The 72,089-nt window shown below is 35.6% G+C and overlaps 2 protein-coding genes across 2 annotated transcripts; both read left to right on the top strand.

Moving 5' to 3' along the window:
• The first annotated feature begins 43,754 nt into the window (after positions 1-43,754).
• LOC120624038 (lipopolysaccharide-induced tumor necrosis factor-alpha factor homolog) lies at positions 43,755-45,332 on the top strand. Its single transcript, XM_039890349.1, has 2 exons — positions 43,755-44,074; positions 45,137-45,332. The coding sequence occupies exons 1-2, from the start codon at positions 43,755-43,757 to the stop codon at positions 45,237-45,239; spliced, it is 423 nt and encodes a 140-aa protein (XP_039746283.1). The 3' UTR covers positions 45,240-45,332.
• A 5,407-nt stretch (positions 45,333-50,739) lies between these two features.
• LOC120623749 (lipopolysaccharide-induced tumor necrosis factor-alpha factor homolog) lies at positions 50,740-61,298 on the top strand. Its single transcript, XM_039889957.1, has 3 exons — positions 50,740-50,889; positions 56,220-56,358; positions 59,511-61,298. The coding sequence occupies exons 2-3, from the start codon at positions 56,225-56,227 to the stop codon at positions 59,611-59,613; spliced, it is 237 nt and encodes a 78-aa protein (XP_039745891.1). The 5' UTR covers positions 50,740-50,889; positions 56,220-56,224; the 3' UTR covers positions 59,614-61,298.
• The last annotated feature ends 10,791 nt before the right edge of the window (positions 61,299-72,089 follow it).

The following is a 72,089-nucleotide window of genomic DNA, read 5'->3' as shown; positions in this document are numbered from 1 at the left end:
AAGTCCATTTGTAAGTTGGAACCATTTGTTTTCCAATGTAAAAATAATTTGTTAAACTACATATGTTACTTGCCGTCCTTTAAACTAACTCTATGCCAAAAATCAAGCTGATCGGTTGCTTAGTTAGGATTTAAAGAAAAAACAAACAAACAAACACACTTTCATACATATATATAGTATTAATAAGACCTGTTAGAGGGTTATTATACATTTGTACATATGAATAAAATTGAAGAGGCTATTTCAAGAGATTTTCGAACTAGTCTATCATATTTTTAACGATGTCATAACCCAACTGTATCTAAACGTTTTTAAAATTCCTGTTTGTTTCTGTGTTCGTTGGAGTTCTTTGTAACAGCGAAATATATGATGACAAACGTTAGTAATATATTAAATAAAATAAAAAAACTTCAAACACTTGTTTTTTGCTTTTGAATGTTTTTAAAACCTGTTACGTAAGGAAATTTCGATGAAAACCACGAACCTCGTCATCTGCAATAGTCTAGATCAACGAGAGAGTTTGTATTATAACATTAGGTTAAATAGTATCTATTATTAAAGCTTGAGTAACAAAGCTCATCTGGTAAAGAACTACCGCCATGTTTATTTTTGCGCCAAGCAGCGATGCTTTATTCTGGTTTGAAGGGTGAGGACTGTGTAATACAGGCACATACACCTCAGGTTAAGATAGGGCGGCACTTTGGCGTGTTCCTTGCATGCCCTGTGAAGTGTTGGTGTTTTTATAGCCGTTGGTTTTCCAGGTACTATCAAAAGCTTTGCACGTTATTTATTACAAAAAAAATCTATAACACTCTCATCAATTCAATTGATTGACGTCCACTGCTGGACATAGGCCTTTTGTTGGGAGCTCCACAATCCACGGTCCTGGGCCGGTTGACTCCAGCGGCTCTAGTTCTTATACGGATCTCTTCATTTCTGATTTGATCAAGTAGAGATACTCCATCGCTCGCTGAGTAACTCTGAGTCATCTTATGAGGTCCATTGTAAGCATATTATAACTCTCTACATTACCCATAATATGCATATAGTGGCAAACTGAATTTGCGATAGGCAGCATAAAGCCCCCTACGTTATAAACAAAAACAATTTTCAACGATAAGTGTATTTTTCAGTCAGGATCTACCTACTTTAGAACTCGTTATCGTTCGAAGCCGGCTCCGTGAGTATTCGCTGCGACTTCTTTACTAACAATAAATGCTTTGTCAAAGTTCCTCCGCCCGACTTTAGAGATAACCGACTTGTGTTTGTTTCAAGATCTTGCCAGGTTTCTCGCTTTACTTCTTTTTTAATTCCAGTGACTTACAAGGCTACATTATTTGTATGTCTTACGTTATATCTATACAGAGCTAAACGCTATAGCTATATGTGATATGTGATTATTAAAATATTGCATAGAAGCGGGCCTTACATTGGGGAATTTCATGATAGATGGACAATGAGTAGGAAATAAGAAAAGCCATGATTTTGCAAATGGCTTTCAAACCCAGTGCCTGGAAAAGTACCTTCACCGTCAGTTCTGATTCATATTAGATTCTAGTGATTGAAATCTACCGATCCGCATTAGTGCAGCATGGTGGGTATACATTCTAGAAACTCACTCTCCCATGACAGTCCGTGTCTAGCACTGTAAATAATACCTTTAAATTATTAAACAATCATTATTATTTATTATTTGTTTGTTACCTTTAGTGACTTTTAATTGTTGGAAAACTTACGATAAGGAATCCGCTCAAAGTATCATAGGCACGTATACCTCTTAAACCGCCTACCTCGTCTATATTATGTTTGTCGCTTGTGTCGTTATATAACGCATTCTTTCCGTTTTTATATGATTCATTGTTGACTTCAGCTTCTGTAAATCACACTTACGTAAAGATAAATTATCTGCAAAACCAATACCTTTTACTGAACCACGATTGGTGGTCTGGATTTTTTTATACGTATTTCTTTAAAAAGTACCAAGAATGTAAAAAAAGAAGTAGGCATTAAATAATTACTGTTGTGACAACTAATAAAAAATAAATAAATAATTAATGGGTTGATAAACCAAAAATGGGTTAAAAACAGGTTCTCTCTGTTTGAGAACCTGTACTTATTTCGATTATGGTTTATTAATACGGATCTTAGTCTACCTGTGCAGTGAGATGAGTAGTTAAATCCGGTTCGATCCGAGTTCGTCTCTAATATTAATGAGCAGCAGTAAGCAGGCTTACTTGCTAACAGCAAACTGAGTTGCAATATCGAGTTTCCGATAGATTGTATTACTCAGATGTAATGAGCGGAGTTAGGCTGTGATTATATGCTGTGATTGTAAACAAAAAAAATCGTTTCAATTCCGTATTGAACCTTGCCATTATCCCAAACTGAAATAACAATCTAAATTTGAAAGAAAATACCTAAATTGGAATATACAAAAGAATTTAAACTAAGATTTTCGTGTTTAATCAACATTTCTTAAATATAGTTCAACGGTTATATACCACGATAATATTTATCGGATTCTATGGACAAATCCAAAAATATTGTCGTGGTATGTACCCGTTGAAATATATTTAAGAAATATACAAAAGAAGTTCCAATTTTGGACACAATTTGAACAAGTCATTTTAAAATTTTGACTAATGGGGTCTTTTGCAAAAACCAGAGCTGGCAGAAGATTTTTTTTCTGGATAATGTTTGTGTGATGGACATGAATGTTTTTCAGTGTCTGGGTGTTCACCTTTATATGATAAGTATTTATGTATATTATTCATAAAAACATTTATCAGTCATGCTAGTACCCACGCTTACTTTGGAGCTAGATTGCGATGTGTGTATTGTTTTAGTATATTTATTTATTAATCACCTACATTTGTTACCTTAAAACTAGCTACGAGGGTTCCAAAACCCACCTTGTTTTAAGATGAAGCCTTTATGAAACTTAGGCGTGGTCGTGGTTTTCTTTAGTGGTAGTTAAAATACAATACAAAGTACTAGTTATTTCTATCATTCATGAAATTCTAAGGTAAAGGCTTTAACCCTGGTACGGCAGATGTAGGAGTTCTGTAACGAAGTTTTAACAAGACAAACTTTCTACTTAAAGTATTAAACAAGTCGGTAGAATATTGTATAAAATGAAAAGCTATGAATACGTCTTTGGGGGATATAGATCATACATTCTTTATGTTGAGTATCTCTTAATAAAACTGTCTTTATGAAATTAGTTACTCGTAAATGCATTACATACCGAACAGTTTTAAACGGTCGTAATTTTCGTATGGATATAATAGGCCACATTGGAATTCCTTTTTGTTTTTTTTTTACCATTCGGTTAAAATACTCTACCACTATCTCTTAGAGGATAAGTTTCGAAGTAATGTGAAGAATGTTCTTTTTTAATTTATAGTCTAGCCACAGAATTAGGAACATACAGAAATCTACACGACTAATAATGAAACAACAAAAACCACTCCACTTTAGTAGTGTTTCTCGAACAGGCGTATAGTCACTTCATACCATTTAGCAGTTGATAGTAATTATTTTACCTCTAATTTTCTAGACGTTTACTATGAATTGAGATCATGGGAAAAGTTTGTGAGCTAGCAACATTCCGCGTAAGTTTTCACTGTATTTGAGCACAATGCACTGCATGCAATAATGACTGAATGAGGGTTCTGTATGTTCTTAATTCTGGAAGTCTAGCTTTTAACTGCAAACACACCGGATGGAAAGAATAAGCAGCCTATGATGGCGCGCTTGCCTAGAAGATGCCCCGTTACCCCTAATTGGAAAGAACTCACCCTAAATGTGTTCTTAATTCTGGAAGTCTAGCTTTTAACTGCAAACACACCGGATGGAAAGAATAAGCAGCCTATGATGGCGCGCTTGCCTAGAAGATGCCCCGTTACCCCTAATTGGAAAGAACTCACCCTAAATGTGTATTTTAAAGTTATTTTCCTATTCATCATCATCATCATCATATCAACTGATAGACGTCCACTGATTGACATAGGTCTTTTGTAGGGAGCTCCACATTCCACGGTTCTGTGCCGCTTGGATCAAGCGGCTACCTGCAACGCGCTTAATGTCTTCTGTCCACCTCGTTGGGGGTCGACCAACGCTGCGCTTACCAGTGCAGGGGCTGCCATTCCAGCACCTTGGGATCCCAACGTCCGTCCTTTCTCCGAACTATGTGCCCGGCCCATTGCCACTTCAGCTTTGCGACGCGTTGAGCTTTTTCGGTAACTCTGGTCCTTCTACGAATCTCTTCATTTCTGATTTGATCGCGTAGAGATACTCCGAGCATAGCTCTTTCCATCGCCCGCTGTATGAATCTGAGCCTTCTTATGAGGCCCAGAGTTAACGATCACGTTTCTGGACCATAGTTCATCACTGGCAACACGCACTTCGAACAGTGCGTGTTGCCAGTGATGGTCTATTCATCATAAATCAATAATTTAAAATAGCCTAATATAGATCACTGCACTGCTGGATTAAAGTCCTCTCCCTACACCATATTCGGCCCACAGAAGACTCTGCTGCCCATTCCCCATTATGTACCTTCAGCATAAATAATGGTCCAAAACTGTCTCCGACTAAGACTTTTTTAACATACGTCACATGCATTCGTGTAAGCTGGTCACAAAAAATGCGAATCACATTTCCTTGAGCATTACAAACAAGTATAATAAGCAAAATACGAAACGAGTGTCCTATTAGGAAGCAGAAGAACTTTTGCATATTCATAGCATCGCAGATAAAATCCCCCAAAGCACAGTTGAAAGGCTTTTTAGCCAGTCTGAAATGTCATAAGTCCTGCGAGTGAGTTTTAACAAGACAAACTTGGTCGCTAACAAGTCGACGGTGGCTCTTTGTTAGGGCGTCTGTAGTATATTGTAATCGGCTTAGTTACCCATACGATGCAACCCTTGGGCGGGATTAAATACTGTGCGGGATGCGAGATAATTAATGATGAAATTTCGTTTGATATGATTACTGTTATGGAAAGCTTTTTTGGGAATTTGTTTTATTCTTGCTATTTTACGTGATACTTACCAATATGTCTTATTAAAGTCCTTTCGGTAAAAGGCACATGGTATTAAGTAGGTGTATTGGTAGTATAAGTGTAATTGGTAGGCACATTGGTTTTGGTCTGGTGGCCTTGGGCCGTGTCTAGTTACCACCCTACCGACAAATACGTGTTGCTAAGCGATTTAGTGTTTCGGTTCGATGTCACGTAGAAACCGTTTATTAGGGGTATAACTACCATACTACCTAACAGGTTAGCCCGCTACCATCTTAGTACTGCATTATCACTAACCACCGGGTGAGATTGCAGATGAGAGATAACTTGTAGAGGAAGTAAAAAAAAGGTTGTAGCTACCTTTTTTTTTAATAGTTGGAAACATTTTAATAGTTGTTTGCCCGAATGTTTAATTCATGTAGACCTTATTACAGACACTTATAATGCGTTCATACATATAACTTGTTACCACTAACTAATGTTAGGTGATGGTGAAAACTACATTCGTTAACTTAAAACTAAATCTAGGAGGGTCCCAAACGTGCCCTGGTCTAAGAAGAGCCCAAAACAAACATAGCCAGGTTCTTTTTATTATCACCATCTCACATTCGAATTAATATTTAGCTATGAAGTTAGAGCTATTCATTTGCAAGCTTTTTTATCATACATGTAATTCTTAATATTATAAAAGGTTTATTTTATAACTTTACGTTTTATATAAACTTTGCACTTATTTATTAATTTTATGCAGTCTGTAATGAAAATCAGTAAAATCGTTCGTTTAGTGACATTATCTTTAAATGATAAAATTAAAATAGCGATTCATTAATGAACCATCATTATTTTATTTAATATTCTCAATATCGAACACATGCAGACAGAAAGAGCAGTTACAAGACGTAACCCCTTCTTATTGTGGGAGGAGACTCGTGCCCTATAGTAAGTCGGTAATTGATAAATATGATGATGATGATTCTCAATTTTTCCTGGTTTTAGCATCAACTCTAAATTTAGTTTATATATTTGCGGTGTAACTGTGATACTATACATAATTTAAATTACGCGACGCGCTTTACGCGACTTAGTTAATTCACCTACAATATTCTATAATTGTTGGTGTTAATGCTTTTTATACATACTTCATTCTACTCTACATACCCCTTCTCTATTTTTCCTGGTTTTAGCATCAACTCTCAATTTGGTTTTTATATTTGCGGTGTAACTGTGATACGATACATATTTTAATACACTAGCTTAACGCGTCTTAGTTAATTTACCTATAATATTCTATAATTGTTGGTGTTAATGCTTTTTATACAAACTTCATTCTACTCTACCATACCCCTTCTCTATTTTTCCTGATTTTAGCATCAACTCTCAATTTAGTTTATATATTTACGGTGTAACTGTGATACGATACATATTTTAATACACTAGCTTAACGCGACTTAGGTTTTTTCCTACAATATTCTGTAATTGTTGTTGTGTTCATGCTTTTTATACAAGCTTCATTCTACTCAACATACCCACCGCGTCTCTAAAAATTTAAGCGTGATGTTCAAAAACCTGCCGTAAGAATTAGGCTATCAAATGCAAAAAAGATTTTACAAATTCGACAGGTGGTGAATTTAGCACGTTAAAACAAACAAATAAAAGTAAACGTTGTTACTAGTAATATTTTAAAATCTTTGATTTGTAGAGATTTATATAAAATTCTGATGCGTTGTTTTGAAACACCCGTATTTAACGATCGCTACTTATGTGCAAGGCGTGGTAAAGCATCTAGGTTTTGCAGCTAACGTTTTCACCCGCAACTTCACTGTTATGTCATGTCTTATCCTAAGAGTGCACTGAAGCAAGTAAACAGTGTGGCTGGAATAACTCCATGAATCCATTATCATCGATCGGTGGCCTCGACACTCGAGGTTCTATAAAAGTTAAGTGCAGTTTCCCCTCCCCCTAATCTCTAATGTTACGTGAGGTATTAAGAATTTAAGGAACATCCCGGGCCCTCATCGATTGGCTTAGAGGTTCGTGAACCTACCTACCTAATGCTACCTTTCCATTGTTTTGATTTTCTCATGTTAAGTGTCAAAGTTTTTCTTATATTAAATGTTACAATGTTTACTGTACACAGCTTGTTATAATTGTTCATGAATTAACAAAACTTACCGTACTTTTATAGTACAAAAGGACTACGTAATGGATAAAAAAGGTTGCTCTTCTAATAATTTTAAATGACAACTAGCGGACCCCAGCGCCATCTGTCGGGCAAATTTGTGAATCTAAACCATCGAGGGTGCCACCCAAACGTATACAAAAAAATTCATTCAAATCGGTCCAGCCGTCTAGGAGGAGTTCAGTGACATACACACGCGCACAAGAAATATATATATAAAGATGTGAGATGGTGATAACAAAATAAAATAGTTTAAAGTTTACGAATATGGTTAACGCCATCATCTCACGACCGTGTAATTATCATGTAATGTACGCATCAAAATTGCCTACTTGTATAAAGATATTTTTGACTTTGGCTTTGACTTACTTGTTGTTGTAGTTACCTTCTTTATTCGTCTGGTAGTTAGTACTTTCCAATGTGGATCATAACGTCTGGGATTCGATTCCCGGTCGGTCCAAAAATGTATTAGGTACTTATTTGGTTTTTCTTTCAAGCTTGTTGAAATAAATGTCATATAAAATAAAATGTCTATCCCAATGATATGGGAGCACATTAATCCTTCAGTCCCCGTTGATATAGCTAGCATAAAAATCGTTTAAGCCCGCTTAACCGAATTGGAGTAGCGTGATGGGTCAAAGCTCCAAATCTCTTTTTGTTTTGAGAAAGAATTTTGTATTCAGCAGATAAACATTACGTTTAGAATAATAATGGTACACATATCTCTAATTAAAAATCTAAAAAAAGTGTTGTCGTTTGCCACAAAATATAACACAATGACCCGTTCATTATCAATATTATTTTAGTCATATTTTTAGTTTTTCTGTTTACAGATAACCCATTTATCACTCATCATATCCTGTGCAGTTGTGTTGAGAGAGATCGTTTTTTAGCGACACGGCCGCCAACTGTACAACTATTATTTAAATGTGTTTTATATTACTATTGAATGTGTTTCTTGGTGTACACTTGTTTAGTATCTTAGTATAGAGATTTGCGCACGAATATGTAGGTTTTAAAGAACTTAACGCTCCTTTTTACTAACTTCTACTTCTAACGACTTTTGTTTCATATGTAACTGCATACGAACAGATCGTGCACTATCACAGTAACACATTTACACAATTTACCTCTTAAACGGAACATGCTGTCTGCGTAGTTTTTCCACTCTAATGTGTCTGCATCCCTCTACAAATTGCATCCTTTGTTTGGAGATCAATGAATGTGTATATCAGTTGAAGCATCGCATCAAGAATTTTGCTCTTTTTTCACGGCCTCACGGCCTATCTGACTCAGCAACGTTAGAACTCAGATTTGACTCAAAACACATTTTGAATTTTGCATAGAGATACTTAAGATTGGATATTATTAGACGGGATGTTGATTAAATCCCATTACCAAATTTTTTCGTATCTTTATTGTTACAACAACGAAAAAAAAGACACCAGTCTCCCTATTTTATGTTCTAGGTACAATATAAAGAAATCTCTTAAAAAATTAAACGTAAGCTTATAGAAAATTCTTATTATAAATAAAGGATCAGTTAAACGATAAAAAGCTTGGGTGTGAATTATTGCTCTTACCAGGTTGCTTGATTTAGTTTAAATGACGATGTCAGTTAGTGATAGTAAAAAGAGTACCCGCTTAGTTTGTTGTGGGCTTCTTCTTAAACCGGTTGTGCTAGGATGCACGCCACAAGAAAGTTATATCTAAAAATTATCTCGTCAATCTCTAAAGAACATATACGAGTAACGGGTAGAGATAAATATCTCGTTGCGCGCGTCTTAGCCGTGCAGGGCGCGTTTAAAACCTTCGCAGCTTTAGTCTTAAATGTACGAATGTAATTATCTCCACTATACTCACTACAATGTCCATATTTTTATGTAATGTATGAATCAACAGTGCAATCTATGTGCATATATGAAAAAGGAAAAAAATAAAGAGTAAGCAAAAAAACTTATTAAACTGGGTAGGACACCTTTTAGACGTCCGTAAAAAGAGTGGTTACATTATATTATTTGACCTACATTTTTGTGGGACTTAATTCAGGGGTTTAAATATGACGTTTTTCACCCTAATCTCGTTAAGCAAATCCAATGGAGGCTGGCGTCCCGCGATGGTTAACACGTAGCATTGAATATAATGTAATCAAAAAGGGCATATTTTATGAGAGCAATTGTACGTAGTCGTAGACCTACAACAGTATTTTTTATTTTACTTTGAATCAGTGTAGAAACCCATTATTATTAGCACAATTTTATGCGTAAGGACTTTTATAGTATAGTACACAATAGTAACTTCGGTTATAATTAAAGTTAAGTATAAGTTTGGTATTAAAAACTTTAAAACGTAAATATGGTTGGTATACAGATATTGCGAATTAAAAATGCGCCATCGCTATATCTGTTATATCCAAATAGTTATGTTACTGTTATATCCAAAAGTTACTAGTGCGGGTGTATAAAAATATATAGCAGTAGCCCAAGAAAAAATAAAGAAGGCGCTGTTTTAAATAACAACCTCTCAAAAAAAAATTACTCTCTCACAAAATTTGTAATTTATTGTGTGTTAAAAAAAAAGTTAAATAGTGTAATTAGATGCACATTATGTATATTAATCCTTGTAACTAATTCTCTTAATTAAACTAAATGTGTAGGTCTTACAATAGTGCTCTTCTTTTTTTACAAATAACATTAAGGTCTCAGTGAATCTGAGGTAAATCTGTCAACCTAGTTTTCGGAGATTTGTGTAAAACAGAATCAACAACAATGTCAAATGTTTCTTAATATTCGGTTACGACAATTAAACTCTAAATAAACAGTGAAACTTTCCAAAAATGTATATTCAAAAAGAGACTTACTTAATAGTGTACCTGTCAAGCAAGTCTTTTATAAATAGCAACCATAAAAACAAAATAAGGTCATGGTCTTCGGACACGAAAAATTTTATTAACATAGTGTCACAAAAATTGGTCCTTACGTCTGGTGTCCCAAGAGCTGGCGCTTATTTAGCCCAACGGCTAAGTCTAGCTATACAAAGGGGCAATAGCGCCAGCATTTTGGGTCACCAGACGTAAGGACCAATTTTTGTGACACTATGTTAATAAAAATTTTCGTGTCCGAAGACCATGCCCTTATAGGCAATTAAATATACGCCGTCTAACTGTTCACTTATGTGAACAGTTAGACGGCTTATATTTATTATAAGTATTAATTTTAGTTTGTTATTATTATTTCCATAGTTTCATTATAAAAATTATTATGTGGATTAAAAAATAAAATAAAAAAATAAGGACACAAGTGTAATATTATAAGAAAAACTACAATCAAGAGTTCCTCTCAAGCCACTATGAAGGGTGGCTCATTGTAGCGGTGATCTGAAGGCTTTATAGGCTATTGAGGCTTGTAGGGTGCAGTAATCCAAGTAGCGTAATAAAGGAGCACTTTTTCGTGGATCTTCAGATAAGGGAAGGTGAGCGTCGATATATCAAGAGATTAGTCGTTTGCCGCCGTGCGCGAGGCGTTGAATGTAAAGTGGCTGTCTAGTGTAGAGCTTTTATGCCAATATCGATAAATTTACACTCGACGTTTTTTATTTAGAGCTGAAAAAAAAGTTGCGTGTAAGTTAAGTTAAGTTAAGTTTGATAACGTGAAACAACAACCAGAAATAAAAACATCAAAATCATATGCAATATCTTGAACATAGCCTTTTTTGCTCTAACCGGAATATAAGCTAGAAAGAACTATTGTTTCAGTAATTTTGTAAAGTGGAAAAATAATTAAAGCTGTTAAATATAACCTGATAAGTGCTAGATAATTTACTAAATGGAGTAGCATCTTAACGAATGAGCTAATAATTCTTATTTAATTATTGATATAAATATATGATAATAAATAGTTTCAAGGAATATTTAAACTTGTATATGATTCCATGTTCATGACATTGTGAAAGTCCATGTTCATGATATTGTGCTGGTGAATATCTTTATGAACATAACCTTTTTTGCTCTTCCCGGAATATAAGCTAGAACTATTGTTTCAGTAATTTTGTAAAGTGGGAAAATAATTAAATCTGTTAACTATAACTTGCACTTATCAAGCTTCAATCTAGCTTATAATTCGTATTTAATTATTGATACAAATATATGATAATATATAGTTTCAAGAATTATTTAAACTTGTTAATTATTCACAGTCCCTGTTCATGACATTGTGCTAGTAGATAAATAATAAGTCTCATACAAAACTGCAGTATGAAACTCAGACGATAAAAAGTTATCTTTGTATTATACTTCAATTAGTCAGTCATCTTCAGCCTTGTATGAGACTTATGCTTCAGTCTCATACTTCTCCCGTTGTCTTGATCACTACTAAATTCAATCTTGAGGTTTTAGATTCGATTGATTGCAAGTGTGAAAATTAGTATCGGGCGTATGCAAGATTTCATCACTATCAATCCCCGCTACAGGGCATTTGGTCTCCTCTCAAAAAGCTTCTTTGTTATAGAGGTGACAAGGTTCAAGACTACGGATTCATAGGTACGAGGTTCGAATTCTGATTTCAAGAATGTTAGGTTTTGATAATATCTAGCTGACAAATTAGCGATATGTTTATCATGTACGTATGTAGCACATCACTAGCACTGCTTGGAACTCCATAAGTTAACAGCTATCCGCGAAGCCTATCATATATCAGGCGGAGTTGACATATTCGCCCGTCATGTACGTTTTACATATAGTATAGGATTAGCCCAACTCATGTATTCGTATATCAAACTAGCTAAATTGTGAGATAGTTCGCATGATTTATGAAGGTAACTATTACGTATATTGTACAACAATTTTTGTTAGCAAGTTAAGCCCATTTTCGCGACTGTAGACGCGCTTTTAAAAAATGTAGAGTTTAGGTAATCACTATATGTTAAAAATAGTAGTAAGAAAAACGATATTAACGCCTGATTATTCTTCGCCTCACATTTTCTAATTTCATAGTGAGGCTTTTTCTCCATCGAAAACTTTTTCCCGAACCAAGTGTTTGTTTAATATACTCGTAGAACTCCATACCTTGCCTATTATTCCTACTTAAATGCAGAATTATGATTCGCCTAATTATATGCTTAATTAGGCAGAGTTCGAATCCGTTGTGCGTTTTAAACAATTAAAATAACGCTTGCTTCAAGGGCGAAGGTAAACATCGTGAGGTAACCTACTCGCCTGAGAGCTCTCCTTAATGTTTCCACCAATCCACACTGGGCCAGCGTGGTGGACTACGGCCTGAACTCTTCTTCTTGACCACCTTTAGGCATTTTGTACTTACATATATTTTTATTTCTTGTTTTCTCTCTAATTTGTGCAAAAAAGACTTTATCAATCTATCTCTTCTCGTAGACCCATGCCGTGTGGTAGACCGGTAATGGGTTGAAATGATGATAATGATGAACTCATCGCGCATCTCGTTTGCATCATAATCATTGTCATTATCAACCCAGTAACAGTCCACTGCAGGGCATGGGTCTTCTCTCAGAATGAGCAGGGCTTAGGCAGGGTCCACCACGTTGGCCAAGCTTACATAGTTCCTCTAAACTTTCAAACGTTACATAGGCACCTTCTGACATTTCACTAGCTGTAGATACTCACTCTAAACCGTAACACAGGTTTTTTTTCCCGTAAACAACGATCACATAATTATTTAAAAAAATAAATTGCGCAGAACAATTTGCGTACTTCAAAAAGTTTTGAGTCAATTAAATAACTGTTTCACATGCGTAAAAATTGTTCGATGGTTTTAATTGAAACCGGTCCCTAGGGTACCTCCAGATCAAAACGGTCTCTGTAAATAATCCGAAAATAACGAGGTAGCAATTAAATACAGCTTTGAGACTAGCATGGACAAACATTGGTCGTGTGTACATCAAAGGGATACGTTTCATTAGAGATATATGCATCGATTTGTAATGCAAAGCGTAATGGGAAATTTAAATCATGTTTTGTGATGGAGATTTGCTTAGCGAAATGTATGAGCTCGCTTTGAAAATGGTATCTCGAATTTATCTAGACATCGTATTACTATATTTAGTTCCTTTGAGTTAAATAGATTCCGTGGCTTATTTTAGAGTTAGAAGTTTTTTAATTATTATACTATTTTTAGCAATCAAGAGATAATCAAGAAATTATTTAAATAAAAGATGATTCGACTAAACTTCAAACGAATATGTTTAATGTTACTCGAAAAACAAAGAAGAATTTTTTTTAAAGTAACATACCCAAATAGCGATTTCAGTAAGTTACTTTAAAAAATACTCAAATCGCTATAGGTAAAACCTTTATATTTGAAGAGTTACCTTAATTTTATCAAGATACCTTCAACAGATCCTGATCTGGTGAAAATGGGTCACAAACGTGGGTCATTATACCGCCACAAATAAAAAAAAAATCAAATTGGTTTTCTATATAACCGAGATCTGAGTTAAAAAACATAAAAAAATACAATCGAATTAAGACCCTTCTCCTTTTTTGTCAATAAATCGGTTAAAAATCATCCCCAAAAGAGTATTAGCTGCCTCTTATAGGCCAATGCACCCACTTTGTTGCTAGGTTGGAACCGATTCCTGAGACTATTTTAATATTATGTTTAAAGAGTTTTATGTAATATTATAATATCAATCGTATGTATATATTCTTACTTCATTATTAAGTTCTAACAAAAAGGTTTGCTAAGAACGAATGAGGGTCCTGGCAAACGTTAGCTCGAAATACAAAATTAAAAATCATCGAGCGAACAACAGCCTGTGGTTCACGTTTGAGTAAATGTTATCTGATTTCGTATTTTTTTTTATTCCTTTCTTTTGGAACATACCGATGTTTTGAAACGTTAAGTATCAGATATATCGTCATCGTCAAATTTCAAACCACTATCGGTTCACTACGGAGTATCAGACTTTAGCATCACAGAATGAGATCTTAGGGCGAAATGTATTGGCGAAGTGCAGTTAGACTTCGACACCTGTTAGAGCATTATGGAGAACTGTCAGGCATGCAGGTTTCTTCACGACGCCTTCCTTTTACGTATCGAAGGCGTCGTGAAGAAACCTGCGTAAGTGATAGTTAAATGCATCACACCTTACCCTTACCTACTTAGCTTTGACCACTTGTATCCTGTTACCATGAGATCCTTACATATGGCCGAAACAGCTGAGGCGTGAAGCGATTGACCAGCCTCGGTTGTTTATTAGCTAGCTTTTCCATCATGATTTGCAGTTGCTGACAATAATTAGATTAGGAAGCGGTGATAGCGCAGTGGGTAGGAGCTCCATTTCACTTTAGGGGGCAGAGTTCGAATCCTTCTAACCTCTAACTTTTCTAATTTATGTGCCTTATAAGAAATTAAAAATATCACTTGCTTGGACGGTGAAGGAAAACATCGTGAGGAAACCCGCATGCCTGAGAGTTCGACATAATGTTCTTAAAGTTATGGTTATGGCCTACCAATCCGCACTGAGTCAGCGTGGTGGCCTTAACCCCTTCTCATTGTGGGAGAAGACCCGTGCCTTGTAGCGGGCCGGTAATGGGTCGATATGATTAGACTTCCGCCGTAATCGTCTGGCCAGATTTAAGAAAGCTGTAGTGAACGACGCCGTCACTAGTCCATAACATATATATCATGTCTATTCTATTGATACCTATCTAACATTTTCTTGCATACCTATCGTTATAATCTGTATGCATACTCTCGCTCGTATATTTGGCGCTTGTGGTGTTAAAGGGCTTATCGGCCTCGCTTTGAAACGGGAGCGTTAATATTTGTTCGTTCATTTCGTTAATAGAACCGACTGTACCCCTTTAGTACTTATTTCGTTGGCGGCGAGCAATATTCAAAGGTTGTGTAATGTAAATGTTTAATTAAATGTATCCTGTATAATGTATTTCGTTTGAAATTTCTGTGTTTATTGCGTTGCATTGTATATATTTTGCACTATGATTATTATTATTATTTTATACTATAAGGTTGTTATCATCATCAGCATCACCATCGTTATAAAACCATTACCAGCTTACTACAGGGCATGGGTCTACTCCAAAATCGAGAAGAGTTAAAGCCGTAGTCCATCACGCTGCGAAGTGCTGATTCATAGACTTTACACGACTTTGAAAACGTTGAGGAGAGTGAGAGAGAGATCGCTTTAACCTCGACTTTCTCTTTAGGGTGACCTGCATTCTAATCTATTACGTATCGCACGGTTTAACGTTGAAACAAGAAACAAAATCCAACATGCCTGAACGCTTTGTTTTGATGCCTGAAAGATCAGATTTTTTTCACCGTTAACGTGAGTGAGTTATATTCAATTGCTACGCTTCTCTTTTTTATATTAATAGCGGGTCACCGAATGTTAAGTGATCACCGCCGCCCATGAACATCTGCAGCACCAGAAGCCACTGATGCGTTGCCGGCCAAACTGCAAGTTAATTTGAGATTGACAACAAGTCGAACAGCCCGCTGTTGTATTCAATCAAATGGAATGAGGAATGATAATGAGATGCCCCAGCCCAAAGATGTGAGCAGTACTTCATCTTAGTCTTACTTGCGCTTTATAGAGATGAAGTCCATGCGCAAAGGAACGTTTTGCTCTGTTGAGCACACCAAGCGGTTTGGAAGCTAGTTTAGCTTTACCTCCCAACTGAGCGTGGAATTGGACTTCGTTCGAGATTTTGACACCGATGATCCCAATATTATTGAGATCATCGGTGAGGACAGTATTCTCTTGGACCACGTGTCCGAATGAGGTGCCCAAAACATCGCTAACAAACCACGTTTACTGCAGAAGTGAGAGGTGGTCAGCTCAAGAAGCACCTCAGTTTAAACTGCACCTCAGTTCTGCAGTAAACGTGGTTTTTATAGCGATGTTTTGGGCACCTCATTTGGGCACTTTGTTCCCTCAATTTCGGAACCAAGCTTACTTCTGTACCAGCGTATCCAGCTGAGAAAGAGAGAGCTGTGAATGCCTTTTATTGAGAGCATCACCCGTGCATCAGCTCTAATGTATCGTAGATCGAACTCGGTCTCCCTAAAGAGTAAGACGAGGTAAAAGCAACTGGGCTATCAACGTCTATTTATGTAGGTATTTATTAACTATGCTGTACGTCTATAAGTAACTGTGCTAGGAATACTAGGTTATCGAGAAACATACTATCCACTAGGTAACTGGCAGGACAATTACTTGCTTAGACACTTTTAAATTCAGGCCGCATCCGCAAAATGGAAACGTCAGGTTTGTTGTACTGCAAGCAGCCACTGTGCTCTCTGATTTACTGTAGCATGTAGTATGCCCATAAAATGCTTGCAATCTGCCAGAGATTCGTTTGTTATTCAATTTTTTTTTCCTCTACACCTTTTTATTCGCAGGCATTATTTTTACCATTGATAAAGGTTACGTTGGGTGGTAAAAATAAACCCTAATAATCGAGCTTTTACCGCCGGATTTGCGTCACCGACCTATCAAAAATTTTCAAAACGAAGGTTTGTAAAATATTTAAATAAAACTTGTAAAGTTTTTGATTTGTCGGTTAGGTACACTAAATCGGCGAGAAAAGCTCGATATGTTTTGAATTATGTTATATTTAACTGGAGTGCTTTCGTAAGTCTAATTTTATCACAAAAGACAAACACTGGAATTATTTTTATTTTTGTTTCTAAGGGGGTAAAAAGTGGAGTTGATATTTTAAAGTGGGAGTACTCCGCCAAGTGGTACTTAAATCATACTAAAGAATGGCATTCGTATATTCCATTAAAGGATTTTTGGAAACGCGTGGAGAGTCTTATGATCTGAACCCTCTCGCTTTCTCCAATTAGAGAGAATAGTGAAGACTATTAGAGGGACCCTTTCGAATCAAATGCCTTAAGATTTGATTTTAGGACATACTATTAATATAATGATTGTTTGTTCGTTCGATTTTCTCTCCTTCATATTGTTACTAGGCAACCAATCATCTTCATTTAGTATAGAGTTAGTTGAGAATACAGAGTAAGATTGGCTCCTTTTTTATTTTATGGAAAAAGTGCTGGCCACACAAGATTGGAAAAAAACCGCAATAGGCGATGAAAAACGCTGGTAACTGGCGAGCCTAGTGTTTTATAAATACGTATTTTGAAATACTGTTTCATAGAGCTCTTTTAGAAAGTCCTCTATGCATATTTTAAACTGCAGGTAGCAATTTTGTACAACACGTACGATATCGGGGAGACCTCTTAAGTACGCCGGGAGCATACTTAATGTCCCTGATTAGCGCTTGGACAGAGACGGGTGGATAACAAGCCATATATAAAGCTTCATATATCACGGGTACTAACTGACTCTTGAAAAGGGTAACCTAGATCGATTCGGTTTGTTTTGACCGTGTTGACTGCAATATGCACCTTAGGTTGGGTTTTGTTGTTTTATGTGACGGCCGATCGCCGCAGTGCCAGTGACCCTGCTGAAGTCCAAAGTCGTGGGTTCGAGTCCTGCAACTAGACAATGTTTGTGTGATGAGCATGAGTATTTTTCAGTGTCTGGGATTTATCTGTATGTTATAAGTTTTTATGTATATTATTCATACAAAAATAATCATCCATAACACAAGCTACGCTTATTATGGGGTTAGATGGCGATGAGTGTATCGTCATAGTATAGCTTTTTATTTATTTTGTGTTCCTTCTATTTTTCATTCTACATGAGGATTAAATACGGTTCTAGGACGATACTCAGATAAGCCATAGCCTACATATTAAGTATAATTTTTTTTTAGACATCGTACTGTTTACTATAATATCATAATAATTGTTTTTTGTCTAGTCTACAACTACTGGTCGTATGGTCGTTAAGTTAGGTTTAAAAAAAAACTGTTCACTTATAAGAGAACCTTAAACTAATCTGTTAAAAAGGTTATTATTTTAAATGGAGAATATTTTAACTTTTATATTAACAAACAAAATTTTTTGCGATGAAATCTCAACTTTTTTTTAAAACATAATAATTAATATTCTTTAATATTTTTTGGCAGTCCATTGAATAGTTTTAATCCCTCGAAATTAATAGGTTTTAAACCTCGTTTGGTTCTGGTCTTAGTTAATTGAAGCTGTTTGTATGTTTGCTGCAAAAATGTATAAGATACAATTCTTCATGCTGTAATCACAATGTTTTAAGTGAATTTCAAAACTTATATTCGGAAGCATAAACTTTTGTCAACTTCATGCGGCGACGGTTGGCAATCCTGTAACATGCCATGAATGTATATAATATATAATTCGACGGCCGATTGGCGTAGTTTGCAACGACCCTGCTTTCTGAGTCCAAGGCCGTGGGTTCGATTCCCACGACTGGAAAATGTTTGTGTGATGAGCATGAATGTTTTTCAGTGTCTGGGTGTTTATAGGTGTATTCTAAGTATTTTATTCATAAAAATATTCAACAGTCATCTCAGTACCCACAGTAACACAAGGTACGCTTACTTTGGGGCTAGATGGCGATGTGTGTATTGTCGTAGTATATTTATTTATTTATTTATTTATAATATATCTTGGTAGGTAATGGAAGGTATACATGCGTCACGGTAGAAGCATAGCTACGTAAACATTTTAATTCTTGGCCTGAATAGCCCAAAGGGTAGTAAGATTTCAGTTCAAACTGAAAATGCGGGAACATTATTGCCAATGCACAGCACAAAGGCGATTAGTCATATTGTTTAATAGTGATATTATACTATACTGGTCACTAGCCATGGCAGAAACCTCCAACCAGACTAGACCAGAAAAAAATCATAAATTAATTAAATTCCTAATTGCCCCCGTCAGAGAACCAACCCAGGACCAATTACGCCAAGGAAATCGCCATTAATTAATTTTATTTTATTTAATTAATTGAATTAAATCTTGTTACAATATTTGTAAAATTTTCTTGATTTAAATAACTATACCGTAAATCATTATAGCAAAAAACAAATAAACTCTCATATTCATTATATTAAGTAAGTCAGTTAGAAGAATAATATAGCAAAGTGACTGGGTAGATTATTAACAAGTATAATAGAGACTTTATTCTCAGCGGGGAAACAATAGTGTAATGCAGCTGATAATGGACCGGTAACTTCATATCGAGTCTTTAGAAAAATTCCCTTTTCATAATGCTAGTTTTATAAATGACATCAACTTTTAGCTTAGATCAATATACTACTAGATATGCAGTCAACGCGTCTATGATAGGATCTCAACCATAATTTAAAAGAAGTTTTCGTTATATTGCTATTGATAAAAGAAGATTAGACCCTTTATACTGCTCTCCGCGCTCTATCTACTATCACGTGTTAGTGATAATAATGACTGACGGCTTAAAGTTCTCTTCAAATCTTGGGGGGTAGACATTATGAATTCCTAATTCCGGGTTGTTACTAAGAATATTTTGAAATCTGTGAAATCTGTGTGAAATATACTGTGACATCTAGTACATTATTGATCGAAGCCTTTCATTGTAAATTACATTTGCTCAGCTATTTGAAGTACCTGTTGTTAAGGTCTCTAGACTGGAAAATGTTATAATATCTTGTATGTTTTATACGTGATCACCGAAAGATGACGATTTTTTTATTATTCTTTGATTTAAAAGTCTACTACTTTCAATAAAAGCAGTAGCTCTGACTATTAAAAAAATTGTTTTTATAGTACAAAGTTTAAGAACTGACGTTATATAAGCAATCACAGTAGTCACTTTATATTTATATAGTGTTTATTTGTTTTTGCACGCATAACGTCTATATATTTAACTGAATCTAACTGTAATGAGATTCTAATATACTTACTAATAGTACCCTGCGGTATCAGCCTTATAAAATCTTGGCACTGGTAGATAGTTTACAATCTTCCTTAATAATTCAAAAATACAACCAAATTATTCAGTTTAATAATACTAACTAAAGAATTATTCTTCTGAAAATATCTTCAATGTATAGAATTAGACTTTACCACTTAGGGATTCAATCACCGAAAAAAAATATAAAACATTTTGTCAAAAAGTATTTCCAGAAATTGGAAGAATATTGAAATGGTGTTCTGGCAACCTGTGCCTATGCGCCGCTTGTCAGCTGACGGTGGGATTGCATTATATGATTCTCGACCTGCTGGCGGCGTATTTGTTCACCTACCCGCTTAAATTTCAAGATTTTGTTTAACAATAGAGGATTGTGCAATGTCCATACAAACTCAATGGAGTTTCAGGACATCAAGTCACCTATGTATACCTACTTATGATTGTAAGAAAGAAATAAATATACCTCTTAAAGTTTCGTTATAAATAAAGGCTAATATAGAAAATAAATAATAAGGTTTGATTTGATTATTCAACTCATTTTATTACGAAACAAATGTTAGTCATAGTTTTTTATAAAAACAATATATTTTAAATAATGAATCCTTACATGCTAGCATTAGTCATAATTAGCTCATGTGGTTAATGGGATACTGATAAAAACATTCTAATATCTATCTATACATTTTCGTTAAATAATTATTCATAGTATTGTGTATTCATTTAATTCCTGTAGATTGAATTCAGTGCCTGAATTGAGTTAAACCTCCTTTGTAAGCTAAGCATAAGGACATAAATAGGGATATTTCAAAGGAGTTAGTTTGATATGTTGCGTAGGGTGCTTATTATATTATTGAACCGTGAGAGATTTGCTGATGAGATACATGATATGTATAAGGTCGCTATGAATTTGAAAACGTATCCATACTCAAATCATGTCTGAAAGTGTATCTCATGTCTAACAAACAGACACACTTTAAAGGTGTATCATAGTTTTAAGATTCATGTATATATTATGTATGTATGTTGAATGCCTATGTTTGAATGAATGAATGAATAAACTTTTATTGTACACCACAAAAAGTACATAGGAAAAAAAAATAAGTATAACAAAACAAAGTATACAATTTGGCAGCCATTTCGCGATTTCTTTCAGGCAACCAATGGCGAAGATAAAAAACAGGTACAGAAAATAGTTAGGTGGTGCATATATACATATACCCATATAATAAATATTTCATTTCTTAAATATATACATATAATATATAAAAAACAATATTTGTAACTAAAGACAAATAAATAAATAAGTAACTATATCATATGATATTTACTTAAAAATAATAAAATAGATTAAATATGAATCAAAATAAATAAAATAAATAATTATCCTCAAATAAAAATAATAAAAAATGAATAAAAGAGTTATGCACAAGAGTTTTTTTCCGTTTACTTTTCTATCTATGTTCCTATACTATCATATCATAATTGTAAATCAAGTATTAGGGTACTACAGACGTTGTTCCTAGTACCCCCTTTTTAAATACAAAGTGTACGCGCCAACCTGTACAGAAGTAGCATGGTGATTATAGATATAAATTTGTATGTCTATTACTAAATAGTCTTCTAAACAAATTACAAAACATAAATTCAACCAGATTATCTGAAACATGGGACAACAATCGCTTCACAAAAATAAATAACAAAATAGAACCTATGTCTTACAAAATAAAGGCCATTTTACTGTTTATAGTCATTTATGACGTCACAACAACAATAACGCCAATAAGATGAACGTCACGCGAGTGCCTCTGATTTATGACTTCATTTTCCACAGGGAGAAGAGGGAAATTATCTTTTGTTAGAATTTATATAGGATACAGGCAGTATGCCTTTTAGCGCCCTTTGAATGTAATAAAACGCTTTAATACATCGTTTGTCATCAATTATTTCGTGCTTAACAAATTGCCTTAAAGTATTTTCATATTTATCTCGTATTTATTAATTGAACAATAATTTATTGGGAATTGCGCTACATTAATTATTTCGATAATTTAATACGATTGTACCTGTCATTTAATTAGTGTGAATATGTACAACTTATAGAGATTACACCAGTCGAATGTGTAGTTTTAAAAATTGATAGATATCAAATCGCATAAGGTTGATCAGGAAAATCAACCTATAATGCTGATTTACACCAAATTAGTGGCCAGATGGGCCATCTGCTTGATCCGTCTTTAATTTAGATAAAAAATAGTTTTTAGATAGATTTAGGCTCTGATAAGAAGATAGCCTTCTTGCCTGGGATGGCCATCGAAGGGTTTTAGTGAGTAGAACCGCACCCTTACATCTCCTCTGAGGTCGGTAATTTCCTAAACTATTTCCTCACCATTAATAGGAAAGATAAAAATATATGATGATGAAAACAACACCATAAATAATAAATCATAAATGACCAAAGAATTACGACTATCTATTTAATATCTATTATCAGCATATTATCTCTGGATTTGATGGAGTGACTAAAAGTATATTTTGAAGGTATTTTTATTTATTTATTTAACTCTTTATTTGTACACCACTATGAAGTTAGGAAAAAAAAACAATAGAAATACAAAGACAGAAGTAGAATACAAAAGGTGGCCTTATCGCTTAGTAGCGATCTCTGCCAGGCAACCTTTGGATTAGGACAAGATGAGCGAGAGCGGACAGGTGGTTCAAAATTATTATAAACCTACATTCAAATAGCTAAATACAAATACATAAACAAAATTGCACAAATAAGAAAAATATAATAAATAAATATAAAATAATAAATTAATATATACTCAATCATACATAAATACTTATGAACATATAGATAATAAAAATAAACATAATTAAGGTACTAAAAGTCGTCATTATTGTGCAAGATAATATGCTTTCACCTCGTTTTTAAATGTTTCAAGCGATTTTGCCTCACGTATATTTAGTGGGCATTCCACAATTCAATAGCTTGCACTGTAAACGAGAGTTTATAGAACTTCGTCTTGTGAAAAGGCATGTGAAGTGTCAGCATACGACATGATCTTAAATCAGCAGGCCTGAGACATGATCTTAAAGGTAGCCATCAAAATAAGTTTTTATTACTAATCTTACCTTTGGACTTGTAACATGAAGGTAATTATACCTCGAAGAGAGGTACTGGAGCTCCTAGACGAGTAGAACTAGGTTTATTCAGTTTACTCTCGTTTCATTAGAAAGTACTTAGTTATAATGAGATATTATCTCTAGATATGGTGTAGTTACTTAAATATAGACTTGGTTCCAGAGGTCCCAGACGGACAGAGCTCGATGTATCGAGCTTGTGCTGTTTTCATTAGGTAAAATAAAATCTTTCCTCGGAACATGAAAATAAACTTAGAGAGCTTCACCTGGAACATATAAACAGGCACCCTTACCATGAGATATCTAAATTTGCAGCAATAGAGTCGTTTTCAGAGTAAAATAGTACTTTTACATTTATTTTAAAAAGCAGCGCTCATACCGCCTTTCCCAAGGAGAACGAAAGTCTGAACATAGCAAAAACAAATGCATGTTACCTGTATTTATAAATCATGCGTTTATAAATCTGTGTACAGTAAAACATGTCAAAAACTATGGCTAGAAAACCAGCAGAAACAATGGAGGATTTTAAAAATGGAACGGCAACAGAACAGAATTTTGCGAGGTGGCACACTGCACAGGAGGAAGTGACGTTGCAGGCAGATAATAACCGCATTGTACAGCTTCCGGAGGGCACGGACAGCGATAATCTTCGACGAGTGTAATTCCCAAAATGGAAATGGAAGGAAGTGGAGTAGTCCTGTAACGTTTTATTATAAAACAAATTTCGACGACCTCTCTGGCCCAGTGGGGAGCGCTTTGGTGCAAATAACTAGTATTTTTGACGTTCACAAATTACGATCAAACCTATCTATATTAACTCATAAAATTTTTTTCGGTTTCGTCTCGTGTTCTTTGTTTTTTAATAGGCATGACGACAGTAACAAAGAATCGCTAAAATATTGTATTAATCTATTGAGATATTATTCATGTATTACGAAAAACATATTTTTTTTTTATTTTAAGTGAGAGGATTATTTATTTTCAATAAATAAAACCGGAAAATCTAGCGATCCGCCATGGCAGGTGAAACGCCGATTTTCGTCATAAATTTGTACCGATTGTTTTAAACTTCGAAAATCTCTGCGTATATTTTGTGATTACAAACTAACAGTTGCTCAGGGTTTGTGTTTTCAATTTGCCTATGAGGTCACGAGTCCGGCGAGCGTTTTCACGGGACATAATTTTTTTTTTAACTATAATATGCATTTTATATCAACAAAACCTTTAATTTCTGCATAATTGCAATATTTGTCGGATAAACGAGTAGTAGATATATCCCAAAACAATAGGTAGTTTTCCAAATTAGTCATCATGCTTATTATTAGTTTATGTATTTATAAAAACGATTGCATAATATTCTCCATGTATTTCACTGTCCTTGCACCCTTCATATTCGAGTATAGTGACCCCCAGTTCGCTCCCTGTAGGTAAACATTCTAGCTGAACACCTGGAATCAACTTGAATTAACTTTATAAGATAAGCGCTATGGCCTTTGAACAATTCTTGGTAATTAAACGTAAATATTTGTAAGCGTCGGAGAGTAAGAAAATACTGAATTGGTTGGGTGGGATGATATTATTGTTACTCTATATAAACTTATCTAACAAGGATGCAAATTATCTTAAACTACACAAGAACTTTTGTAGACCTAGAAAGAAAATTCCTAAAACCTACAGGCAAACACTTTTATTTACATTAATGTATAGCGCCTGAAAATGAGCGCTGTAGATCACTAAACTACTGCTACAGCATAAAACTGAAGTGATACCTACTCTTTTTAAGGGTAAATACACCACAGATATGTTAACGTCAGATAGTATTATGTCACTGACTATAAAGCATTTGGCACACCTAAAAGCCAAAAATAAATTGGTTGTTTGTAAAGTCGGCTTACTGACGATAGTTAAACGTGACAACGTCGTAAGAAAATACTGATGGAATAGTTGCATTTTTCAAAAGAAAATTTTAATTTTATTTGTTTGATAGATATTATCGTTGCTATAAACAATTGACACCACATTCACTTTTCACTGCACTTCATCCTTGCCGAAAACATGTAAATGTATTATTGTATAGAAGTTGTCCACGCGGACGCGTCGCTCACTCAAGTAGGAGAGAGACAGATGTCGAACGCGGAGGCCAACTGTGCCTCTTTGTAGCTCGTTACGCGCTCTCGCTTGCACTTCAAGCCTTGAATGGAACACCTCAGAGCGAGGTAACGCCACATACGTCATGTTTCTTCGTGCGTGCAGCCGGCTCCATCGAATTATAAGACGTTGTCACATCAAAAACAAAAAAAGAAGAAGAAGACTATAAAGCATTATATTTATTGCTTTTAGTTTATTTAATTTCAGTTAGTTACGTAATTCTTACTCCTTACGTAAATCTTTTTTTATGTTCTCTTTTATATGTTTCAGTGTTGCGTGTACTTTATATTGTGTTTTTCGTTATAACAAATAATAATAATAATAATAAATAGTTATGTTGTTTTTTCCCAAATAAAAGATATATTATTATTATATTATTTTTGCCGACCTCCCTGGCGCAGCGGTGAGAACTGTGAATTTAAGTAGGAGGTTCCGGGTTCGATTCCCGGCAGGTGCAATTTGGGCATTTACAATTTCAGATTTTTCTGTGGTCTGGTCTGGCCGTGGCTAGCTACTACCCTACCGACAATGATGTGCCGCTAAGCGATTTAGTATTCAGGTGTGATGTCGCGTAAAAACCGATAAGGGGTATGCCATTCTCTCTAACAGGTCAGCCCGCTAGCATCTTAAACTGCATCATTACTTACTAGCAGGTGAGATTGCAGTCAAGGGCTAGCTATAAAAACAAAATTAGCAGGTGGAGTCCACGTAGCGTATTAGGTATATTAAGTTTATATGCTTTTTTATCTTTTTTATTTTCACTACAAGTCAATTTAAGCCTCGTCAGTGCATCTGCTAACTGATCTTTATGATTCCTTAATGCAAATCCCCCTCGAATGCTTAATATTTAGACAGGGAAGATACGAAATAGAACTAAAGATAGAAAGAATAAAAAATAGAATAAAAAATTTAAGTGTATATAAGATATAAAGTTACTGTGTATTAAAGTTTAGAATACAAGCATTGATATAGGTAACATAAATACACAACTACTGTATAATAAAACAAGCCACATAAGTTAAAATGTAAAAAGGGCTCCAATTACCATGTCAGGGAAGAACCGATTAAATAACAATACCTAATAAAGAAGAGTTGAACGCAATCACCGTGGACCGTGGTTTTATGTATATACAATAAGATATAGTCTGATAATCTCAGTCTGATGTACACTTAATTCGGTATATTATATATTCGGTATATTAATTAGTCTTAATAGATTAACTAATTCTGAACCCAAAAGAGGTTAGGGAGAAAAATTAAAATACAAAAAAAACGTCATATTTGCTATATTTTTTCGAGATTTTTAATGCATTTTGCACAAAATATCATTGTTCATGTTAAGCACATTAAAACCTAACAAGAAAGCTAGGTGCCTATGAATTTTCGACTTTTAGAATTAGTCTAAAAAATATGCTACATAAAAAAAGTACGCAACCCTATCCATGCGTTTCCCATTCATACTTGACCGATATTTTCCATTTTACCAGTGCTATTGCCGCGTATTTAATCCTGACGCAGTAAAAGCCTGAATATTTTATTCCATCGGGCCAACACCGCGAGGTTATACGTTTAGAAAAAACTCTCCAGAGACATATTTTAAACGAGATGCCGCTGCAAAATACATACGTTGCATATATCTGTATATCAAAACTATGTGTGTGAAAACAAGGTAACTCTATATTTTACTTTCTAGAGGACCGATCTTGATCAAAGTTTATTAGCAGTATTTAAGTTTTTTAAATGTAAGTGTCATTAATAACCATGTTTGGTATTTGCGGAATTAAGTAAATATGATAACAATTTAATAGTTTTTTCTGGGATAGAAAGTGCTATGTGCATGCTTTATATTATGTGCTATTTTATAAGGTTGGCGCAATGATTGAATACAGTACTTGTACCTGTTTGTATTATAAAATGAGGTTTACAAACAGGTACAAGTCGCGTTCCTGCAGTCTCCCACGATGTAACTTTGTCACTTTCATAGGTGCGATTTCAGAAATTATTGCAAACCGTGCCCTCTTTTAGAAGCCCAGTTAAAAGCCCCATAGATAACTCCATAAAGTTTTTACAAAACGCGCACAAAATTTCAAACTGTCCGGAACAAATCCGGGCATCGTTTGAAATATTTATGACATTTTGTGTAACCGCCATATCTCTGGCTTTCCACGCACTTCCACAACATTGAGCGGGTACCGATAGAAAAAACTAATGGCGACACGGAATGTGCTACTCACACATACGTACACCCCGGCGCCAGTTAAAAATAGCTTGGTTAGGTGGCAAAAGTATGGGTAACCGTATGGGTGGATAATTCTTTTACTCAAATAATATAATACTCGAATACTCAAATGTGAACTTGTGTCTTTTTATAAAATTATTGAAGCGGTGATAGCCTAGTGGTTAGGAGCTCGACTTCACTCTCAGGGGACCGAGTTCGAATCGCAGCAAGCACCTCCAACTGTTCTAAGTTATGTGCAATTTAAGAAATTAAAATATCACTTGCTTCAACGCTGAAGAAAAACATCGTGAGGAAACCTGCATGCGTGAGAGTTCTACATAAAGTTCTCAAAGATGTGTAGAGTCAATCCGCACTGGGCCAGCGTGGTGGACTACGGCCTTAACCCCTTTTAATTGTGGAATGCGTCTCGTGCCCTGTAGTGGGCCGGTAACGGGTTGATATGAAGATGATGATGATATAGTTATTATTGATGCACCAAGCATATGATAAGTGTAAAACCATCGCCTATAAACCGACAAAACTTTAAGCATGAAAGACTTCCAAAGTGCCGCCCTGTGTTCATCAATCTAAGGCATAAGTGTTAAGTCTCACCTTTCTTCAGAATTATTTTTTTTTATTCTACTATAAGTTAGCCCTTGACTGCACTCTCACCTGGTGGTAAGTGATGATGCAGTCTTAGATGGTAGCGGGCAAAACTGTTAGGGAGTATGGTAGTCATACCCCTAATCAGTTTCTACGCGACATCGCACTAAATCGCTTAGAGGCACGTCTTTGTTGGTACGGTGGTAAGTAGCCACGGACAAAGCCAGACCCTAAAGCCTCCCACCAGACTGGGACACAGCATGTTGTTTGGTAGCAGAAATAAGAATAGCGGATGTCCCGGACGAGCTCTATCACAAACTACTCTGTTGGTTTGTATATTAAGTATATTTATTTGTAACCTGTATTCAACTCATTTTATAATACAACAAAGATGATTTTACCAAAAAAAGCATTTATTAGAATTTTAATTTAGAATTTTCTGACAAATAGGTGCTGCTAAGCGATTTTCCGGTACTATGTCGTGTAGAAACCGATTAGGGGTTTTGTATGTCTGCCATAATAGATTAGCCCGTTACCATTTTAGACTGCATCATCACTTACGAGTAGGTGAGATTACAGTAAATATAACAATTCGTAAACAATAATTATAATACAGAAAAGTTTGTTATGATTCAATAGTGTCGTTTGAGAATTTTAGTAAACCTAGGCAAATTCAATCTAACAACATACGCACATGTATTCCATTAGCAAATACGGTTTTATTGCCGCCTGATTCACCATTTTTGTGGACCTACTCCCCCTTGCGGCGTTTGATATAATTGGATGATTTAAGGGTGGTTGATATGTAATCAGAGGTCTGATAATACTGGACGCTCTCAAGACGCAACCAACGCCTCGGGTACTATCATCCAGGTAACGAGCTGCAACGCAGGGTTGTCAAGCAATTCAATTTGAAAGTTATAAATAACTCAACAATTTATTTCTTCCGTACAATATCTTCTTAAAACAGTCGATAGTTTTATCAACGAGTAGTGTTATTGTATACCTGCATTACTTTATATATTTAAATACTTACCAACTAAGATATAAGCCTGTTTAGAAAGTGTGTGCACATAATAGTGATGCAATAAATATTATGTGAATCATGATCATAGATAAAGGCGTTATTTCATAGGAGGGAGAGTTTATAGACCTTCACACTACTCCCATATGGGTTGACGGGCAATCAACAAATGATGTTATTTGTTGATGCACGAACATAGCTAACCTAATTATTGGTGGCCTAGGCTTTTTGATCCGTAGTCAAAAATCTCTACCACTAGACTAATGAGGCAGAGATTTTGTACTAACATATCTTTATCTACCCACTGCGGGACACGTGTATCCTCTCAGAAGGAAGCGTTTAGGCCGTAGTCCACAACGCTGGCCGAATGCGAATTAGTAAACTTCTTACATATTTGAGAACTTTATAGCGATTTCTCAGGCATGTTTTATGTAGCCGTTGCCGTTAAAGCAATTGTATTTTATTTAATTAAATTAAAAATGCACATAACTCCGAAAAGTTTTTTTCCTAATTCAAAGGTTGGTTGGCAGAGATCACTATAAATCGATAAGGCTTTTGTATTCTAATTCTTTCCATATGTTTCTGTTTTTATTTTATTTTGTATATATATATGTTAATGTTGTGGTATACAAATGAGAGTTTAATAATAAAAAGTTAGAAGTGCCGAGGATTTGACTCTGCGACCAAGAAAGACAAACCAAAGGCTATCCCTAATATCCTATCCCTAAACCCTACCCATTAGGCTATCACCGCTTTGCTCATATTATAAATACTAATAAGTCATAAAAACATCGAAAACATTAAGAAAATTAATGTTTTTATTTAAAACCGCATAAATTAGTGACAGCCCTATCAATGAAGAGATGTCAGCTAGCGTGTAATCTTGTTCGGATCGCGGGCACGAATTTCATAAGTGCTCGGTCTAGTTAATGGATGAAAACATTAACTCCTTAGGGTCCTACGAATTTCAGACAGAATCACCCTCTGTAAAGCATTTGCATATGCGGCTGGGTCTCAGTTGATTTCATAGCACCTCATTTAGTAGGCTCTGGATATGAGGTGCTCTCGGAAATATTACCAGTTTTTTTTTTTATTGAAGACGTGTATATTTTTAACATGATTATCACGTGTCTACCCATAACCGGCCTACTGCAAGGCACGGGTCCCCTCCCGCAATGAGAAGGGGTTAAGCCTGTAGTTCCCTACGCTGGCCCAGTGGGGATTGGTGGACTTCACACACCTTTGAGAACACTGTGGTGAATTCTCAGGCATGCAGGTTTTTCCTTCACCGTTGAAGCAAGTGATATTTTGATTGCTAAGAACGCACATAACTTAGAAGAGTGTGTGGTGCGTGCCGGAATACCAGCTCGCCCCAGCGAAAGGAAAGTCGAAGGCCTACCGACTGGGCTGATTACCGCTTTGGATTTTTAACATATTCTTAATTAATAGCTTTACTTAATTTAGTTTTTTGTGTAGGTAATGGACAATTTCAATTTAATTATTGCATAAAAACAAAAAGAGCGTTTTTCTTCATATATTCATCTATATTTCGTGAGTGAGTGAGTGAGTATTTTTACATTCGATAGAGTAAGACCTCTTTGATAAATTAAGGACTATATATTTCAATTGACTTTCTTGCAGGAATGTTTTGATTAAAATTCTTAATACATTTTACTATAAAATATGAACTTCATTTGGGTTTAAAAAGTTATTTGCACTGCTATTTTACATAGGTGTTATATGTGTTGTTATGTGTGTTATGTGCGTGTGTATTTTGAGTTGCGGGACAAATATAACAAAATATTAACTATCAAAATTTTCCTGAGAACATGGTACTCATAGATTATTATATTTAAGAGAAGGTTTTGCTGCTCTCTGCTGTTTAATTACATAGCACTTGTAGTCCATTAAAATAGTAGTATAACTATTAAAAATACTAAGCAGACAACTTATGTGTTTTTTTATATTTTAATTCAAATGCCTATAACAGTGAGTTCTATTAAATACTTAGTTACTTAGTTCAAATCTTATACGACCATGAAAATTTAAAATCAATAAGTATAAAATAAGTAATAGACTTTAGTGTGAAAAAGAATAATAACAGTAATTTCAAATAGCGGAGTTAACGGTCATTTCTGGCGTGGCGGGAAACTTTCTGAAGTTTGTTGCAGTTTATTTTCAATTAAGTTGTTCCAGCTAACTGCAGTAAACGCACAACTGAACTTTGTTTATGCATAATAAAACAGTGAAATGCTCATCACAGTGGGGTTGGGGCAAAAAATTACGTTACGAACGCACGTTTTTTTTTTCTAATTTCCAGGTTTGTACATACTTTACACTGAAACACAGTCTGCCAAACTGTAAAACAGTTGGACAAACAAACTGACAAACTGTAAACACATGGACTTAACTTAACTTTATATCCATATTAATATTATTATATTTATATTAATCAAATTAAAATTAATTTATTGAATTTTACAGGTCAGATTGGATAGAATTACACGTATGAAGTCTCAATATATATATATCTTTGGGCGTGCAACAAACTACTGATGCGTACAAACTATTATATTTTAAAGAATTAAGTTAAATGTAGACAAATGATAAAATTCATTAATATTATAAAATGTATTGTTACCTAAAAATCTATATATTAATTAGGGTTGCAATACTAGATATATTATTGGGACTACGATAGTCAAGAAATTTCATTATTAAAGAAATGTATTTGGATCCAAAACAATTTAATTCAAGAATAATAACTAGTTTTTTTCACCCACTTCTTTAATAGCCATTTTCGCTGGAGGTCGTCGGTTGTGTTTGCCAGTTGTAACTATAGCTCTGAAACACTTAGCTACGTCAGTTTGGTCGTTCTATGGATCTTTTTGATGTGATTGTCTCTCCATCACTGAGTTACTCTGAGCTTGCTTATAATTATTTAAGGTATTTTTAAGGTAGAAATAGACTTACTTAGATCCTATGTTGTTTGTTATACTAAAGTATATACGAGTACCTAATCAAAAACGGGATAAGTCAGGTTATTAAGATTTTTTTAGCTCTACCAGCAGAAACAGAAATTACCGACTGATCAGCCTCGTTTTATTAGCAGCTAGCTTTTCCATCATGGTTTGCAGTTACTTAGACATCCGTCTTAGTCATCTCGTAAGTTTAAGAAAGCTGTAGTGAACGACACCGGCACTAGTCCACCAAACGCTCACAGGTTATTTTTTTTTTAATCAATTTTCGCTTGCGGCAGGATTTGGCCGGTTCGCCAGGGTTCAGCCATTGCGATGAGCGTTTCCGATTTTCGTCCAGGATCCACTTTACGTCACAGGTAATTCATTCGAATAAAAATCTCTTCATAATTGTGCCCGTTGAGTAATATATCATAGCAGTCGACGCGCGTTTGTCGGTTGGCTGCACTCAATTCATGAGGTACCCAGGTTTCAAGCCTATTCACCTTTCTAATTTGACTTCGCTTTAGTGATAAGACCGCTTTTGCACGCTCTATTTTATATTCTAAGTTTCTTCTGTATTGGTGGTCACTTTTTATAAAATGTGTGTGTGCAATAAAGATTTCAAAAACAAACAAACAAATTTGCTTCAAGTGGATTAAAACAGTTTTTTTACTAACACCGCAGCCTGCAGTTGACTTGGACGTGGTTTGCGATTGAGCCGCCTTCCTCATTAGCCTTTAAGTCTTTATTATCAATTTTGGTCTCCGGCCGTCCACGGGGCTTGTTCTGCAGGTCCATTTCCAGAACGAAAATTTGGAACCAAAAACGCACTGCGTTTTCTTTTGCTTCTGCAGCACTGGTACCACGATGGAACTAGTACTCCTAAATAACACGATATTACACGCAAAGAAATAAACCAAAAGAGTAAAAAAACAAATGAGTTTGGGTTTTCAAAACACTGAAGCTTGAGTAAATAGCTGTATTAATTTTAAATTGGAATTCCTATCAAAAGAGGTGATGAGATATGTAAGGACCTAATATGATAAGGGTTTTAATTTATTTTGGGTTAACGTGATAATCTCAGAATCTGCGGATTCGAATTGGAAAAGTTTTTTTGTGTTGGATAGTCTATTTGTCGGCTTAGGGCTATATAACATCACACTACGACCAATAGCGAATCATTAATGAGAAATGCAAAAACTGGAAAAATTATACTTTTTGAAACATTCCAATGGGTGTGATGCGTAAACAAACAATGATACGAGTAGTAAGTATGGCGGAATTGTTCCTCTTTCATAGTTCTAAAAAACAGTCTGCGACAGCATATGATTTTCTTTTAAGGTTGTCAATACGCGGACGAAGTCGCGGGGGACCGTTAGTAATAACATAAAGCGGTGATAGCCCAGTGGGTAAGCCTTCGGCATTTCTTTTGTGGAGACCGATTTCGAGCCCCGGCATGCACCACTGACTTTTCGGAGTTATTCACACAAACGCATGTTCGTGTGAAGTCCACCAATTATTCTAAAGCATAAATAAAAATACGATTATTGGGGCTACGTTATGGCAGATCGGTAAATTTATGCGTAAAGTATAAGTGGATCGTACCCACCTACGTAAGTTCCTAAATTAGTTTTGGCAATTTGCCAAATACCTACTCAGTAGGAACATCATAGATTATATTCTCATTGCGATAGTTAGGTACTGGTTGGAAAAGATGGAAACTAGGGTTTCATTATCTTTAGCTTTATTATTATCAACCGGCCTACATGGGTCTTCGCTCAGACTGAGATGGGTAAAAAGGGTATAGGCCGTAGTCCACCATGCTCGCCTAGTACGGATTTGTGGACTTCAAACACCTTTGAAAGTTATGGAGAACTCTCAGGCAACCAGCTTTCCTCACGATGTGTTCCTTTACCGTTAAAGCAAGTGATATATTAATTATTTTAATAAAAAGAAACTACTCTAAATAAATGAATGTAGAATTTTTTTGAATTTTGTTGTATTAACTAGCAGTCTCTCGCGAATTTGTCCGCGTATAAGTCAATCAGAACAGGTAGGCATATGCTGGCGCAGATTTTTTTTTTGTCTTTTAAAGAAGAACAATTTTGTCATACATGATTTTATAGAAACTTTTACTGTTTATGCAGCGCACGCGTCAGAAGCTCTTAAACATGAAAAACATTCTTCATTTGTGCTTTGCTCCTATTGGTCTTAGCGTAGAGCTCCTTCCTCTATAAATGGACTATCCAAAACTGTAGTAATTGCTGAGATCATCGCGTTAAGGTAAACAAACAAACAAAATCTCCCTATATTAGTATATGAGATAAAAACTTCTGCGAAATTTGAACTTTTTATTTTTGTAATATTCATTGCAGAATAAATCCTTCTTACCTAATGCAGACGTCTATCACTTGCAATTTTTATATGCGATGAACCTTACAAATATTATAAATTCGAAAGGATATTTCATGGTTTGTTGTTTCTTCTTTACGGCATAACTTGATTTTGACGTAGAGTTAGTTATTTGAAAAAAAAACGGTATTAACGCGGGTGACAGCATGTTAGTTGCATTAGTATATACTTAGTCGAGACTGGAGGCATGACGGCAAAGCGCCGTAGTAGCATGCCATTTTCTGTGACGGCATCATAATAAACTATTGTATTTCAGGTATAAAACAATGTTTATAATTATTGTGAAAGCAAATAACACGCATTTATAATATTATTGGTTGGGACGTATCTCCGGAAGCGGGCGGACGGTGGCGCGTCGCTTCAATTAAGTGATTGCTTGCTCCGAGCTGTAGGACAAATACCCCTTTGTGTAAGCCCTCGAATGCGTATTCAGTCTGATTCAGACCAATCCTCTGATGAGATGATACATGGATGCTGTATAAATTTGGTTGGAATTGCTACCTTTGCGACCTCTCGATGATTGTTCACATTTTTTGGTCTCGAATTGTTAATTTATTTAGTATCAAAATATACTTTTGTGTCTCTTTAATAGTAAAAAGTAAAACTTTTGATAATATTGCACGGTGAAAGAAAAGGCGTTTGACTGAGCCAAAACCAAAAACAACGTATTGTAAGTAATAATGTCGTGTGAGGTCCCAAAACGTCCACTCAGCATTTACTAAAGCTGCGGAGGAACCTATGGTTCAGTGTTGGTCTGGCGTGGAGCCATAAGGAGTCACGTACTGATGTCTTCATCATCATCATCAACCCATCACCAGCCCACTGCAAGGCATGGGTCTCTTCTCAGAATGATAAGGGTTTGGCCGTAGTCCACCACGCTGGCCAAGTGCGGTTTGTTAGATTTCACATGCCGTTGAGAACATAATGGAGAACTCTCAGGCATGCCTCCAAATGATGTTTGCCTTCACCGTTTAAAGCAAGTGATATTTAAATTGCTTGAATTAAATCGCTTGAATATCGTAATATAATCGTAACTTCGAAAAGTCAGTGGTTCAAACTCGGTCTCCAAGATAGGAAAGCCGATGCCTTACACACTAGATATTTATATATATATATGTATGTATATATCATAAGCACTCAGACCCTGAAAAACAAAAACAAAAACATTGATTTTCATCACACAATCATTTTCTAGTTGTGGGAATCGAACCAACAGCCTCACTCATAAAGCAGTCGCTGCCCACTGCACTATTCGGCTGTCAGCGCCACTATTCTTACTCCGTGATAAAACTGTGTATGAAACGAGTAAAATGTATGTATATATATATATATATAGGACTTCGATATGCTAGATACGCAGTCCCGTACAGCATCTAACAAAAAAGGTCTGTTTTTGGGTTATCTAGTTATCTGCTACTTGCGATACTTCATATTTGCTTCTGCTTGCGACTCCGGTTTTCATGTTTTAGGATAAATGTGGATAAGTATCTACGTGGTATCATACCGAAACCTAGATGTCGATATATCTAGCCACAGCCGAAGCATCTCACAACACCAAAATAAAGAAAATTATAAATTAGAATCCCAATTGCCTACCGGGAACTTTCCTTCGAAGATTACAGCGCTGATGACCGAACTGAGGTGGTCGACAAAAGAAGTATAGCTTTTATATTAATTCAGGGCATATGGAGATAGCTTATATACATTTAAAATTACAGCTAGTTAAATTTGTTTAGTATTGTACTTTGACTTCTGAATCACTGCATTACAATATTAAATATGGCCGCCAAGCGTAAACTTGTGAAGTTAACACTCTTGAAAATACTTTAATTTAGATGACGTAAATGGCACGTGACGTATTCGTCATATTTGCACCACTCAAAGCCACAGTATACTCAGCTCAACAAGAAAGATAAGATTATTATCTTTCTTAGATCAACAGTGTATTAGATATTATGTCGTCCCATACGAAATCTAGCAGAAAAAATGGCCAAGTGTTGATTCTTACCAGGTGGTTATCTGTTGAGGGTTCCAAATTATAAATATGTCTATTATTATAATATAATAAGCGGTGAAAGTCCTTTCTGTAGGCTTCGGTTTCCCTTTCGGGGGGATCGAGCGAGATCTTCGGCAGTCCGGAGTTATGTGCGTTTTATTAATTTTGCAAATAAAATATCACTACATTTAAAGATGAAACAAAATATGGAGAAACCTGCATACCTGAGAGTTCTAAATTTTGAATTCTACAGATTCGAACTTGGCCAGCGTGGTGGGCTTCAACCCTACTTATCCTGAGAGGAGCCCCATCTCTGTAGTGGGCTTGTAGTGTGGTGATACTTATGACACTTATTACGTTATTCCCTTAGTTAAATGTTATATTCGGTCACTTATTGTTTGTCACACGAACTTATTTTACACATAGACTTTTTGACGATCGAATGCAAATCTAGTTTATTTTTTATCAAAGTTATCAATAAAAACAATAAAGCTATGCGAGTCATATCTCTTAGAGTTCAAGTGCTAAGGGCCAGTGCAAACCATGTTTTTAAAACGCGCCTTCGTCGCCTGTTTGTAGCGATACAGTCGCGATACGCACGCAAATCAGACACAGCCTATATATCTATGCACACCTGTATAAATTCAAACTCGCGCTTGCATCGATACAAACGCATGTGTGTAGGTATACAAACGCGCTGGAATACTGCTTTTTATATAAGAACCTCATCAAGAGTAACAAGATGGTGTCGATCGGTCGCTGTTGACACGCGTTTGAATCAATTCAGCGCTATGCTAACGTGCGTGTGAATCATTACAGACGACAGCAAACAACTCTTTAGGATAAACGCGCCGTTCGACCGCGGCGATCGTTTCTAAAAAAAACGTGGTTGGCAGTGGCCTTTAATGATGTTTTTAAATAAGGACGATTTAACAAAATTTTCATACCTAGAATTAGGAAATCCTAAGCATGCTGACTTATACACGAGCTGTTAGCATAGACTACAAGTTACTGCCTATTTGAGCTGCACTAACGCTATAACACTCTTGTGCGCCTTCTAGTATGTTTATAGATATTACACAGCTCATCACTAATCAGTTTATCAATTTGTCAGTTTCAATAAACAAGTGGCAATTGAAATGTTTTGAAGCTTATCATGATCATGATCATGAGTGCCTCATGTCTTATCATTTAAACAATCCTTGTAATGTATACATTTAATAAAAACAAGCGTTAATTTTCTCAGTTAAAATAATTCAAAGAATATAACGATACAATACCTAAGAAACATAATTAATCCTCGCATTAAATGTAATATACTTACCTATACTTCCTATGTATTTTTTATTTGTAATAGCCTAGCATTCCATTATTGATCTGACCGCCCGTGTTCAGAAACTATTTGAACGTAGGTACCTACCTACCAAGTTAAAACTTACAATGAGTAAATAAGCCAATAGATTACATTACAAATCAATACATCTACATTAAAAAGTAGATTGTTTCTTTTATTCCATTACAAGTTAGCCCATGTCTGTAATGACCTGGTGGTAAGTGATGCAGTTTAAGATCGTAACGAGCTAACCTGCCAGGGGATATGTCAAATTTATTAAACTCATACAACGAATCGGTTTTAACGCGTCATCGTACAAGAACGCTCAATTGTTTGGCGGTAGGATGGTATTTAGCCACGTCCAAAGCCTTCCACCAGACGAGACCGGAGAAAATTCAGAAATTATATATTCCTAAATTGCCCCTGCCAGAAATCGAACCCGGCACCGCCCTCACACAAAACCACAGTGCTCACCGATGCGCCAGGGAGATATAATGATATAGAGATCGAGGATAGTTGGAGGATGTGAATAAATGTTGTAATAAGTAAGGATAAAGTTTTGCATTTGCTAAGTGATAGATTGGATTGCGTGGTGTGGTTTCACTGCATTAGCCAAATAGGCTTTCAATCAAGATTAACCTATCTGTCAGCTGATACCGCCCGCTGGACTGCCCTTTGATTGAACAATAATGGCGGATTTACATAAGGTCAGTTAGAATTAAAGTTCAACACGAAATTAAACTTGTTTGAGTGCACACAAAAAACGGTTTTTAAAGATCTTTAAAAATAGCAAGCGTTATGTGAAAAAATGAAAAAATGAAATACTCCCTTCTGCTCGCTACCTTAGAATTAAGAACATGCAGAACCCTCATTCAGCCATTATTGTATGCAGTATGCATACCACGGGATCTTCAGATTGCACCGAACGGTTCAACTGCCATATTTGCGGCCGTAAATGTCGCTCGCGCATCGGCTTATTTAACCATACAAAGAAGTGTCGCTTAGATAGTGTTTGTACCGTCTCTCAAGGCGTACAGGCCATTGATTGATTGTATTGTGTACAAGAACAGTAAAAACGCCCCGCGCGCGTCTCATTTTACACCCGCGGAATGTTGCCAGCTCACAAACTTTTTCCCATTTTCCTACTTTATGTTGAACGGTTAGAATATTAGAGGTAAAATAATTACTGTCAACTGCTAAATGGTATGAAGTGACTAACTGTTTTTTCGAGAAAACAACTTTCTAAGGTGGAGTGGTTTTTGATGCTTCAGTATTAGTCGTGTTCACGGTTTCGGTATGTTCTTAATTCTGTGTTCATTACTCATAAATGTTGTGAAGCGGTTGAATAGTAAAACAATGCTTTTTCTTTTTCTTCTGAATGTGAAATAACTAATGACACAACGATAAATCGCTTTAGAACTCATCAACCGCTATTAAACATTTATAAATAGATTTTAAAATGTTATTTTTGAATTAACACTTGTAATAATACAGTTTAAAAGGTGTGGCACTATGGATTAGGAAGATTACCTACTATTATATAAACGATAGAACGAACGAATATAGTTTTTTGTTACGTCCATCTATGTGAAAATTATGTGATTTTGCTGGTTTTTATTTGTTCTCGAAAGTATTCCAACCTTTTATTTTAGGTGGGAGATGATCTTTGCAAGTAAAGGTTAGAACACGTTAACGTTCAACAGCTATTTTATCATTGTTGTAACTAATCTCCTTCCCTCTCTATGTCTCCCACTTTCTAGGGTCACTGGGAGACATCTTTAATAGTGATAATGTATTCATGCCCATATCTTTTATTGTTTAAGATTATGTCACTGCTTATGGTACTAAATAAAAAAATTAAGTACTCTTAGTTAACGTCCTGCAAAGGCTACTTAGTAGTAATCTTTGTTATTATTATTATTGTTATATTTAGAATTATGTTTGTTATATTTAGAATTATGAATCATTCAGATTCAATATTCCAAAGTCTGTGTGACTTTGAGCCATCCATTGACTAACTCAAAGCCCACGTTGCTTACCCAGCGATATCGACTAATATGTGGTTTCTGCTACAATGCCACTCATTATTTAGTGTTGTTTGTGATAAATTATTAAAAGTGTAATAGGTAAGGTGAAACTAGAGTAGGTTCCCGGGACGGTCATTTGCGATCATTAAAGGTATATGTGTTGTATTCGTGCACGTCATTTAGATCTACCAGTACGATTGAAAAAATCTTTATATTAGGCAACTGATTTGTTAAGGAGGGACTATGTATCAGTTACGGATCACTTACGGATCTGAGACGTGGTCCCTAACTATGGGCGTCATAAGAAGGCTCAGAGTCACTCAGCGGGCGATGGAAAGAGCTATGTAAGGAGTATCTCTACGTGATCAATTCAGAAATTAGGAGATCCGTTATAGAAACAGAGTTACCGACATAGCTCGACGAGTCGCGAAGCTGAAGTGGCAATGGGCGGGGCACATACTCGTAGCTCGGAGAACCGATGGACGTTGGGCTCCAAGGTGGTAGAGTGGCAACCCCGCACCGGTAAGTGCAGCGTTGGTCGACCCCCAACCAGGTGGACAGACTACATCATACGGCCCAGAATCGTGGAGTTTGGAACGCCCCACAAAAGACCTATGTCCAGCAGTGGACGTCAATCGGTTGATTTGATGAATTTGATGACGATGTATCAGTTGGCTGCGTTCTGTATACGGGAGTAAAACCGCAGGGCACAGTTTGTTAACTAATGAAGCGTATAACATAAACAATTTTTTGCTCATATTATACGTCCAAACGAACGTACTTTGTTATCAATATTTCGATAGTGCCTAATCTGATAGTGGCTGAATCAGTGAAGATAGAAAAAAAACTGCCACAGAACATCATTCTTTTGTTCGGAAAGGTAATCGATTGTGATTTAAACCATCGCTCAAACACAATAGTGTCTATAGGCTAATAAAAAATGGATACAAAAAGTAAGTAACTTCCTTTATTACTGTTTTCTTTTTCTCTTTTGGTAGGTTATTACAGTAGATCGCAGGGTTGGTGTTATTTTGTTTCGAACAGATAAATTGTGATCGTCATTTCCTGTAGGTAGCCATAGCCATGATCGATTAAACTGTAGCTGTTGAAAGGTCAGTCGTTGTGTTTCATATCTTTTGTCCAGTATTATCGTACTTTTTACGCAAATGTCCAAAATTTGTATAATTTTAAATTATGCATGTATATATGTGAGTTTCATCGTCATAATTATCATCAATATCAACGGAGATGGCACTTTTTTTTAAATGAGATCGGTTTATAACTGTTTAAAAAAGTAAATGTCATCTAAAGTGTGATAAAATATCTGAGTTATTAAATATAAAACAAGTGATGACTGCTGATTGATGACAACACAAAGAGACAAACAAAAGTTGGATCAATAAATTATCATTCCGTTTATCAGTATGCTTACAATTCTCTTTAATTATTAATATGCTATCTCAACTGAGTGGTGAGTCATAGTATATTGTTTTTAAGAATCGAGTTAATATGCTAGATATGTCATACAGGCTTAATATTTAACACGTCCACACGCGCACACACAACTCGTATTTGCGATGTTAATTCAATACTATTAGCTATGGTTGACAATTATCTTACATCATTAAAATATATACGATATATATACGAGGTATATATACGAGATTCCAATTGAATATATATATATATATATATATATATATATATATATATATATATATTCCAAATTATATATATGTACCCTGTGCACGCCACTGCTGGCCCAGTGCGGATTGGTGGAAGAAGGTGTTGACGACCTCCTTGGCGCATAATGGAAAGGGGATAAGGGAAAGGGGGACAAAGACGTGCAGTCAAGCGATTTAGGGTTTCAGCTCGATGCCACATACAAACCAATTAGGGATATAGGTTTCATATAACTTCCATACACCTAACAGGTTAGCCCGCTATTCAGACGGCATCATCACTTACCATTAGGTGAGATTGAAGTCTAGGGCTAACCAGTGGCGTGCATAGAGGGTATGCGCAAGGTATGCAGATGACATAAAATGAAAAAAATCTCCAGTGCGAGTAAAAAAAACTTAAGTATAGGATTTGTAAGAATTATAAAAAGGCTACCCTCAAGTATTTATAGCTCTGCATACCCTGTGCAAACCCACTATGCCACTGGGGTTAACGTGTGTCGAAATTTAAAAAAAATATGTCCCTAGTATTTATGCTATTCTAAACTATAGGTTTGTAGTTATTCGTACGAGTATGTACGTTTTAATAGAGTACGCCCCACATTTTTGTTTTCTGATTACTTTCCTATTCCTAAGATTGCCTGGCAGAGGTCGCTATTCTAGCGATAGAGCTGCTTTTTGTATCATACTAATTGAAGAGCCTGTTTTTTATTTTATTTACATGTTGTTAAGAACAAATTAAGAGTATAAATAAATGAATAAATACTCTCTTTCCAAGTGACGTTCTGTCTCTAGCAAAATAGTTGAGAGGTTTATCTAATTATTAGAATATTGTAAATCATATTTTTTTGATTAGAATTGGAAAAAAAAGTTCATTTCATCGATTAGCCAAACCTTATCTGATGATTGCGATAAGTCAATTCAAAATAAATACCTTACTTGCTATCTACTTTGACAATTATAAATAAAATCAAGCATTGTTAATTATTAGGATCTTGTATAACGTTACTCCAAAACCATATAACACCGTTGAAGCAAGCTATATTTAATTGCTTGGAACGCCCATAACCCTGAAAACACGACGGACGAAGACGTGCCGCTAAGCGATTTAGTGTTCCAGTGCGATGTCGTGTAAAAATCGATTAGGGGTTTAACTGCCACACTCCCTAACAGGTTGTCTCGCTAATATCTTAGACAGCATCATCACTTATCACCAGGTGAGACTGCAGTCAAGGGCTAACTTGTAGTTAAAACAAAAAAAGTTAGAGAATCGTGCCGGTGATTGAAATTGGTCCCCCGGATAGGGAAGCTGAATCCTCACCATCAAGGCTATAACTACTTCATATTACACTAGATACAGGCTACCTAGTGTGGAGACCAGTAGCAATTGTTTTTTGTAATATTTTTGAAAATAAAGTTTTTTTCCCCTATGCATTATAAATATTATAAGGCATCGAAATATAATTTAAATTTTAATATTCTTTATCATTATTTTGTATTATTTGCAATTTTAATTTGATTTCAGTTATTGATTTAAGATCGTAGTCTGTACATATTTGCTTATACTTATTCACAGTATTGCACGCCCAATAAGCGAAGCGTTGAGGTGGGTATTACTATCAGTTTACGCACATCGAGTGTTTCTCCAACTTAAAATGTCACTTTTTTATTTTTTCTTGCTTTTATAAGTGAATATTTATATAAATAGACAAATGTTGAGAAAAAAGACTATTTAACACTCATGATATTTTTAAATCTCTTTTAATTATTTAAACTAATTAAAAAATTGTTCAAAAAAGTTCTGTCTTGGACGTCCGTGTGTCTGTATGTGCGGATCCCATATCTTGCGGTCACGATAACGAGCAAAATACTTCACTTATCGATTTTTTTTTTTTATCGGCTCCTGTATTTTCAGGAATATAAGCCTATTACTTTTCACGGTTTAATTAGATGTAGTTTTGTTATTTTTTACATATAATCTCAATTTTATTGTAATGAATGAGATTATGAGGCGTGCACTGTTGGATTTTCCAACTATTGTTTTGCACTTTTTGTTTAAATTTTTGTCATTTTTGTCACATGGGTATTTGGCCTGAATTAAAGCATTTATTATTATTATTTATTATTATAAGGGTTTGATTGATGGTTCCTTGTTTATTATTTCAGTGAGAGATATGGACAATAATCCGGGGGTGCAAGCCCATGTATATCCTGGACCGGATCCGCCGCCATACTCCGGCCCAGCACCTGGATCCAGCTACCCAGCGTACGCCGGATACCCGGTTACAAATCAACCACATGTAACCGTGGTACATCCGAATACCACAATTATGCAAGGAGCCACTGTAATTCCAGCTGTGATAGTCACAAACAATATGGCTCCGGGACCTACCCCATACGTTTGTCGGTCATGCAATCAACAAATAGTCACAAGAGTGGAAAGAATCCCTTCAATGAGAACACATTTGTGTGCTGTGCTGCTATGTCTTATAGGGTATGTATCATCATCCGACCAATAACGTCTCACTTTACCAGTTGCGTGCATGAGGGTATGCAATTGTTGGTAAACGTCCCGTGCTTCGGAGAGCATGCTAAGCAATCCCAGTAAAAGTCTACCACTCGATGGTAAGCTCCGCTCCATTGCCTAGCTCCAGTGGTACTGAAAATTTAATAGGAATCCGATACCTAACGATTCTTAGCTGAACTCAGGAATGGAAATTAAAGTATCCGTGAATAAATGAATGAATGAATATACTTTTGTTGTACACCACAGAAAATTCACAATAACATTTGGTTTTGCTACAATTTGGCGGCCTTATCTTAACCAAAGGCGTAGGCGTAAATGCTATAGATAATTGGTAGATGGTACAACTTACCAACATAAATTATATATACAAAAATATTATATATATTCCATAAATAAATATAGATATATGTATAAATATACAATGCAATAGAAATAGAAAAAAAAATTATAAAGAAACATTCAAAAATATATTCGTGATCTGTTATATAATCCGTGACCTATAACGCACGGTACAATTGTAGGTAGGGTATGACATATAGGAAAGCACTATAAATAATCTCGAATCAGTTGCTAGACACAGGCTACATCGCCCATAAAATAGGGATACAAGTGAATAAAAATCAAAATGACACACACTGACTGAATGAGTGATTGACTGCCACGAAATGCAACCTGTCTCTCCGTCTATGAATAACCTTTAAATTGAAATTGAGGAACTTTGGGATTTGCTGTTTTACGTTGTTGTTGTATACGTAAGAACTATACAAAAAGTGTTGGTCAGTCAGTCAGTCAGTAAGTGATATCATAGGTTTGTGATGGCTCAGTAAATAAGAACTGGTTAACCTGTCAAAACCCCTTTTTTTACTAGTTTATTCTTGTAAAAGTAACTTTTGAGTACTTATCTTTATCATTATAAGTATAGATTAAGTTATGGCCGAATTTGTTTACAATTATTATTGATGTATATTGGTCTTTTATCTGTCTTTTACTTATGTGTATCTTCCTCATCTATACCTATTTATTTTCCAGGTTCTGGCCATGTGTGTGTGTCCCGTACTGCGTGGACTCTTGTAACAACGCTGAACATTACTGCCCTAACTGCAGCGCATACGTTGGCTCATACTCTGGATAAATAATTAACTAATGTTCAGTCATTATCTATTGTGTCCCAGTCGGTCGTATCCCCGCAAAAATTTGTCAGCAGACCATTGAATTATAAATGGATCTAAATTCTACAGTTAGATATTAAGTAATCGCTTTATCTCGGCATTATCTGGTCGAAACATTTAAAATATGAATAACTTTTGTCCCTATGTGATATCAAAATTTGTTTGAATTTTTTCAATGAAATAATTACAAAGAAAAAACGTGGTGTTCATGGGAATGAGACGCCTGGCAGATTTCAAACATCAAACTTTATAGAACTTATAATAATTATAAGTACTAAAAAAGTCATACTCAGTAAACTAAAAAAAACAGTTTCGTTACTAAAATAATATTTTATTTAATGCGTTAATTATAATAACAGTTACTGTATGTTAATACATAAGAAGTAAAAATGCAGAAGCGCAGATGGTATGCCATCATACCATCTGCGCTTCTGCATTTTTACTAAACGAATGTCCTACAGTTTGCCCTGGTGGCAGACAGGTCCATTTAATTGCCAAGTCGGGCTATAACTATATGGTTTCTTCCGTTCCTGGGCCATTTCCACAATTGGTTGGTCTGTAACCGTCCGTTGTACGTAAGGCACTGCAGGCAACCGAGCTCAATCCAGAAGCTTAGCAGGCCGCCCAGGTCGCCGAGTGGTTCAAGAAGTGTTGCTAAGGAGCAAAGTTACTGTTACTTTAGTTACTGAGGACTGTCAGTAAATATATGTTATTTAGACGTAGATAATGATAATGAGACAAAGCTTTATCTAAGTTTCAGATTAAGAATAATTAATATCAGAATGATCGGGCGATCACTATAATACGAAAATCCGCAAGGCCTGGGCTACCATGAAGAGTTTAAAAATCGTATAAAGGTCGTGGATAATTTATACAACTATAAATAATACACAGAATGCCCTCAAATCGCATAGACTGCACACTGTGCACAACCGAGCGCAAGACAGCAACAGCAGAAAGCCTAACCTTAACCTAAACTAACTGGTCCAGGCGTCTGCTGTAAGCGAATAGCTCTTGATGCTTGCGATAAGCAAGAAGTAAACCATCGAGTAGCTAGATTGTAGAAAGTTTTGTATGCTTTTTTATGCTGTAACTGTAAAGTGTATTCACGGGGCGGAATGTATTAAATCCTCATATTTGTGCTGTGCGGGAGCGGTTCAGTATAAGTGAGCTGCGACCTTAACTTAAGCAACCTTTTGACATTAAATAGAGAATTATAAATCTACCAGATATGAGGAGTGATTTAGTTGTTTACAATATTTCTTATAAAATGGAACAGTGAGATGAAAAAAACATCAAATTACTTCTAAAAATTGCAACATCTTATGTTATTACTTAATTTTTTTATTAAAGAGTATGAAAATCCATTTGGTTTTATGCAATACAATGACTTGAATGGTTTAATTTCGTTTCTATATAAAGGTGATTCGATACAATAACTTGCAGGGTAAAAATAGGAAGCGTAGCATAGCTAAAAGCACAATGAGCGTCATGTGTACTGAAGAACACTTGAAACTTAAGCAGTTGGTTCGCATTTCCTGTAACAGTGCCTTTAGTGTAAATTCCTTTTATCTCTGTATAACGACGTGTAAACTAATAAAACGCCTTATGCCTGCTTTCACTAACACCTAATTTTAGCAGTTTCCAAGGCATATATCATCCGTTCTCTAATAGTTTTTACCCTAGGGTTAGAATTAATAAAGGATACTTTTTACCTCGACAAGCTCGGATCCTTTGGGATCAGGTATAAAAGTGTTTGACGATTGTACACCATAACTCCGACAAATTATAACCAATTTAAATAATTATTTTTGTACTATAGATGTTATAATATGTGTGTAATTTTGCCCAAACTTTTTGTCGATCTGAATGTGGTTGGAGATAGAGGACAGAACTCCTCAGCGGAAAGCAGCAAACCCCTCATTTAAGGCTGAGCGATACTGAATACTTTAATTATTTTTAGAACTACAACTAAATTGAATGCCGCATCAAAATACAAAATCAAACGCAGACGAAGTCGCGGGCAACAGGCTAGTTATTTATAAATTAAATGATCTAATGAGTAAGCTATTTTAAATAGGGCGCATTTGTTTATTTTAATTACGTGAAACAATCAGTTTCACGTAATGTGTATATGCCTTTTACTTAACAATTATTTATTGTAAAGTCAACATCTCCTGAGGATGCTCCGGTCCATGCACGTCAAACGGCCATTCGTAAGTGACGAGTGTGCGGAGAGGAGGGGGTAGAGACTGTTTTTTTAATGTAATCAATATTTATTATCTGATTATAAAAAACTGTCTAAAGTTTGAGTTCAATACTACTAGGTAGCCAAAGTTCGTGTATCAAGTCAAACGAGGATCTTTTAACGTTTTTTGTTAAAATTAACATCTACTACTTATTTGACCTTGTTAGTCCAGTCATTTAAGCTTAAATAAGGTAAGAATCTCTGAATTCAAGATACTCAGCTGTAAATATGTAAATTTTATTTTATTTTTTATTTTATTTATTAGGTTTACTTACAAACACTTACACTAATACAACCGTTTTTAAAATTTTAACTATTCTATTTAAGTGTAATGTTTTCTTTAAAGTAAACACAGCATATGAAAATATACAATAACACCATAACATGAAAACAAAAGGTATCGTGAATGAGAATATAATAACAACATCTCTACTTATATATTATTATACTTGTATATTGACACCCTGAAAGTTGTAAATATCTCATTTCCTATGGATTGTTGCTATTTGCATTTATTATCAATATATTTTTATTCTACAATAATATTGTAGAATAAAAGATTCTATACAAATTAAAATTACAAAAAAAATCATACGTTGAACCGTTTCCGAGATAGAAGGCGGAGAGCGCGCGGTCACAAGTTGATAAGCCCACGGTGGAATTATAGGAAGCACAATATCAAAATGACTCACTGCTAAGTTCTGACAATCTATAGGTAAAATATACATTTTAAATCATATGATGTTTGTGTGATGGGCATGAATGTTTTTCAGTGTCTTGGTGTTTATATGTATATTCTAAGTATTTATGACATATTATTTATAAAAATATTCATCAGTCATCTTAGTACCCGTAACGCAAGCTACTTTTACTTAGGGGCTAGATGGCGATGTGTGTACTTTCGTAGTATATTTATTTACTATTTAACACCCATATTGCGTAGGCCATAGGCCTCTGTTCACTTAGGAGAGATGATCCGTTATATTTTTGTAGTTCTTTGTGTCCCCGAACGATTTGCTCTGTACGGTTACTTTACGGTATTATTCAAAGTCAAAGTCAAAGTCAAAAATATCTCTATTCAAGTAGGCCCACAGGTGGCACTTTTGATGCGTACATAAGAATTACACGGTAGTGAGATGATGGCGATAACCATATTCGTAAACTTAAAACTAAAGCTACGAGGGTTCCAAACGCGTCCCGGTCTAAGAAGAAGCCCACAACAAACTTAGCCGGGTGTTTTTTTTTTTTTTTTTGTTATCACCATCTCACAATGTCATTTTAAATTATTAGAAGAGAACCTGGTTAGAGCAATAATTTACACCCAAGCTTTTTTATCGTTTACGTAGTCCTTTATACTATAATAGGACTTTTCTATAAGCTTACGTTTAATACAAACTTTTTATCAAGAGCATTACTCATCTCCAGTGTACCTCGTTTCAGCGATGCGCGTTTTATCAACGCATTGTTGCTTTTAACCGATTGTCGTATTTGTAACGCGCGACAAAAGCGATTCAGTACGTAACGAGGGCGAAAGAACAAATTTATTTAATAAGTTTAATTTAGAACGTATGGATGTTGATATTTTTAATAGCATTCTGGCTTCTCCGCTTTCATGAGAAGCTAGAATGCTATACAAAAAGATTTATATATCCATGCGGCGTATAGATTAAGTTTAAACCTATGAGGGTGTTATGTTCAGTCTTTATTGAAACAAAAAAAAAGCCATTCGGTGATAAAATCGCATAATAATTAGTAGATTCAGAATCTCGACTGTAAGATTATTAGGTTGCAAAATTCTTCTTCTTTGCTTCCTACGACTCCCCTTTGGGGTAAAGGGCAGATACAACACTTCTCCATTGCGTTCTGTCTGTGGCCACACGCTTTAGTTCACTCCAGGTAAGGCCAATCTTCTGCGCCTCCGCTTTGGTAGTTACGCCAGGTTTGTTTTGGTCTTCCCCTTTTTCGCTTCTCCTGTGGGTTCCAGTCTTCCAGAGCTTGTCTGGGAACGTTTCACTCCAGGTAAGGCCAATCTTCTGCGCCTCCGCTTTGGTAGTTGCGCCAGGTTTAAATAAATAAATAAATAAATATACTAAGACAATACACACATCGCCACCTAGCCCCAAAGTAAGCGTAGCTTGTGTTATGGGTACTAAGATGACTGATGAATATTTTTAGGAATTATATATAAATAAATACTTAGAAAATACATATAAACACCCAGACACTGAAAAACACTTATGCTCATCACACAAACATTTTCCAGTTGTGGGAATCGAACCCACGGCCTTGGACTCAGAAAGCAGGGTTTGTTTTGGTCTTCCCCTTTTTCGCTTCCCCTGTGTCTTCCAGAGCTTGTCTGGGAACGTGGCTCTGGTTGCTCCGCAGGGACCAATCCACTTCTATTTGCGGCCTTTCTCTATTAGGTACATGGATAACGGACGCGTCAGTGCAAGTGGACTTAGCCTATTGTGGAAGTAAACTCTTGCAAGTCTGATATGAATTATGATTGATGCCGCTTATTAAGACCAGCTCGGTCCTTGGCTTTTTTTCAACTAGAAAACCCTGGATATTAAATAAATATACTACGACAATATACACATCGCCATCTAGTCCCAAAGTAAGCGTAGCTTGTGTTTTGGGTACTAAGAAAATTGATGAATAATTTTTATGAATTATTTACATAAATACGTATAATATATAGATAAACACCCAGACACTGAAAAACATTCATGTTCATCGCACAACTCCATTCTCATTGTCCAGTTGTGGGAATCGAACCCACGGCCTTGGACTCAGAAAGCAGGGTCGCTGCCCACTGCGCCAATCGGCCTAATTCTATGTACTTTTTGGTCTCAGTAAAAGTATATCCATTCATTCAGTCATTCATCATCAATATTCTATAACAGTCCTCTCCAACAAATAAAAGGCCTATAAAGGCCTCTCTCAAGAAGGGTTTGCCCATAATCATCACGCGGTGCGGACGGGTTGGTGATCGCAGTTAATGGTAGTAGTAGAGGACGCTGCTGCTCACTCTCCGTTATATTCCCTTGGTCGCCTCGTACGATACCCGCGGGAAAAGGCGGGGTGACAACTGTATTCTGTCACAACACGGCAAAATATAAACATCAATTTATAATATAATCATCAGCAAATCATGAACTCTTATCGTTATTTAATCTTAATGGTACTCCAGCCGGTAAATTGTGTATCATAGGAATGTATTGAGTCCGATGACTAACCTCGAAGGCAAGCGGATTATTTTTAGTTGACTGTTACTTTTCTGTCGGCGTGGTCGTTTAGTCCGTTGGTAATTGACATTGTGTTCAGTGTTTTCTGTTAAGTTTATTAGTTACATCGCGAAAAAGGTAATTATTTGCATTATTTTTAGTACATATTTTTTTTAAACTGTAGGTGAAAATTTAAACGTATTCGTATGGATGGGATTTTATTTGTAAATACGTGGTAATTACATAGTGTACGCAGGTGGAACGATGGTACATTTTGTACTTTCTCCAAACGGGTAAACACTAAACAATCTTTGTATCTATAGTCACCTACCTGTTGAGTGCGCAGACATTTGAGGTTATATCTGATGAAAATTATTAGATTTCTTTAAGATTGATCGCTTTGCAGAAACCCCCTATTCATATATGAATGTGTGTATTATTGTGGTTCTTAAAAGGGTGGACTAATTTATCTTTATCTTTATATTTCTTGTGTGCGTGTGTATGTCATTGAACTCCTCCTAGACGGCTGGACCGATTTGAATGATTTTTTTGGTATACATTTGGGTGGCACCCTGGATGGTTTAGATTCACAAATTATCCCGACAGATGGCGCTGGGGTCCGCTAGTAGTTCTTTAAATTAATAACTATGGTTTGGTTTGATAAATAAATCTTTGTTTAGCAGTTTGAGCATAGTCAGCTCTTTTCTTAGCTTTAATCATATCAAATTCAATCTTTATTTCCTAAATGTGGTACAGTAGTGATGTTCGTTTTTATTAATATGCTTAAAACGTGCCATAGGAATATGACTTCATTAAGTGCATAAAGTAAATATTAATATTGCTTACTGCCAATAGCGTGGTTAGAAATTAGATACACCATGTGAAGAATGACACCGCATTTGTGACCTTGACCTGACGCTGCACTTAGAACATTTTCCAGATTAACCAAACCTTCCACAATTTACAGCAAATGTGTCGAGTTTGGGTTCATTGATTTGATCATGATAGATACATGGTAACCACTATTACTGCATCCCCACTAATTATATTGACACCTCAATAGTTCACTATTAAATTGAAAAACAAATATTTAACTTTGTATCTATGGTAGTTGAGTAATGATAATGTAAGTAAAAATTATAGTCTATTTTGTGATGAAGAAATACCATTCGTATGATACAAATTAAATGATTTTTGGCTTAACTGTGTGAATAAATTAGTTTTTTAGAAGTAGAATAGAATGAAATATAAAACATTTACTGCAACAAATCACAAGGAAAACAGTAATATTATATATTATATACTAAAGTAGTGATGAAGTAGGTGTTTGCTGGTTTAAAACACGGCCTTGATTCTGTGGCATCAAAATGCCATCATGTAACTCATTTCATAACGAACGTATCTAATTTGTGACAGCTCTTTACACATTGACTGTAAGACACAATTCGTGTTAAAGATAAAATTAAAGAATAACAGTTTTTATTTAATTTAATCAAATTCCGTAGAAAACAACAGCGTTTTTAATTTTTAAGATTGTGGTCAATATCAGATAGTAATTAGGTATCTCTTTGTCGACATCTCTGGCGCAGCGGTAAGCGCTGTGTTTTAAGTTGGAGGTCCCAAGGCAGGGAAGATTTAAGAATTTATTATTTCCGAATTTTCTCTGGTCTGGTCTGATAGGAGGCTTCGGCCGTGGCTAGTTACCATCCTACCGACAAAGACGTGCCGCTAAGCGATTTAGCGTTCGGGTATGATGTCGCGTAGAAACTGATTAGGGTTAAATACAACTGTCATACTCCCTAACAGGTTAGCCCACTACCATCTTAGAATGCATCATCACGCTTCGGACGCACTTAATTTTGATGAGGATCAGCGGATGACGAAATTTCTGGAGGAACAATAGCAAATCAATGGCAAAAAGTTTAAGTGTTTAGTAAACAATTTGCTACGTTGCTTTTCAAACATTAAGTATATTTAGTAGAGTATCGAGTGAGTTTTTAAGAATGATATCATAATATGGCTGCTACCAAACCTTGGTGCAGAAGGGTTAGTTTTTTTTTTATTACGCAAACTGATGTAGTATTCTTCGCATCCTGAAACTCGCATGAGTTTATTTGGACGCTGCACATTCCTCTAAAATCTAATAGGTTTCAATATATTTTGTTATGATTATATGGTAAAGAAGGTATGCAACACAACCTAAAGAAAAGCGTTCACTTCAATGAATCGACAACTTAATGATAAATAGATTTCTATTGATTTCACTGAGTCGACTACATGGCAATAAGTTTTAACAATATTCTCTTGAGAATCTGAACGAAAATAGGACTATCGCAACTGACCCTTTTAAAGAAAAATAGAAGTTACTAAGTTAAAATTGGTGACCGAGTAAATTTATTGCTAGACTCCATATTTTCTTGAGTAGGATAAAAATAAATTTACTTTCGTCGGAATGGGACGGGCCAAATTAACGACTTAATAAAAATCAACCTCCTTGTTTGTACTCGTATGGTTGTACCAAGAAACAATGGTTTTATTGTGGTAATAAGAAGTCCTTATAGTTATAGATTGGGGATATAAAAGATTTAGTAACTGACAGTACATTTAACAATGGTTTTTCCAAATTTTAAGTGCGGTGGAAACATAACACACATAAAAACAATACCTACCTTATACATGCATACAGCACCAAATAAGTTTTACTAAACTTTCAATGGGCAGGGCACATAGCTCGGTGAACCGATATACGTTAGGGTCTTAAGGTGCTGGAATGGCGACCCCGCACCGGTAAACGCAGCGTAGGTCGGTCGACAACGCGGTGGACAGATGACATCAGGCGAGTTGCTGGGTGCCGCTCGAGGCAAACGGCCCAGGACCGTGGATTGTGGAACTCCCTACAAAAGACCTATGTCCAGCAGTGGACGTCCATTGGTTGAAATGATGATGAAACTTTTAATAGTTTTTTCAAGAAATTTTCATCTCATTTAATTTCGTACTGCTTTGGAATATTGATATAATTGAACAGATATTGCGAACAAATCTTTTACATAGGTACGATAAAGCGTATGAGTTTAATATAACTCCCGTAGCCTTACCAGGTTAGTCCGCTAGTATCTTTAATGGTATCACTTAAGACCAGATGAGATTGCATTCAAGGTCTACTAGCTAAAGTAGTGAAATAAAAGACAATCCACTATTCTCTCGTAATACCGGATGAAGCTTACCGCAAACCTATTAAAAGAATTTCTTGATAGTACTTACCTCGGGAGTACGAAATTAAATGTGAAGGTCGATTATAACGTCATACATGTAAAAGATAGTTTTGTTAAGCGGAAGAGTTTTAATATTGGAACATTTTTGACAGCCAATAAAGTGCTGACTATGTGTGATGGTGGGAACACAAATCACTAAAGTAAATTTAATTGACAGTTCTTAAAGTGGTGTTGTCCTTTTCACACTGTACCAAGGAACACTATGTTAAGACCTGTCAATTCATTTGCCAAAGGGTTCAGCTGCCATATTTGCGGGCATAAATGTCGCTCGCGCATCGGCTTATTTAACAATAAAGAAAGTTTCGCTTGTGCCCGTTAACACTAAATCTAGGCATCGCCTAAATATAATGATTTAAAATACTATTGAGAAAAAATACTTTTCACCAACTCTTGGTAACTATTGGTTCTTGTGGTACGGTTGATGCCTAGGAATCTCCTTAGATTAGGCGTTACTTCTTTAGGCATTGCCTTGTTCTTCGTTAGTACGGGTATTAGACAGTGTTTGAATCATCTCTCATGACGTATCTAAGGCCAATGACGTTAAGACACATTCAGTTTAGTTAAGTGATTTATGATTACCCACGGGCAATTAAGAATATTACTATCGCCTAAAGCAGAACGTATAATTTTGATATTTTGACGTTTTGTTTCAGAATTATAATCCTTATTTTTAGTGAGTCAAGGTATATACTATCACTTTCAAATAATAATGCTTTAGGAGATGGTAGTACCTAAGCCCTCTGGGCAACCTCAAACGCTGTGGCTGTTTGATGAGTCTTTATGTTTGTCTAATGGGTGGGGGTAGAATTAATATCTACACGTCATTAGCAAATTGGCGTTGAGCGACAGATAGATATAGATAAAAGTAAGTGCCCTTATTAGTATATAAGGGTATTAACCTAACTGTTAATTTTAATGTGTGTATAAAAGTTTTTCTTTCTTTCTATCTTTATTAATGACCTAAGGAATCCTATAAAGTGATATTTTTCATTTAGTTTTTTTTATTCCATTGGTAGTTAGCCCTAGCTTTACCCTTAAGGGATATAGCAGTTATTTTAAACCCATACGCCAAATCGGTTTCTATGCGGCATCTTACCTAATCACTGAATCGCTTGGCGTAATGCCTTTGTCAGTAGGGTGCAAGGTACAGCAAACTCTCCGACTAGACCAGACCGGAGAAAACTCTGAGACAGTGAATTTCTAAATCTTCCTACAGCACGGCTAGCATGGGCAGGAGTAAATTTTCTCCCCGAGAAAAGGATAAAAATTTATCTTCTCCCACAGCTTTATCAACTCTGGAATCACTGGCGCACAAGTAGTAATAATATCCAAACAATACATGTGTAATGATAAACGGGGATCAACTTCACTATAAATTTGTAGTTACACAAGTAAAAACCGCTATGACCGAGATGATGTCATGGTGCTTACTGAAAATGGTGAATAGTAATATTAAGGTCGTATATAATATCTGCGTTTATATTTGGCATTAAAAAAAAGCAAGGTTTAATATTGAAATCGCTTGAATGAGTACTGGCTAGACTATCAATTCTTTTTTTTAAATGTGTGTTCTGATATAACTCGGTCACTTATAGATGGATTTAAAATATTTAACCAAAGTCGGTTTTTTTTCTTGTTATTTGTAAGGTCCTACATAAGACTTCGCATCGATCAAATACATATTAAAAACTCATTTATTTCAAGTAGGCCTCATTACAAATGTCAAATAGGTATGACAAGTTAGCCTGTGTGAAGCTAAAGAAGTGAAGTTTTCTAGGCTCGTGTGGGGATTAGAGTCATCTTCTTTTCAGTCGGTTTGCCCATGTTAGAGCGGTCGTGATCGCCATTTTAATGTTGTGTACGCTTGACTATCCGTAACCACTCTCATTGGTAGCGGCCTTTATTGCACACTCATGTAAGGGGTTGGCTACTGCAGCTTTTATTTGGTCTGCCCACCTAATGAACGATTATCCCTGTGCTCTGTTGCTTTCGACTCTTCCTTGGACTACTAAACGTTCGATGGAGACATTGTCTTCCCTTGATACGTGACCAAAGAATGTGAGAATACGAGCCTGTACAATGAATAGACTAATAATGGATTAGAGTAATGCTTGTGTAATTTATGTAATCTTCTACCATTTTTTTATTGTGATGATAAGACAATTCGGATTAGGACCTATCAATTTTTTTTTCTAGTGAAAATGAACGTGGTTGCCGTTGGACCGAAACCTTCAACACTGGTCTGCCCCTCATGCAGAGCTAGCGTGGTCACCAGAGTAGACCACAAGGCCACGACAAAAACCCACATAATAGCGTTGGTGCTGTGCCTATTCCTGTAAGTATTATTATTTGCACAATAACAGGCCTTTGCTAGAAGGACCAATCAGCTTGTTGGGAGATAAAGTGATAAGATTATCACTTTATTGTTGTTTACTGAAGTAAGCATAATTAAGTAGATTACATCTATAACATACTTAAACATACAGACATAATATATTCCAGGAGGAAAGATTTGTTTTTTTTGTTTTTTAGTAATTAACAACGTTTTTAATTATTCTTTTACAATTACGAAGATAGTTTGTCTTAAATGAATAGTTATATTTTGGTTGTAGTAATAATACGATTTCAGCCTGAAATGCGCCGCTGTCAAAGTAATACGTGACTTCATTTCACCTTAAATTCTAATACAGCTTTTTTTATCATAGCAATTTTTTTTGATACACAGTTACAGTTATTCTTGTAGAAGTATTGGCACCATGAAATAGTTTGCATACAAGTATTTCATTATTCTAACCGCTTTCGACCGAGTATTGCTCAAGTTAAGTCAACATCTTTTATGATGAGGGAATTTGGCAAAGTATCGTACCTGACCTACTAAGTACAATATAATCTACACCTAAATCTATACTTTGTTATTAAAAGGTTATTTTAACTATTTTTATCGCTCCACACTAAGTATCGAGCCTTTAATAAAAAATTTCAATAAGGTTTTAAAAATATTTTACTAATTCGGCGGTAAATACTCTATTGGTATGATATCAAAAATTGTAAACTACTTCAATCAATTGTCAAGGCGTAGGTATCATCGAAATTCGCAGAAGCCTCTCGGCCGAGGAACCCGGTGACCTTGAGTTACCAAGCGTGACGGCTTGTCGCTAAAGGCAATGTTTTGAATTCGATATTAACACTTTCCGTATTTAGCTGACAATAGCCAAACTAAAGAATCAGAATATTAAATCCTTTATGTGTCTAAATAGTCTAGTCAACAAGTGCCTTTTGGACCAACTTTTTTCAGCAGTCTCCAAAAATTATGATCGAGGTGTCATTCGATTTGGAATGACATCTAGATGATTTTTGAAAAAAATGAAGATCCGCTTGTAAAAATTATAAAGTTATTGACAAATAACTTAAAAAAGGGGGGTTTTGGTATTTTGCAAATATCTCAAAATCTAATAAAGATATTTCAAAACTAATTCTTGATTTCCGGAATTGTAGGATCAATATTTTTATTTTAAAAGATCAGTCTTTGAACAGTGCATGTTGCTATTGGTGTATTATGGCTCCGAAACGTTTGCCAATTGTGGGTAGAAAGGTCAATTATTCAACAAATGACGGAGCTATACTCGGAGTATCATAACAAATTAGGAGATCCTTAGAAGAACAAAAGTAACGAAAGTTGAGATAATAATGATGTAAGCATTGTTTTTTCTCTATGTCCAGATGTCGGCCGTTTCCACTTACCCCATATTAATATATGTGGCATAACGTCAGATTAGCTATGCAATATTTTGTCTTACTTCAACTGACAGCAGCTTTCAAAAGTCAGAGCGCGAAAATATAACATTGCAAAGTATTCAGATTAAGGGCCGCAGTCCCACCGATTTCAACAAATAGTAGGACTACCAGCTGCGTGCATAGAGGTTATGCACAGGGTATGCAGATGATATAAAATGTAGAAAATCTCCAGTACGAGTTGTAAATACTAAAGGGTAGGCTTTTTATAACTCTTACAATACCTATTCTAAGGTTTTTTATAACTCGTACTGGATATTTAAAATCATCTGCATACCCTGTGCATACCCTCTATGCACGCCACTGAGGACTATGGTGGTCATGGCCCTCAGCAATTTCAGGGTGACAGGCCATATTATGATCTAATATTCTGGACATGAATAAAAAATATATATTTCCTGCAAAATTGCTTGGCGGGTGTCATGGCAGCATTCGTGACGTCGTAGACAAATTAAAGCTTTGGTAAGATCTTGTTCTGTAGCTAAATATTATTGATTTTGGTGATGATAACAAAAAGCCGCAAATTATAGTCTGAAATCACAGATTACTTGATATATGAAGATATTTTCGAAGTTCAAGCGGTACAAAGTTATATTTATATAGAGGTGACGTCATAATTATGAATTCGGCGTGTCACCTGTCATGGCGGATCGCTAGATTTTGCACTTTTATTTATTGCAATTAACTACCAACCTCACTTCGAATATAAATAAAAATACGTTTTTCAGAATACATGAATAACATATCACTGGATAAATAAAATATTTTAGATTCCTATTTGCTGAGTATTACAATACTTTTTTATTGCAGTAATACACACCGTCGTATCATGTGTAACTTGCAAGGCAACGGTTGTTTGGACTAAAATACGTAGGTATATATAGTAGGTGCCTTCAATTACACGTCGCGTACTCCTATTAAGTGGGCTAGATATCAAGAGCTAACCTTGCAACCCAATTGGTGATAGCATAATTACTGCTGAGAACTTAGAAGCATATACACTACTTAACTGCCTCGTTGGGTTAGAGGTTAGAATGTTCAATTATGACGGAATGTGACGACGGATCAGAATGTACGTGTCGTAAAAGGCAATTAAGGGTACATAACAGAAAACGAGCAGCAGCGTTCTCTGTGCTACTACTATTTACTGCGATTTCCAAACCGTCAGCCCAGCGTTGTGATTATGGACAGACTTTAAGTCCAGCAGAGGACTGCCATAAGATATTGATGACGCATGGTTTCGATACCACCAGGTAAGGCCATAAAATCTTTGGGATTTTTTTTTTTCTGAGAAATTCTCAGTACCAACATGGAGTACAACATGGACTAGATAATTTTCCACTCGTGTGCGACGGAAAGCATGTTAAACCATAGTTTATGGATCACCACTCTAGTATTTTGAAACCTCAACATCCCAATGCTCGTCTCAAAGGCTTTCAAAGCTATGTTCTCCACTCATTGCCACTCAAACTTTTCTTCTCGTTAAGCTATGTTACTAAGTTTAACTATACGAATCTCCTTTCGGATTTCATAATAGAGATACACCAAGCATAGCTCTCTTCATTGCCCGTTTTGTGACTCTGTGAGACCTTGTGACGCCTATCTGGAGCGATCATGTGTGATAATCTCATTTCTTCGCCTAATTTAGTTGCTATGTACCCACGATATTTTCAAGAATACTTGTGATTTTTTCAGATGCTGGCCGTGCGTTTGCGTTCCTTACTGCATGGACTCTTGCCAAAACGCCGATCACTACTGCCCTAGTTGTAACGCCTACCTCGGATCTTATCAAGGATAGCGGTTTTTATACTATTCGAACATTGAATATCATTTAGTTCTAAACAATTTTTTCAATAAATGAAATTAGATCTATTAATATCATTGTGTAATTACAATAGGAGTTCCTTGAGGTTTTGTTTTCATTAAAGTTATCCAAGAATGAAAATGATGCATCAATCAATGATCTGGCGCCATATAAATAAACCGAATTTAAATATATTTACAAAGTCAATTGAAAGGCTGGAATAAGGAAACGGTCTTTTAAGTTCTTAAAGGGCAATTAAATACTTTTATTATTTATTTCCGATTTGCAATATCAATAATAGCACTTATTTTTATGACAATAATATAAATGTTGTCTCTAATCGGGTTTATCGTCAGAATATGATTGAATCATCCAAATAGAGTTATTATACTTACCACAGCGATAACATTTTACAAGTATACATTTATGATAAAGGTTTTTTTTACTTACCGTAAAAGCAATAAATGAATCTGGTAAGAAATAGCATACCTGCTCAGTTTTCTAATACAAAAATAAATAAAAATGTAATTAATGAATCTATTGTGCGTTATCTTAATAGGTATTCCTTCATTGCTTCTGATAATAAACACATTTGGAAGCGTTGAAGATAGTAGACCTTTCCGTTCTCCTCCTCTTCCAAGTTCTATATTTTATGTGTATAAAATACGTATACGTTCCTTTCATTACCTCTGATTAAACTATGAAAGTAAATTATAAAATGTAAAATAACTTTTTCCTTATAACTAATCAGCAACAGCTGAATTAAGTCTTAAAGGTTATTCTCAATCAATTATAATTTAAAAGAAATAAGATTTTTTTTTTCATGTAATTATTTCGGCCGATTTTATTATGTAAATTCTATATTTGTTTAATTTATGATAACGTCTTGAGTTTTGCAAAATCTAATATTTTCTCCCAAATTAATGTAGACACTAAATTGATTATTTGGAATATGTTAAAGCGCAGTTCAGCATAGAAGTATCGCTTAGGTTTTTTTTAAATTACCATGGTGAACATTGTCAGCGCTAACCAATGCAGCTTGGGTATAAGCCACCTCTGTCATGGAAGAGAGATATTAAACCCACCACACTACTCCAATGGCTAGCGAAAATTACAAGGTGCAAATTCCGTCATGTCTTATTAATTACATGCCTTTTGCAATAGTGGAAAACATGGCAGTAGGCTTACTGCCATCGCTATAAGCAGTATTATTTTGATATTGTTCACGGTATGATTCAGAATTAAATTTTAAGGCTTTAAGATTTCTGATTTTGTGACAATATTATTATGTACCCTATGCACTGCGTAATACCGTGCGTTATTTTTTAAATTCCATGCTCTATTCTCTGAGAGCCAAGGCCCAACCTCAGCGTCAAATCTGCGTCCTTAGTGGCGTTCGAGTTTGCGTCTAGCATGTGACCAATCATAAGAAGCGTACGATCGAGCAAGACTTGTGATTGGCTGCACGCAGGTTGGACGCGGCATTGTGGCCATAGCTTAAGAGCTCTACCATTAATTGCAGCTATTACCCCATAATGTATAACAAATATTTTTGATTTTGAATTGTTATTATGTGAAACTAGCAACTTGATGTAAAGCATTTATTTGTGGTAAACGTTACATAGTGTGCTAGGATATCTATTGTTAAGCATTTAATATTAAATCTTATTAAATATTTATTTTCTTTTTTATTGATAAACGTGGTAGTAAATAATGGTTACACCAATAGCAATTCATTCTATGACGTAGTTGGGAGCATTGGCACTGATTCCGGCAATGAAAATAAGTTAAGTGAAAAAACGCTTGTTAACAATTTCACAAAAAAAGAAATTTGCTGTATCGTCTACTGTTAAGAAAATAAATGATCCGGTACGATGCGACCCCATTCATAACCTCCTCCTTTTTTATGTCGGTTTAAAATACGACTATTACTCGAATTTGACGGCTGATTGACGCAGTGGGCAGCGACCCTGCTTTCTGAGTCCAAGGCCGTGGGTTAGATTCCCACAGCTGGAAAAAGTTTGGGTGATGAACATTAATGTTTTTCAGTGTCTGGGCGTTTATATGTATAAGGAAGTATTTGTGTAAATTATTTGTAAAGACGGACAAAGTGAAATTCCGCTGAAGACAACTCAAAGATCTCGCTTCGCTAGTTTTCATACATTTGTCCGCATTCTCGTGTTTCTTTACGACAAATACATCATTTTGATGAAGGAGTTTCACATAAAACGTGAACGTATGTGATATTATGCGACAATAGCGAAAAGCTATAAACAGACTGGAGAACGCTTAAAAACAATAAACATGCATGGCGACAAAGGCCGACGGTGCGGCGCCCTGGAACCGTCCCACCGTTCTACACTGCACTAAAACACACAATATTATTAACTTTTAATAAAGTATGATAGAAGCGGCGATAGCTTAGTGGTCCTGACTTCGACCTCTCTTCTCTTTTCGTAACAAATGATAGCGAGATACAGATTCCAATGTCGACCTCAATGCATCAAAAATCATTTCCTCGGTCAATCTCGAAATAATAAACGTGTGTGTGTTATGTACGTACTTGGCGTTTTTGGCGTAACAGGATAAAAATCTTTCCAAAAATTTTATCTTTCGCCGTATTCTACGTTTGTAGAAAAACGACACTAACAATAGAAAAAAGGTATTGCTTGAATAATTGAAAGTCACCTGTCAAACCTTTTTTAGAAAAACTAAAATGTTGACTATAGCTAACTTCAGGGTGTCGGTTTTTTGTGACGGTGTGCGCGCGGAACGTAAAAATTAACTCTCACCATTTTTCCCTAACGCGCCAAAAGAAGTAGGTATAACTTCTTAAATGCTACGTGCTAATCTACTTTAGGTGGAGGTAAAAATGCTCTGCCTTGCAGTCCACGGTATGTGCGGACTGTGATAATGGCAACCACCAAACTATAAGGACTTCAGTAATTTTGTATAACGAGATACCTACAGTATAATATTTTTAATAGTGATTCGGACTTCACCTCCAATTTCGGGGAGGCACAGAGTTTTGTGCGTTTTAAGCAGTTAAATATCAATTGTTTAACGCCGAAGGAAAAAATCGTGAGGAAACCTGCATGCCTGAGAGTTCTCCACAATTTTCTCATGAACGTGTGAAGCCCTTGGTGAACGGTCTAAACCCTCCTCCTTATGTATGTATTTTAAAGTTGAACAATCTGCTCCTCTCTTTTTTTCTAGTTCTAAAGTTGCCTGGCAGAGATGGCTACAAAGCGATTTGCACTCTACCTTTTTTATGTTTATCTGTTCTTGTATACTTTCAGTAGTCAATGTCACGAACAAATAAAGAGAAATATAAGGGATAGGATAAGGGAAGAGACCCGTGCTCCGTTGGCCCCCAACGGAGCACGGGTCTCTTCCCAATAGTAATAGGTTGATATGATGATGATATAACCGGTTGCGCTGTAGTAGACAGGTTATGCTACGCCTTCAATACAAGCAGGTATATCTATAGGATTCATAGTCTTTCTAACCTGACCTAAATTTAATCTAAGGGAACATTTTATTTCCTACAAACTGTCTCTGCGTGACTTCACTGCGTTCAAATCCAGTTCACTGAGGAGATTCACATAAAACGTGAAGGAATGTGATACAACAGTGGCACGGCAACACCGAGGCGCAATAAACGGAAAGGAAAACGCATAAAAAACATCAGTCATGCGGTACGACGATGGCGCCGCGAACTAAGGTTTATGTTGAACGATTTGACTTCAAACATACGAGTAGTCGAGTAGAAAACTAAGGTATGAATGAAAATTACGTTGTGTCACGAACTGAATGCAGTGGTGATGGTAGTGACACTTAAACATTAATAAGCATACACAGTTAACTTAGCTAAGCCAACAGGATATTGTTTAGGAACCGCTGCCAGTCGTACTCTCTAACTTTTCTGACTTATCTCTTAATGTAAACAACCTTTTCATTACTTTTTAGTATAAAGTATATATTAAAAATATAATATTTTCTTAATGGGAGTGTGTTTTTATTATTTTCTTAACGATTTATTAAACTTTAAGCTTAAAAGTAAAGAAAAAATTATTTATATTTTATAGGACAATTTTTCTAGTTTTTGTCATTTTTTCTTCGCACCCAGTTTATCCACCCAAGGTAAGAAAAAAATAATTTTAAGAAAATTTAATGAATGCTTTGGTGTATAACTAGCACAGTCGGCGGTGTGTTGCTGCGATGATATCAATTAAATCAATTGCGGTCTTTTCACGCAAAATAGAAATATATTAAATTTAACGGAAATATATTGTTTTAATTTGGCCTATAATACCTGTAAACCCATTGGATCCGGTAGGAAGCGCGTTTGTCGGTATGTCACCAAGAATATTATAGAATTAAAATAAAAACTGATGTCTTGATATCATACGTGTTTAACAGTGCATTTGAGTGCGCGATAACTTGAGATTGTTTAACACTATGAAACGTTTGTGTACCGTGAAGAGTGTTGTGATATTAAAAATTGATACTTTAAGACGGTGTTACAGTTTCTGTTTCAAAATGACTTACGAGTATTATAAAACCCATCTTTTACGTCTAAGTTGAAAAAAAAACAATAACATGAAAAGATCTAATAGGTATAATATGAAAGTTTTACTGGGAAATCTCACACCGTGGTTTTATGTAAAGTCAAGGTATGCAATTTAATTATTTTACCCATTGATTTAATAGGTATGTCACTATCGCTTTAGCCCTATTATCATAGAGTCCGGCGTGCATAGAGGGTATGCACAGGGTATGCAGATGATATAAAATGAAGAAAATCTCCAGTACAAGTTATAAAAACTTTTGGGTAGGCTTATTATAACTCTTACAATGCCTATCCTTATGTTTTTTACAACGCGTACTGGAGATTATTTAATTTTTTATCATCTGCCCGCTGTATGCACTCCACTGGCTCCGTATTAATGTTTAGTGTATTGGTCCAAACCCGAAGTTGCGGGCGGAAAGTAGTTGACAATAAAGTACACAATACATGCATGACAAGGATATTTGCTTAAACCGTTCATGTAAGTAGGTTAGTGATAAAGTTTGTCCATCGAAGGCGGGCAACTTCGAAACTTGGATCTGCTTAGATGCGAGACGCTCCAATTAAATTATGGCCGGTTCAAAGGCAGAATGCATAACGGCTATGCACCGACTGAGCAATGGCTATGGAAATCATTTACCAAGTTCTAGACGTTCCTGTAAAGGCGGTTCTACACGATATGCAATTGATTACCGCATTAGGTATCATGAGCGATTGAATAGGGGTAAATTGCGGACGTTTCGAGTGCTTATAGATTGCGTATTGGTGTCTGATTATATCATTGTTAAATTACATGATGATATGAGCCATATACTTTACTGGTCTGTGACTGCCAACTTTTTTTTTTCTTTCTTCGGAGAACTAAATGCCATCTGCGATGCTAGCCGTGCGAGAATGGTAGGAATCTTTATTGAAATAGTAGCTTCCACTCGCGGCTTCGCTCACGTGGTGGTTTGAAAAAACTTTGCCAGGAAGAATAAGACACCGACCATCAATGCAGAACAGTGCAATTTTTATTATATCCTATAAAATTAAATAGTGTACCGTTATAGTACATCAATTAACCGTAAATTTTGACGGCCGAGTGGCGCAGTGGGCAGCGACCCTGCTTTATGAGTCCAAGGTCGTGGGTTCAATTCCCGCAACTGGAAAATGTGTGTATGATGAACATGAATGTTTTTCAGTGACTGGGTGTTTATCTGTATATTATAAGTATTTATGTGCATTTTATTCATAAAAAAATATTCATCAGCTATCTCAGTACCCATAACACAAGCTAACGCTTACTTTGGGGCTAGATGGCGTTGTGTGTATTGTCGTAGTATATTTATTATTATTTATTATTAACCACTAAGACATTCCAATTAGGAGCACTGGGCACACGCGAACATGCAACATATCTGACTGTATTAGACCTGAAAAACCACCTTCAGAAATATGATTTTCTTCCAGGACCGAAAGTTATTCAACTATGCAGAAAATGAGTTGATTGGTTATGCTTATGGCGTAAAGGAAGACAAGCAAACACACGCACACTGCCATTTATAAATAAGGCACTGTGCAGGGGCTGTATCTATGTTTCTTAGGACTCAGACGTAGCCAAAATTCATATCAATAGAGCTGGAGCTGGACAAATAACAGGTATGTTTGAGGACCAGCCTCGAAGGCCTTACCTCTTCAAACTTCAAAATTCAAAATTCAAAATTTCTTTATTCATGTGGGCCTATCACAGGCACTTATAAAGCGTTCATACATATATGTTTACATAATTATAAGGGGATTGTGATAACTTCGTTCGCCAACTTAAACCTAAAGCTACGAGGGTTCCAAACGCGCCCTGGTCTAAGAAGAGCCCACAACAAACTTAGCCGGGTATTTTTTTTATGTTATCCCACAGTTAAATTATATTAAGCTTTGAAGCATCATCATATCAACCTATTACCGGCCCAAGACACGGGTCTTCTCCCACAATGAGAATGGGTTAAGCCCGTAATCCACCACGCTGGCTCAGTGCAGATTGGTGGACTCCACACACCTTTAAGATGCCTGCGAGTTCTCAATAACGTTATTGAGAACTCTTAGGCATATAGGTATCCTCACGGTGTGTTCCTTCACTGATGAAGGAAATTATATTTTAATCGCTTAAAACGCACTTAAGTTAGAAGTTAAAGTGCCAGCTTGGGTTCGAAATCGGCCCCCGAAATTAAAGTCGAGCTCCCCACTATCACAGCTCACATTAGAGAAGACATTTATAAATGCTATGTGTACTTTACTTATGTGTACTTTTAAGTATTTTGTACATCCACCATGTCGATGTGAGACGATCAATAATAAAACAATAAATGTAGTAGAACATATGCGAGCGAAATGTTTACGAAGCAATCTACACCAGTCTGGTATTTTTGCAACTATTCGCTAAATTGAGCGCGTGCATGTTGCAACTACGAGTAACTCCTGCCGAGATTATTACTCCATTCCAATCAATAGTTCCCAATCAATCTGACTTGCGGCTAACGCACAATGCTGCATGCACTATACGTTATTCATGCTGGAATAGTTGATGGAACAGTTGAATTAAACTTTGAACTTACAGTCTATCCTTAAAATAAATGTTTATTATTTGCAACGAGAAAAATAAGTAAGAAGAATTCAGTAAGTTCTACTTCGCATTGTTGCTCTGGAGGGGCATTTATCGACTTAGGGCTGTCAAATACTTTTCTGATCCAAAAAATAAGCACTGTCCACAGCCTTCCTAGGAAAAACTATTAAGACACAGTCACGGTTCACTATATGTTATTCAAGCTAGAATATTACTATCATCCCTATTCCTATCCCTACTAATATTATAAATGTCAATGTAAGTTTGTTTGTTACGCTTTCACGCATAAACTACTTAACCGATCCTCATGAAACTTTGTACACATATTCTTGAAAGTATTAGTAGTAATATAGGATACTTTTTATCCCGATATTATGCTCGGTTCCTTTAGAAGAGGGAATGAAAGTGTTTGACGATTTTGCACCATAACTCCGACAAATTATAACCGATTTAAATAATTATTTTTGTATTATAGATGTTATAATATGTGTTTAATTTTGCCCAAACTTTGTGTAGATCTGATGAATGTGGTTTGAGATAGAGGACCGAACTCCTCAGCGCACAGCAGCAAATCCCTCATATAAGGCTTAGCGATACTGAATACTTTTTTTTTAGAACTACAACTAAATTGCAAAAAAAAAGCAGACAAAGTCGCGGGCAATAGCTAGTTATTAAATATAACTCTTTATTTGTACACAAGTTCAAATATATAAGGAACATGAAGAAAGAAGTAGAATACGAAAGGCGGCCTTATCGCTTTGTAGCGATCGCTGCCATACCACCTTAGAATTCGAAAAAAAAAATGAGTATAGACAAAAGAGGAGAGAATATACACATGCGAATAACTACATACTAATACATAAACTCATTTACACAAATATATTATAGGTGCATAATATGACTAATAAATACAAATATAAATTAATAGAATAGTTGAAGAAACAGTTAAATAAAACATTTTTTTTAAATTATACTGCTAGTTAAAAATTGTTAGATCGAAAATAAATTGCATTGATAGTTGTAGCATGTCCGATAAAAGTCCATAAGGTAGGATTTAAAAAAAAACTTTCTAGATTTAGTTTAGAATTAAAATGAAATAAATATATTTCGATAACAGCTGATTTCAACGATCCGCTACATACCAGGTACATAATACGATCAATATACGTTATTCGGTAATATATAAACAATGTCAGTGTTCAACAAGTCATCAGTATAGAGCCGATCGGGATAATCACTAGCCATTTGGCTCGGAGTGCGTATTTAGAGGCGTACAAAGCACATATTAGCGCGTCAATATGACAATGTATTGACCTAAGCTTTTAGCCGTAATTCTAATTGCACTTGGCGGACATTATCGATTATTACGAGTTAGGACACTTTGCATTTGCCGTTAAAATTGATAATGCGGTTAATTACATGGTTAATGAAACATCTGAAAGCTGTTTCATGTACCTACACCTTTATTCAAAAGCTCTAGTATTAAAGCTGAACGGTAATTAAGTAATAGAATATTATATGTTTTTTTTATTCCGCTTCAAGTTGGCGTTTGACCGCAATCTCACCGGGTGCTAAGTGATGATGCTGTCAAAGATGGTAGCGGGCTAACCTGTTACGGAGTATGTAGTCATACCCCTAATCGGTTTCTACGCGCCACCGGACCGGAACACTAAATCGCTTAGCGGCACGTCTTTGTCGGTAGGGGGGTAACTAGCCACAGCCAAATCCTCTCAACAGACTAGACCAGAGAAAATTCCGAAATTATTAATTCCCAAATTGCCCCTGCCGGAAAAACCCGGGAAGTCGCCAATTTATTTAAGTGTTTTTTTTATTATAATTCTATAACCATTCTTAGGTTGTAATAGTAAACTGTTACCCCATTTGGCTTGTAATGTAAACACTGTTTATGTCTTAGGAATCAGAAAATAGTATATTGTGCAACTAGTGCGACAAGTTGTCGATTGCCCACGAAAGCGAAGTTGAACGCACGAGAGAAGCGAGTGCGGTCACTCGCTTGAGTGGGTAATCGATGTCGCACTTGTTGCACATACTATTTTGTATTACTCATGCGGGGAAAGTATCTTAGACAAGTAAACTTGTCGCACTCAAATTTTAAAATGGGCAAACGGTTCTTTTTCAACCGCAACAGCGAGCGTCAAGATACTACTTTCCCCGCATGAGTGATACAAAAGATGATTCGTAAAAGAACGACACAACACAAGTCATATTATAAATTATAATGAATCGTATAATTTTATTTGAGTTAAAAACTAACGACTTTACCTACCTCAAGCTCGTTAGACTCAAAAAATATATGAAAACATGAGATTTACAAAAATTTAAAAAATCTAACCATTTCCGATTGGGAACAAAAGGAAGGGTCCCTGACCTCAGATGTTATTTCTTTTTTTTTCCAACGTGTCTTCTGTCCTCTACTTTGCCCATCATTATAAGTAGGAGTATTCAAAGTCAAAATAAAAGTTAAAAATATCTTTATCATAGGTGGCACTTTTGATGCGTCCATAAGAATTACACGGTAGTGAGATGATGGCGATAAACACATTCGTAAACTTAAAACTATAGCTACGATATGAGCTATTAATATCGCTACCTTTTTATGCACGTTGCCGATATTTTCGATGTTTTGTAATACTCCCTGCTTCGGGCGACACGATGAAGTATCCTCACATTTAAAACTTACTCACAGGCAACAATAATAAGAACTAATCAAAAGCAATAATTCGTGAAAAAAAAGATGAATATAAATATAAAAAAATATAAATATACTACGACAATACACACATCGCCATCTAGTCCCAAAGTAAGCGTAGCTTGTGTTATGGGTACTAAGATGACTGATATTTTTATGAATAATATACATAAATACTTATAATATACAGATAAACACCCAGACACTGAAAAACATTCATGTTCATCACACAAACATGTTCCAGTTGTGGGAATCGAACCCACGGCCATGGACTCAGAAAGCAGGGTCGCCGCCCACTGCGCCAGTCGGCCGTCAAATAATTTTGGTTTTGACAAAATTCCATTATTATTTTTGACTAGACCCGGCGTTCATGATCTGAATGCGAACATCGTCACTTCTAGACCAAAGAAACAGTTGTGCATGGAATAACGGCCATTACAAATTTTGACATAATATAACAAAACGGCACACGATAACTGTGTGTATTTAACGTGTCAGCTAGATGTGGCCCCCAAATAAGCCTACCATAGTGCCCCATTTACCTGTAGTATTATTAATGTAATCTAGCCTATAACTGTTCGTCGGTCCATATACCAAATCGCCATTAGCTGCAAGATGGTAGCAATCAATGTCCAGAAACTAATCAATTAGCAATGAACGCATTTGCACTGCCTTCACAATATTGCGTGCAAATACAATATAGTGGTGTTCAACATTAATGGGTTTAGTATTGGATAGAAGCAGGCGTTACTTTGCGGAAATCCATAATATTTTAAAAATTAAGCTTAATTTGCTATACTCCGCGAAAAGCAAGAGAATCTGTATGGTGAAATTTATAACTACTTCGATCCGTATACTCCACACCAAACGGATCCTCGGCAATGTACCCTCTACGCACGTGTGGCTCAGAAACCGGAGCATCCTCAGGAGATGTTGACTTAACATTGAATAATTGTTATGTGAAAAATTATCCAAATGTGTCGCCTTTAATACCTTTCGTACCCCTACCCCCCTACCCTTCCTTATCTATCTAAGCCCCTCCCACCTCATTAGATATTCTGAATATATTCAATATAGGTGAAGTTGATAAATTTATCTGTTCGTTTAGCATTATATTAATGGGTTTAGTTCCAATAAGTTGGCTTCGGTAAGCATTAATCATTGAAAAAAAACATCACATGCCGTAAGAGTCAAGGTTGCTACATAATAAACAATAGCAATAGTTAAAAAAAGTTATAGGTTATAAAATATAGCGCATAGGAGATTAGCAATCGAAGTATTAGAGCGGGTGGTTGGTCAAGGCTTATTGTGAAGAGCGGATGAAAGTTTATAAAAGAAAAAAATTACCTATATGAAAATACGTGAACAAAGTCACGAGGAAAGGCTAAATACAATAAAAAATTAAATACAAAAAAAAAAAATAACATTAACATATAAGCATGCAAAGGCGGTCTTGTCGTTATACCTGACAATCTCGCCCGATAACAAATACTACGCCGGAGAGCAGGTTTTCATGGTTTAGCTTCAAGTAATGAATGTAGGTATGCGTGTTAGAAATAATATTAAGTGCATAATAATAAACTCAATTTGAAAGTTCACATTTGGTCGGTACTACGAGTACCAGCATTTTTTTTAACAATTTTACTGTTTTAAAAGAAAATTCCCTTTTTTTTATTCCGTTAACTGGTTTACCCATTTTATCACAAGACACAGTACGTTATTACTCTGCACAATCCCGTTTACGCCCGTCGGTCCATAAACCTGATCGCCGTTTACGCCAAAGTGGTCGCAATCAATCTCCAGAAACTAATCAATTAACAATGAACGCATCTGCATTGACTTTACGATATTGTGAGCACGCATAATGATCCGATGTTCAGCATTAATTGGTTTGCAAATCCAATTAGGTCGGCTTCGGAACGCATTAAACACGTACTGATCATTATTGATTTACAAATGGCCTATCGTCTGAAGCTTGCTGTATTGATTTTAGAGCTATTTACGAACGTGGTATTGTATTTAGTAGTATATAAGTAAGTATATTTTACGTAAATTACTCTAAGACAGACATATAATGGAGCCTTTTTTTTAGCATTAATTGGTTTGCAAATCAAATAAGGTCGGCTTCTGTACCCATTAAACACATCCTGCTCATTATTGATTTACAAATGACCTGAGATGAGTCTGGAGCTTACTGTATTGATTTTAGTGTTATTAACCAAAGAGGTAGTTTATAAAGGAGTAAATAACTATGCATGTTTAACGTTGTAGACGCTAAGAAAGTTACATAATAAGAATAGTATTGTTATAAAATTTAAATTAACTTTCTGTCCACTAATATGAACCTATACTGAAAGAACTAATTGGTTTCGAATAGGAAACTGTATTTCGATCCGTCATTTTATCGTGTTTGGCTATACTGTTGATTCAGATCGTTAGTGGTAAGTTGATAAACTCGATCTACATGCTGTAATTTTCGCAAGGTGGTCAAAATGAATCTCCAGAAACTAATCAATTGGCAATGAACCCGTCCGCATTAACTTTACAGTGTTGTGTGTACGTATAATTGAGCCTATATTCAGCATTAGTTG

The sequence above is a fragment of the Pararge aegeria genome, chromosome 5, assembly GCF_905163445.1.
Source record: "Pararge aegeria chromosome 5, ilParAegt1.1, whole genome shotgun sequence".
Classification (NCBI taxonomy): Eukaryota; Metazoa; Arthropoda; class Insecta; order Lepidoptera; family Nymphalidae; genus Pararge; species Pararge aegeria.
The sequence above is the reverse complement of the archived record's forward strand: the minus strand, read 5'-3'. Positions and strand labels throughout refer to the sequence as shown.

What these genes read in the sequence shown, in the direction of transcription:
- LOC120624038 (XM_039890349.1), top strand. Translation starts at nt 43,755, where the DNA reads ATGGACAATAATCCGGGGGTGCAAGCCCATGTATATCCTGGACCGGAT. An exon ending in GTGCTGCTATGTCTTATAGG is followed by an intron (nt 44,075 to 45,136) that starts GTATGTATCATC and finishes TTTATTTTCCAG; the next exon opens with GTTCTGGCCATGTGTGTGTG.
- LOC120623749 (XM_039889957.1), top strand. Translation starts at nt 56,225, where the DNA reads ATGAACGTGGTTGCCGTTGGACCGAAACCTTCAACACTGGTCTGCCCC. An exon ending in TTGGTGCTGTGCCTATTCCT is followed by an intron (nt 56,359 to 59,510) that starts GTAAGTATTATT and finishes TGATTTTTTCAG; the next exon opens with ATGCTGGCCGTGCGTTTGCG.